This window comes from Coregonus lavaretus (assembly GCF_964263955.1).
Source record: "Coregonus lavaretus genome assembly, contig: HAP1_SCAFFOLD_672, whole genome shotgun sequence".
NCBI lineage: Eukaryota > Metazoa > Chordata > Actinopteri > Salmoniformes > Salmonidae > Coregonus > Coregonus lavaretus.
The window spans coordinates 230-72,318 of NW_028167097.1; the positions used below are offsets into that span (position 1 = coordinate 230).

The 72,089-nt window shown below is 41.7% G+C and overlaps 1 protein-coding gene and 1 pseudogene across 2 annotated transcripts; both read left to right on the forward strand.

Moving 5' to 3' along the window:
* Positions 1-6,771: 6,771 nt before the first annotated feature.
* LOC311113877 (uncharacterized protein) lies at positions 6,772-21,452 on the forward strand (the record flags this gene model as incomplete). The annotated part of the gene is made up of 4 exons (XM_084189162.1): positions 6,772-6,781; positions 9,120-9,237; positions 20,259-20,422; positions 20,732-21,452. 4 exons carry the CDS (start codon positions 6,772-6,774, stop codon positions 21,334-21,336), a joined length of 897 nt encoding a protein of 298 aa, XP_084045288.1. The 3' UTR covers positions 21,337-21,452.
* A 6,367-nt stretch (positions 21,453-27,819) lies between these two features.
* LOC311113878 lies at positions 27,820-35,113 on the forward strand (annotated as a pseudogene). Its single transcript has 4 exons — positions 27,820-28,059; positions 28,129-28,246; positions 34,129-34,262; positions 34,515-35,113. The product of its transcript is annotated as an uncharacterized misc_RNA (transcript).
* Positions 35,114-72,089: the final 36,976 nt, after the last annotated feature.

Below are 72,089 nucleotides of genomic sequence, written 5' to 3' on the forward strand. Positions count from 1 at the left end.
AAGAAGGATCATTTTGATCTGGATTAAATTTATAAAAAAATAATTACTACAGGTTATTTAAAATCCTTAAGAGTTTATTGACGCACCCGTGCGTCAATCTAAGTAACATAATGAAAAATAATCTCCATCAAAATCCGTCAGTTGAAGCTAGAGATATTGAGACGCAGCATGGGCTGAGTCTTAATCCACCACATCTGCCTATGTTGGAAGTAAGGGGTTAAATATGTCCAAAAATATTTCCTGAGTTTTCTTATATCTCCTAGATATGGGACAGACAGTGGATGAATCAAAATGACCCTCCATTGTTAAAACAGTGGATGAATCAAATGACCCTCCATCGTTAAGACAGTGGATGAATCAAATGACCCTCCATCGTTAAGACAGTGGATGAATCAAATGACCCTCCATCGTTAAGACAGTGGATGAATCAAATGACCCTCCATCGTTAAGACAGTGGATGAATCAAATGCGTTATTATCTTAAATATTGAACAAAATGTGGGCTACAGAGAGAAACAGAATAGTTCAATTTGAAGCCATATGGCATAAAATATTACAAGCACTGGAGATATTCAAAGGATGAGGAAGGAGAGAAAATCTGATTGTGAGACAAACAGGATGGGTGGATATGGTGGGAACATGTGGGTCTGAGCAGCTGGGATGTCAATGTTTGTAGTAAATGTTTAGTTGTCAAATGTCTTTGTCTAAGTATGTCATTGTAGTCAGAAAAATACAATATAATCTTTCAAAAACATACAGTTATCTATTTAAAAATAAATATCCCAAGTAGAGATATTTACGGGTCCAAAAGACAGTTCGAAATTAATTTAGCCAACGAAATAATTTCTACAAAATGAAACAAAACATACATAATGAACTGGTTTAGATTATTAAATAGACCTACAATAACAATAATAATAATAAAACTAATCATAAATACGAAAATAAATAAATACAAATTTGAGAAATTGCATCAAACCTGAATAGCGAGTTGAACAAAGTTCTCATCTTTTTCAGCTAAAACGTTTCTAAGAATTGAAAAATCTGTCGATGTGCCCTTGAGCAAGGCACTTAACCCTAATCAAATCATCAAATCAAATTTTATTGGCCACATGCGCCGAATACAACAGGTGCAGACATTACATTGAAATGCTTACTTACAGCCCTTAACCAACAGTGCATTTATTTTTAATAAAAAAGTAGAATAAAACAACAAAAAAGTGTTGATAGAAAAGAAGAGCAGAAGTAAAATAAAGTGACAGTAGGGAGGCTATATATACAGTAAAATAAAGTGACAGTAGGGAGGCTATATATACAGGGGGTACCGTTGCATAGTCAATGTGCGGGGGCACCGGCTAGTTGAGGTAGTTGAGGTAATATGTACATGTGGGCAGAGTTAAAGTGACTATGCATAAATAATTAACAGAGTAGCAGCAGCGTAAAAAGATGGGGTGGGGGGGCAGTGCAAATAGTCCGGGTAGCCATGATTAGCTGTTCAGGAGTCTTATGGCTTGGGGGTAGAAGCTGTTGAGAAGTCTTTTGGACCTAGACTTGGTACACTCCGGTACCGCTTGCCGTGCGGTAGCAGAGAGAACAGTCTATGACTAGGGTGGCTGGAGTCTTTGACAATTTCGAGGGCCTTCCTCTGTAAGTCACTCTGGATAAGAGCATCTGCTAAAATGACTAAAAAAATAATAATAACAAAAATAAACCATTCCCCTTGTCGGCTTCTTTTCACTATAATCTTTCTCCTCTACCTGTCGTTTTAGTATAAGGAAAAAGGCCTCCATCTTCGCAATGAACAGTAACCTAGGCCAAGGCTCCGTTCACTCGCTCCCTCTCTCTCCTCAGCAGCAGGCGCACGTGACGTGAGCAGCCGGAACCAGTTTCAGCTGGACATAAGCTGTACGTTTTATGGTGTTGCAATGGTCTGAAACAGATAACAAGCTCCACGCGGTCATCAGGAGGGGTCCAGTCGGTAAATACATTTTAATTGCACATACCCCAGACTCGTGGCAATTATATCAGATCCAAGACAAAAGTCTGAATTTGGGAACGGATCCCGGGTCGGATCTAGGAATTCCGGGTCTGTTAGACCCGTGCAGAACTCTAGCACCAACTCCTCTGTAAAGTACAAATGAACAATAAAAGGGGACATGAATAGCCATGCTAGCCCAATGACGACGTGTGCAGAGAAACGTACAGCCACTAGCTAGCATGTACAGCATTCACAAATCAACAGATACAAAGTTAATGACTAAAATCAATCAATCAATCAATCAATCAATCAATTTTATTTTATATAGCCCTTCTTACATCAGCTAATATCTCGAAGTGCTGTACAGAAACCCAGCCTAAAACCCCAAACAGCTAGTAATGCAGGTGTAGAAGCACGGTGGCTAGGAAAAACTCCCTAGAAAGGCAAAACCTAGGAAGAAACCTAGAGAGGAACCAGGCTATGAGGGGTGGCCAGTCCTCTTCTGGCTGTGCCGGGTGGAGATTATAACAGAACCATGCCAAGATGTTCAAAAATGTTCATAAGTGACAAGCATGGTCAAATAATAATCAGGAATAAATCTCAGTTGGCTTTTCATAGCCGATCATTAGAGTTTAAAACAGCAGGTCTGGGACAGGTAGGGGTTCCATAACCGCAGGCAGAACAGTTTAAACTGGAATAGCAGCAAGGCCAGGCGGACTGGGGATAGCAAGGAGTCACCACGGCCGGTAGTCCCGACGTATGGTCCTAGGGCTCAGGTCTCTCAGTTGGCTTTTCATAGCCGATCATTTAGAGTTGAAAACAGCAGGTCTGGGACAGGTAGGGGTTTCGTAGCCGCAGGCAGAACAGTTGAAACTGGAATAGCAGCAAGGCCAGGCGGACTGGGGGCAGCAGGGTGTCATCATGCCCGGTAGTCCTGACGTATGGTCCTAGGGCTCAGGTTCTCAGAGAGAAAGAGAGAACGAGAGAATTAGAGAGAGCATACTTAAATTCACACAGGACACTGGATAAGACAGGAGAAGTACTCCAGGTATAACCAACTAACCCCAGCCCCCCGACACATAAACTACTGCAGCATAAATACTGGAGGCTGAGACAGGAGCGGTCCGGAGACACTGTGGCCCCATCCGAAGAAACCCCCGGACAGGGCCAAACAGGAAGGATATAACCCCACCCACTCCGCCAAAGCACAGCCCCCGCACCACTAGAGGGATATCCCCAACCACCAACTTACAATCCTGAGACAAGGCCGAGTATAGCCCACAGAGGTCTCCACCACAGCACAAACCAAGGGGGGGGGGGCGCCAACCCAGACAGGAAGATCACGTCAGTAACTCAACCCACTCAAGTGACGCACCCCTCCCAGGGACGGCATGAAAGAGCACCAGCAGGCCAGTGACTCAGCCCCTGCAACAGGGTTAGAGGCAGAGAACCCCAGTGGAGAGGGGAACCGGCCTGGCAGAGACAGCAAGGGCTGTTCGTTGCTCCAGCCTTTCCGTTCACCTTCACACTCCTGGGCCAGACTACACTCAATCATATGACCTACTGAAGAGATAAGTCTTCAGTAAAGACTTAAAGGTTGAGACCGAGTCTGCGTCTCTCACATGGGTAGGCAGACTGTTCCATAAAAATGGAGATCTATAGGAGAAAGCCCTGCCTCCCGCTGTTTGCTTAGAAATTCTAGGGACAATTAGGAGGCCTGCGTCTTGTGACCGTAGCGTACGTATTGGTATGTACGGCAGGACCAACTCGGAAAGATAGGTAGGAGCAAGCCCATGTAACGCTTTATAGGTTAACAGTAAAACCTTGAAATCAGCCCTTGCCTTAACAGGAAGCCAGTGTAGGGAAGCTAGCACTGGAGTAATATGATCAAATTTCTTGGTTCTAGTCAGGATTCTAGCAGCCGTATTTAGCACTAACTGAAGTTTATTTAGTGCTTTATCCGGGTAGCCGGAAAATAGAGCATTGCAGTAGTCTAATCTAGAAGTAACAAATGCATGGATTAATTTTTCTGCAAAAATGAATGCATATTACAATATCATGGTGGGAAACCATTATAAAACACTGGTAGTAATATCAGGAATGGAACTATTCAGATTCTGGAACTATTCAGATTCTGGAACTATTTAGATTCTGGAACTATTCAGATTCTGGAACTATTCAGATTCTGGAACTATAGAGATTCTGGAACTATTCAGATTCTGGAACTATACAGATTCTGGAACTATTCAGATTCTGGAACTATACAGATTCTGGAACTATTTCGATTCTGGAACTATTCAGATTCTGGAACTATACAGATTCTGGAAATATTCAGATTCTGGAACTATTCAGATTCTGGTACTATTCAGATTCAGGAAATATTCAGATTCTGGTACTATTTAGATTGTGGAACTATTTAGATATGGAACTATTTAGATTCTGGAACTATTCAGATTCTGGAACTATTTAGATTCTGGAACTATTCCGATTCTGGAACTATTCAGATTCTGGAACTATTCAGATTCTGGAACTCTTCAGATTCTGGAACTCTTCAGATTCTGGAACTATTTAGATTCTGGAACTATTCAGATTCTGGAACTATTCAGATTCTGGAACTCTTCAGATTCTGGAACTATTTAGATTCTGGAACTCTTCAGATTCTGGAACTATTTAGATTCTGGAACTATTTAGATTCTAGAACTATTCAGATTCTAGAACTATTCAGATTCTGGAACTATACAGATTCTGGAACTATTTAGATTCTGGAACTATTTAGATTCTGGAACTATTCATATTCTGGAACTATACAGATTCTGGAACTATTCAGACTCTGGAATTATTTAGATTCTGGAACTATACAGATTCTGGAAATATTCAGATTCTGGAAATATTCAGATTCTGGAATTATACATAACTGAAACTATTTAGATTCTGGAACTATTTAGATTCTGGAACTATTTAGATTCTGGAACTATTCAGATTCTGGAACTATTTAGATTCTGGATCTATTCAGATTCTGGAACTGTTTAGATTCTGGAACTATTTAGATTCTGGAACTATTCAGATTCTGGAACTATTCAGATTCTGGAACTATTTAGATTCTGGAACTATTCAGATTCTGGAACTGTTTACATTCTGGAACTATTTAGATTCTGGATCTATTCAGATTCTGGAACTGTTTAGATTCTGGAACTATTCAGATTCTGGAACTATTTAGATTCTGGAACTATTCAGATTCTGGAACTATTTAGATTCTGGAACTATTCAGATTCTGGAACTGTTTACATTCTGGAACTATTTAGATTCTGAACTATTCAGATTCTGGAACTATTTAGATTCTGGAACTATTTAGATTCTGGAACTATTCAGATTCTGAAACTATTCAGATTCTGGAACTATTTAGATTCTGGAACTATTCAGATTCTTGAACTATTCACATTCTGGAACTATACAGATTCTGGAACTATTCAGATTCTGGAACTATTCAGATTCTGGAACTATTCAGATTCTGGAACTATACAGATTCTGGAACTGTTTAGATTCTGGAACTATACAGATTCTGGAACTGTTTAGATTCTGGAACTATTTAGATTCTGGAACTATTTAGATTCTGGATCTATACAGATTCTGGAACTATTCAGATTCTGGAACTATTTAGATTCTGGAACTATTCAGATTCTGGAACTATTTAGATTCTGGATCTATTCAGATTCTGGAACTGTTTAGATTCTGGAACTATTTAGATTCTGGAACTATTCAGATTCTGGAACTATTCAGATTCTGGAACTATTTAGATTCTGGAACTATTCAGATTCTGGAACTGTTTACATTCTGGAACTATTTAGATTCTGGATCTATTCAGATTCTGGAACTGTTTAGATTCTGGAACTATTCAGATTCTGGAACTATTTAGATTCTGGAACTATTCAGATTCTGGAACTATTTAGATTCTGGAACTATTCAGATTCTGGAACTGTTTACATTCTGGAACTATTTAGATTCTGAACTATTCAGATTCTGGAACTATTTAGATTCTGGAACTATTTAGATTCTGGAACTATTCAGATTCTGAAACTATTCAGATTCTGGAACTATTTAGATTCTAGAACTATTCAGATTCTTGAACTATTCACATTCTGGAACTATACAGATTCTGGAACTATTCAGATTCTGGAACTATTCAGATTCTGGAACTATTCAGATTCTGGAACTATACAGATTCTGGAACTGTTTAGATTCTGGAACTATACAGATTCTGGAACTGTTTAGATTCTGGAACTATTTAGATTCTGGAACTATTTAGATTCTGGAACTATACAGATTCTGGAACTATTCAGATTCTGGAACTATACAGATTCTGGAACTATTCAGATTCTGGAACTATTCAGATTCTGGAACTATTTAGATTCTGGAACTATTTAGATTCTGGAACTATACAGATTCTGGAACTATACAGATTCTGGAACTATACAGATTCTGGAACTATACAGATTCTGGAACTATTCAGATTCTGGAACTATTCAGATTCTGGAACTATTTAGATTCTGGAACTATTTAGATTCTGGAACTATACAGATTCTGGAACTATTCAGATTCTGGAACTATTCAGATTCTGGAACTATTCAGATTCTGGAACTATTTAGATTCTGGGGAATTATATCAAATGAAATTAAACATGTGGACTGTTTCATCGTATTTTTGAAGTATCCAAAAAAAAAAACATTTCAATGTATTATACTCAAAATGTCAAGGGTTTGTCACACAGTTCCTTGACTGTTTAATGGTAAAGCAAGCATGTATCCAGGTAAGCATTGACAGATTCCAATGGCAAACATAAAGATGGCAGATTTCAGATATGACGTCATTGTTTTTTTCCACTGAGTTTGTAAACTACAATTCAATGTGCCAATAAATCAGCACAATACATTTTTTTTACTTCTTTATTTTTGGGGCGTCTTGAAGCTAAAATAGTTAATGACGACACTAAAAAAGGAGTAACGTGGAGGAATGTACAATACGGCCAACTTAGCAAAAAAAGGAATTAGTGGTAAGTGCAGAGGGCTGCCATCTCTATGCGTCTCCGCCATTGATATTGATGGTATAAAGGTACAAATATTATGAAAATTATAAAAATTTTGAAATCAGTCATGACAAATAAAGGGACATTCCGTATACAAATAAACAGTTTCCGTCCAACGTTATACACAATAAGCATTTATATAAAATGTTTCTAGTAATCCTGTTTACGGACTGATGGCTGATTCTGATAAATGCAGAAAATTGCCTTTTCAAAATAAAACCTCTACCACAGCGAGCATGTTATTTTTGTGAAGCATATTTTATTCTGAGTTCAGACATAGCTCAGTTGGTAGAGCATGGCGTTTGCAACGCCAGGGATGTGGGTTCGATTCCCACGGGGGGCCAGTGACTACAATGTAAATAACGTTTTTATGTGAAATTGACTTCTAAGACAATTTACATTGTTGTTCCCAACTCACTTAATTCACGCTAAACAGGGAGGCTCGCTTGGCTGGTGCTGGATCACATGATCAAATACATCACTGGATCTATCACCTGTTCTAATCACTGTTCAACTGAAGACCCATCTTAAATTAACCCCTTATGTACCATTCTAGCCCCATCTTAACTTAACCCCTTATGTACCATTCTAGCCCCATCTTAACTTAACCCCTTATGTACCATTCTAGACCCATCTTAACTTAACCCCTTATGTACCATTCTAGACCCATCTTAACTTAACCCCTTATGTACCATTCTAGCCCCATCTTAACTTAACCCCTTATGTACCATTCTAGCCCCATCTTAACTTAACCCCTTATGTACCATTCTAGACCCATCTAAACTTAACCCCTTATGTACCATTCTAGACCCATCTTAACTTAACCCCTTATGTACCATTCTAGACCCATCTTAACTTAACCCCTTATGTACCATTCTAGCCCCATCTTAACTTAACCCCTTATGTACCATTCTAGACCCATCTTAACTTAACCCCTTATGTACCATTCTAGACCCATCCTAACTTAACCCCTTATGTACCATTCTAGACCCATCTTAACTTAACCCCTTATGTACCATTCTAGACCCATCTTAACTTAACCCATTATGTACCATTCTAGCCCCATCTTAACTTAACCCCTTATGTACCATTCTAGACCCATCTAAACTTAACCCCTTATGTACCATTCTAGACCCATCCTAACTTAACCCCTTATGTACCATTCTAGACCCATCCTAACTTAACCCCTTATGTACCATTCTAGACCCATCTTAACTTAACCCCTTATGTACCATTCTAGCCCCATCTTAACTTAACCCCTTATGTACCATTCTAGCCCCATCTTAACTTAACCCCTTATGTACCATTCTAGACCCATCTTAACTTAACCCCTTATGTACCATTCTATCCCCATCTTAAATTAACCCCTTATGTACCATTCTAGCCCCACCTTAACTTAACCCATTATGTACCATTCTAGCACCATCTTAACTTAACCCCTTATGTACCATTCTACACCCATCTTAACTTAACCCCTTATGTACCATTCTAGCACCATCTTAACTTAACCCCTTATGTACCATTCTAGCACCATCTTAACTTAACCCCTTATGTACCATTCTAGCCCCATCTTAAATTAACCCCTTATGTACCATTCTAGCCCCATCTTAAATTAACCCCTTATGTACCATTCTAGCCCCACCTTAACTTAACCCCTTATGTACCATTCTAGCACCATCTTAACTTAACCCCTTATGTACCATTCTAGACCCATCAAATTAACCCCCTTATGTACCATTCTAGACCCATCTTAAATTAACCCCCTTATGTACCATTCTAGACCCATCTTATACTAACCCCCTTATGTACCATTCTAGCCCCATCTTAACTTAACCCCTTATGTACCATTCTAGCTCCATCTTAACTTAACCCCTTATGTACCATTCTAGACCCATTTTACAGGGATTACCCATGAGTCATGACTATCAACAAATCAGCATCCAGGATCCACATTTACGGTTTTATAATGAGGGATCTAGTCTGGATTAAACTTCATAGGAAGAAGAGCAGGAGATTTCATTTAGATATCTCTCTGTTTAACTAAATACTCTGTCTTTGGCAGGAGAGAGACCAGACTCTCATTCTGACAGACGCAAGAAGAGTTCTTCGGGGGAACCAGACCCAGAGACTCCCAAACCAGTGAGACGCCACCACTGCTCCCAGTGTAATATGAGTTTTAAGTGGTCATGGAACCTAAAAGAGCATGAGAGGAAACACACAGGAGAAAAGCCTTTCCAATGCTCCCAGTGTGGAAAGACATTTTCGAGATCACAGAACCTAAAAATACATCAGAGGACACATACAGGGGAGAAACCTTTTCTCTGCTCCCAGTGTGGAAAGTGTTTTACCCAGTTATGGAGCCTGAACAAACATAATAGAATACACACAGGAGAAAAGCCTTACCACTGTTCCCACTGTGGAAAGAATTTTAGGTTGTTAGATAAGCTGAAGGAACACGAGAGGACACACACAGGGGAGAAACCTTATCATTGCTCCCTTTGTGGAAAGAGATTTACCCAGTTAGCTAACCTAAAAGAGCATGAAAAGAAACACACTGCAGAAAAGCTTTTCAAATGTTCCCAGTGTGGAAAGAGATTTTCACAATCACAGGAACTAAAATCACACGAGAGGACACACACAGGGGAGAAACTTCACCACTGCTCCCAGTGTGGAAAGAGTTTTACGCAGTTAGGGAGCCTGAACAAACATAAGAGAATACACTCTGGAGAAAAGCCTTACCCCTGTGCACATTGTGGAAAGAGATTTTCACGCTCACAGGACCTAAAATCACACGAGAGGACACACACAGGGGAGAAACCTTACCATTGCTCCCTGTGTGGAAAGGATTTTACCCATTTAGGGAGCCTGAACAAACATAAGAATAGAATACACTCTGGAGTGAAGCCTTACCCATGTTCCCATTGCCTAATGAATTTCAGGTTGTTAAATAACCTTAAGGAGCATGAGAGGACACACACATCTTACCACGGTCCCCGTGGAAACGAGTTGACCAATTTAGGGAACCTATAAGATCATGCGAGGACACACAGGGGCCAAATCATGCAATCGCTCCCAGTGTGGAAAGAGTTTAAACCCAGTTAGGAAACCTGAAAAGGCACGTGGACATACACACACACACACAGGGGAGGATAAAGCTCACAGTTTGGAAAGAGTTTTAGTCAGGGAACCTAATTGTGGAAAGACATTTTCCCGGACAGAGGACTTGAAATCACATGACATAATAGAGAGGCTGTGTTCTGGCTGATGTTTGACTGTTATTTTATGCCACATTAAATCATATTGTTTAGATGAAATCTTACTCAAGAATAGAATAGGCTATTTTAGTTACTTCCTCTGGAGACATAGTATGTCTAAAATCAGATTACAATTTTAAAATATGTATTTTGTTTTGATTCTACATTTTGATATATTGGATAAAAGTATGAACCTTTTTTAGATGTTTTATTATATGATTTGGTTATTTTAAAATGTAAATTGTTAATTGGATGAATATTGTGTGTATTTCTTGATTCTAACCTTGAAACCTCATGAAATGTAGTTTGTTTGGTTTCATTGAGTTAATTTGTGTACTAGTCTCCAAGCTAAAGGTGTAATGCACATGTGATAATGATCTGATAAGTTGTTAACATGAAAAACATTCACTACCTCATGAATGTTCCCATCAGTATTATTCCACCATGTCGGGAGACAACACCGGTGCTGATTTGTAAAACACATTTGATTTCATGCAACATTTTTATCTGAATAAAAATAAAATGAGTATATTTTAAACCGTGTTAAGCCACTAATGGACATTCATTATATACATCTATGGACTTACAGAAATGAGCTCTTCTGATTGGGTGAGTGGATGGCTGGAAGGTTGATAACACAACGTGTCAGTCAGAACATCAGGAGAGCTCTTCTGATTGGGTGAATGGATGGCTGGAAGGTAGATGACACAAAGTGTCAGTCAGAACACAAGGAGAGGGTTTTGAGAGCCTTTGACCTTTTATATTTAAATCAGTTTGCTTCTTTAGTCCATTTTCTAGTGCCTTCAGATGGTATTCATACCCCTTGACTTATTCCACAATTTGGTTGTTACAACCTGTATTCAAAATAAATTAAATTATTTGTACATGGTTTTTAGAAGTTTTGCTAATTTTTAATTTAAGGTGACAGTGACACCATTCCATACCGCCTTGCACACACTTGTCTATATCTAGCTGATCCAGGGTGTAATCATTAGTCCATCAGTTGCAGACGAGAATCTTTCAACAGACTCATCGGAATGAACACACCCCTGATCACCCGCACACACAGTTCACTTTCATAGCAGCCGCATACAAACAGCATGATCCCTTTCATAGCAGCCACATACAAACAGCATGATCCCTTTCATAGCAGCCACATACAAACAGCATGATCCCTTTCATAGCAGCCACATACAAACAGCATGATCCCTTTCATAGCAGCCACATACAAACAGCATGATCACCAGTTCCCTTTCATAGCAGCCGCATACAAACAGCATGATCACTTTGCTCATGGTATAGGTCCTTCTCACATCTACGTGTTCTCCTCCTCTCACCTCTTCCCTTACCTTGTGGACTTCAATGCACAACACATCAGCTGTATATGACCAGGCGGAAAAACCTTTCCAAGCCAAACCATATCATAACCGCTAACCGCTACACACAGCCTACATTGTTGTCACCATATTAGCTAAAGTAATGTTATAGTCAACATAGCTAATAGAACTACACTATTATCCCCCCAAAAATGACTGTAGGTTCTTGAACAGACTATGAGGTACGTTTTGGTTTGCTCCAGTTGGTGGGTGTGGCTAGAGGCTAAGGCATTCTGGGCCGTTTTTTCACTACCTTGACATTTTTGTCTTCTACAGCGGTCCTCCTTTATGGTTATGGGTTCAGCTGTATAGGATAATCCAGTGCTTTATGGTTATGGGTTCAGCTGTATAGGATAATCCAGTGCTTTATGGTTATTGGTTCAGCTGTATAGGATAATCCAGTGCTTTATGGTTATGGGTTCAGCTGTATAGGATAATCCAGTGCTTTATGGTTATGGGTTCAGCTGTATAGGATAATCCAGTGCTTTATGGTTATTGGTTCAGCTGTATAGGATAATCCAGTGCTTTATGGTTATGGGTTCAGCTGTATAGGATAATCCAGTGCTTTATGGTTATGGGTTCAGCTGTATAGGATAATCCAGTGCTTTATGGTTACGGTTCAGCTGTATAGGATAATCCAGTGCTTTATGGTTATGGGATCAGCTGTATAGGATAATCCAGTGCTTTATGGTTATGGGTTCAGCTGTATAGGATAATCCAGTGCTTTATGGTTATGGGTTCAGCTGTATAGGATAATCCAGTGCTTTATGGTTATGGGTTCAGCTGTATAGGATAATCCAGTGCGGGTTCAGCTGTATAGGATAATCCAGTGCTTTATGGTTATGGGTTCAGCTGTATAGGATAATCCAGTGCTTTATGGTTATGGGTTCAGCTGTATAGGATAATCCAGTGCTTTATGGTTATGGGTTCAGCTGTATAGGATAATCCAGTGCTTTATGGTTATGGGTTCAGCTGTATAGGATAATCCAGTGCTTTATGGTTATGGGTTCAGCTGTATAGGATAATCCAGTGCTTTATGGTTATGGGTTCAGCTCTATAGGATAATCCAGTGCTTTATGGTTATGGTTCAGCTGTATAGGATAATCCAGTGCTTTATGGTTATGGGTTCAGCTGTATAGGATAATCCAGTGCTTTATGGTTATGGTTCAGCTGTATAGGATAATCCAGTGCTTTATGGTTATGGGTTCAGCTGTATAGGATAATCCAGTGCTTTATGGTTATGGGTTCAGCTGTATAGGATAATCCAGGACTTTATGGTTATGGTTCAGCTGTATAGGATAATCCAGTGCTTTATGGTTATGGGTTCAGCTGTATAGGATAATCCAGTGCTTTATGGTTATGGGTTCAGCTGTATAGGATCATCCAGTGCTTTATGGTTATGGGTTCAGATGTATAGGATAATCCATTATGGTTATGGGTTCAGCTGTATAGGATAATCCAGTGCTTTATGGTTATGGGGTCAGCTGTATAGGATAATCCAGTGCTTTATGGTTATGGGTTCAGCTCTATAGGATAATCCAGTGCTTTATGGTTATGGGTTCAGCTGTATAGGATAATCCAGTGCTTTATGGTTATGGGTTCAGCTGTATAGGATAATCCAGTGCTTTATGGTTATGGGATCAGCTGTATAGGATAATCCAGTGCTTTATGGTTATGGGTTCAGCTGTATAGGATAAACCAGTGCTTTATGGTTATGGGTTCAGCTGTATAGGATAATCCAGTGCTTTATGGGTTCAGGACACTCAGCTAAAAGCAGTAGAATGTCACAACACACTTTGGAGACATTTACAGTATATATTGATTATGTGTCATAACCTACTAACCTTTCGGTTACTGGCACAACGCTCTTAACCACTAAGCTACCTGCCGCCCCAAAGTCTCGTCTAACGCTTGTTTCTTGGTGAACAATTTACTTTCCATATTTCTTCATGCACAATACAAACAAAAAAACATGATGGGTGATTGGGCGGGGGGTTCGCACATTGTAGTCGCTGGTTCTAATCCCCGAGCCGAGACGGTGAAAAATCTGCCGACGTGCCCTTGAGCAAGGCACTTAACCCTAATTGCTCCTGTAAGTCGCTATCGGTTTAGTTTCTAACCAAGCACACTGGTTGTTCATTCTGTTGGTTTAGTTTCTAACCAAACACACTGGTTGTTCATTCTATTGGTATAGTTTCTAGCCAAACACACTGGTTGATCAATTGATAATGATGGTAAAACTAACTCAAAAAGGGCACTAAAATGATCAGGGTGAAATAAACGGTAAATCCAAAGGTATAAATCATGAAGTGAAAAGGTATAAATCATTCTACACCCATCTTAACTTAACCCCTTATGTACCATTTATGTACCATTCTAGCCCCATCTTAAATTAACCCCTTATGTACCATTCTAGCCCCATCTTAACTTAACCCCTTATGTACCGTTCTAGCCCCATCTTAACTTAACCCCTTATGTACCATTCTAGCTGCATTTTGTACCATTCTAGCCCCATCTTAACTTAACCCCTTATGTACCTTTCTAGCCCCATCTTAACTTAACCCCTTATGTACCTTTCTAGCCCCATCTTAACTTAACCCATTATGTACCATTCTAGTAGCAAACCAAGAATTGGCCACTAGGTGTCATTATAGTAATTAAAGCGATTCCATATAAATAAACATGTTCCATATATTTATATTCAGTCGTAAATCACCAAAATAAATTCTATACATATTTTATTTTACATACAAACCAACTGCTAGCAGATTCTGGAACTATACAGATTCTGGAACTATACAGATTCTGGAACTATACAGATTCTGGAACTATTCAGATTCTGGAACTATACAGATTCTGGAACTATTTAGATTCTGGAAATCTACAGATTCTGGAACTATTCAGATTCTGGAACTATACAGATTCTGGAACTATACAGATTCTGGAACTATTCAGATTCTGGAACTATACAGATTCTGGAACTATACAGATTCTGGAACTATTCAGATTCTGGAACTATTCAGATTCTGGAACTATACAGATTCTGGAACTATACAGATTCTAGAACTATACAGATTCTGGAACTATTCAGATTCTGGAACTATACAGATTCTGGAACTATACAGATTCTGGAACTATTCAGATTCTGGAACTATACAGATTCTGGAACTATTCAGATTCTGGATCTATACAGATTCTGGAACTATACAGATTCTGGAACTATACAGATTCTGGAACTATACAGATTCTGGAACTATACAGATTCTGGAACTATACAGATTCTGGAACTATTCAGATTCTGGAACTATTCAGATTCTGGAACTATTTAGATTCTGGAACTATACAGATTCTGGAACTATTTAGATTCTGGAAATCTACAGATTCTGGAACTATTCAGATTCTGGAACTATACAGATTCTGGAACTATACAGATTCTGGAACTATTCAGATTCTGGAACTATTCAGATTCTGGAACTATACAGATTCTGGAACTATACAGATTCTGGAACTATACAGATTCTGGAACTATTCAGATTCTGGAACTATACAGATTCTGGAACTATTCAGATTCTGGAACTATACAAATTCTGGAACTATACAGATTCTGGAACTATACAGATTCTGGAACTATACAGATTCTGGAACTATTTAGATTCTGGAACTATTTAGATTCTGGAACTATACAGATTCTGGAACTATACAGATTCTGGAACTATTTAGATTCTGGAACTATTTAGATTCTGGAACTATTTAGATTCTGGAACTATACAGATTCTGGAACTATACAGATTCTGGAACTATTCAGATTCTGGATCTATTCAGATTCTGGAACTATTCAGATTCTGGAACTATTCAGATTCTGGAACTATTTAGATTCTGGAACTATACAGATTCTGGAACTATTCAGATTCTGGATCTATACAGATTCTGGAACTATACAGATTCTGGAACTATACAGATTCTGGATCTATACAGATTCTGGAACTATTCAGATTCTGGATCTATACAGATTCTGGAACTATACAGATTCTGGAACTATACAGATTCTGGATCTATACAGATTCTGGAACTATTCAGATTCTGGAACTATACAGATTCTGGACCTATACAGATTCTGGAACTATACAGATTCTGGAACTATACAGATTCTGGAACTATACAGATTCTGGAACTATTCAGATTCTGGAACTATTCAGATTCTGGAACTATTCAGATTCTGGAACTATTTAGATTCTGGAACTATACAGATTCTGGACCTATACAGATTCTGGAACTATACAGATTCTGGAACTATACAGATTCTGGAACTATACAGATTCTGGAACTATTCAGATTCTGGAACTATTCAGATTCTGGAACTATTCAGATTCTGGAACTATTTAGATTCTGGAACTATACAGATTCTGGAACTATTCAGATTCTGGATCTATACAGATTCTGGAACTATACAGATTCTGGACCTATACAGATTCTGGAACTATTCAGATTCTGGAACTATACAGATTCTGGAACTATACAGATTCTGGAACTATTTAGATTCTGGAACTATACAGATTCTGGAACTATTCAGATTCTGGAACTATTCAGATTCTGGAACTATTCAAATTCTTGAACTATACAGATTCTTGAACTATACAGATTCTTGAACTATACAGATTCTGGAACTATACAGATTCTGGAACTATTTAGATTCTGGAACTATACAGATTCTGGAACTATTCAGATTCTGGAACTATTTAGATTCTGGAACTATTTAGATTCTGGAACTATTTCGATTCTGGAACTATTCAGAGTCTGGAACTATTTAGAGTCTGGAACTATACAGATTCTGGAACTATACAGATTCTGGAACTATTCAGATTCTGGAACTATTCAAATTCTTGAACTATACAGATTCTTGAACTATACAGATTCTGGAACTATACAGATTCTGGAACTATTTAGATTCTGGAACTATACAGATTCTGGAACTATTCAGATTCTGGAACTATTTAGATTCTGGAACTATTTAGATTCTGGAACTATTTCGATTCTGGAACTATTTCGATTCTGGAACTATTCAGAGTCTGGAACTATTTAGAGTCTGGAACTATACAGATTCTGGAACTATTCAGATTCTGGAACTATTTAGATTCTGGGGAATTATATCAAATGAAATTCAACACGTGGACTGTTTCAACTTATTTCTGAAGTCTCCAAAAAAACAAACATTTCAATTTATTATACTAAAAATGTCAAGGGTTTGTCACACAGTTCCTTAACTGTTTAATGGTAAAGCAAGCATTTATCCAGGTAAGCATTGACAGATTCCAATGGCAAACATAAAGATGGCAGAATTCAGATATGACGTCATTGTTTTTTTCCACTGAGTTTGTAAACTACAATTCAATGTGCCAATAAATCAGCACAATAAACTTTTTTAACTTCTTTATTTTTGGGGCGTCTTGAAGCTAAAATAGTTAATGACGACACTAAAAAAGGAGTAACGTGGAGGAATGTACAATACGGCCAACTTAGCAAAAAAAGGAATTAGTGGTAAGTGCAGAGGGCTGCCATCTCTATGCGTCTCCGCCATTGATATTGATGGTATTAAGGTACAAATATTATGAAAATTATAAAAATCTTGAAATCAGTCATGAAAAATAAAGGGACATTCCGTATACAAATAAACAGTTTCCGTCCAACGTTATCCACAATAAGCATTTATATAAAATGTTTCTAGTAATCCTGTTTACGGACTGATGGCTGATTCTGATAAATGCAGAAAATTGCCTTTTCAAAATAAAACCTCTACCACAGCGAGCATGTTATTTTTGTGAAGCATATTTTATTCTGAGTTCAGACATAGCTCAGTTGGTAGAGCATGGCGTTTGCAACGCCAGGGTTGTGGGTTCGATTCCCACGGGGGGCCAGTGACTACAATGTAAATAACGTTTTTATGTGAAATTGACTTCTAAGACAATTTACATTGTTGTTCCCAACTCACTTCATTCACGCTAAACAGGGAGGCTCGCTTGGCTGGTGCTGGATCACATGATCAAATACATCACTGGATCTATCACCTGTTCTAATCACTGTTCAACTGAAGACCCATCTTAACTTAACCCCTTATGTACCATTCTAGCCCCATCTTAACTTAACCCCTTATGTACCATTCTAGACCCATCTTAACTTAACCCCTTATGTACCATTCTAGCCCCATCTTAACTTAACCCCTTATGTACCATTCTAGACCCATCTTAACTTAACCCCTTATGTACCATTCTAGACCCATCTTAACCCCTTATGTACCATTCTAGACCCATCTTAACTTAACCCCTTATGTACCATTCTAGACCCATCTTAACTTAACCCCTTATGTACCATTCTAGCCCCATCTTAACTTAACCCCTTATGTACCATTCTAGCCCCATCTTAACTTAACCCCTTATGTACCATTCTAGACCCATCTTAACTTAACCCCTTATGTACCATTCTAGACCCATCTTAACTTAACCCCTTATGTACCATTCTAGACCAATCTTAACCCCTTATGTACCATTCTAGCCCCATCTAAACCCCTTATGTACCATTCTAGCCCCATCTTAAATTAACCCCTTATGTACCATTCTAGCCCCATCTAAACCCCTTATGTACCATTCTAGCCCCATCTTAAATTAACCCCTTATGTACCATTCTAGCCCCATCTTAACTTAACCCCTTATGTACCATTCTAGCCCCATCTTAACTTAACCCCTTATGTACCATTCTAGACCAATCTTAACTTAACCCCTTATGTACCATTCTAGACCCATCTTAACTTAACCCCTTATGTACCATTCTAGACCCATCTTAACTTAACCCCTTATGTACCATTCTAGCCCCATCTTAACTTAACCCCTTATGTACCATTCTAGCCCCATCTTAACTTAACCCCTTATGTACTATTCTAGACCCATCTTAACTTAACCCCTTATGTACCATTCTAGCCCCACCTTAACTTAACCCCTTATGTACCATTCTAGACCCATCTTAACTTAACCCCTTATGTACTATTCTAGACCCATCTTAACTTAACCCCTTATGTACCATTCTAGCCCCATCTTAACTTAACCCCTTATGTACCATTCTAGCCCCATCTAAACCCCTTATGTACCATTCTAGCCCCATCTTAAATTAACCCCTTATGTACCATTCTAGACCCATCTTAACTTAACCCTGTATGTACCATTCTAGCCCCATCTTCACTTAACCCCTTATGTACCATTCTAGCCCCACCTTAACTTAACCCCTTATGTACCATTCTAGACCCATCTTAACTTAACCCCTTATGTACTATTCTAGACCCATCTTAACTTAACCCCTTATGTACCATTCTAGCCCCATCTTAACTTAACCCCTTATGTACCATTCTAGCCCCATCTAAACCCCTTATGTACCATTCTAGACCCATCTTCACTTAACCCCTTATGTACCATTCTAGCCCCACCTTAACTTAACCCTGTATGTACCATTCTAGCCCCACCTTAACTTAACCCCGTATGTACCATTCTAGCCCCATCTTAACTTAACCCCTTATGTACCATTCTAGACCCATCTTCACTTAACCCCTTATATACCATTCTAGCCCCATCTTAACTTAACCCCTTATGTACCATTCTAGCCCCATCTTAACTTAACCCCTTATGTACCATTCTAGCCCCACCTTAACTTAACCCCTTATGTACCATTCTAGCCCCATCTTAACTTAACCCCTTATATACCATTCTAGCCCCATCTTAACTTAACCCCTTATATACCATTCTAGCCCCATCTTAACTTAACCCCTTATGTACCATTCTAGCCCCATCTTAACTTAACCCCTTATGTACCATTCTAGCCCCATCTTAACTTAACCCCTTATGTACCATTCTAGCCCCATCTTAACTTAACCCCTTATGTACTATTCTAGCCCCACCTTAACTTAACCCCTTATGTACCATTCTAGCCCCATCTTAACTTAACCCCTTATGTACCATTCTAGCCCCATCTTAACTTAACCCCTTATGTACCATTCTAGCCCCATCTTAACTTAACCCCTTATGTACCATTCTAGACCCATCTTAACTTAACCCCTTATGTACCATTCTAGCCCCATCTTAACTTAACCCCTTATGTACCATTCTAGACCCATCTTAAATTAACCCCCTTATGTACCATTCTAGACCCATCTTATACTAACCCCCTTATGTACCATTCTAGCCCCATCTTAACTTAACCCCTTATCTACCATTCTAGACCCATCTTAACTTAACCCCTTATGTACCATTCTAGACCCATTTTACAGGGATTACCCATGAATCATGACTATCAACAAATCAGCATCCAGGATCCACATTTATGGTTTTATAATGAGGGATCTAGTCTGGATTAAACTTCATAGGAAGAAGAGCAGGAGATTTCATTTAGATATCTCTCTGTTTAACTAAATACTCTGTCTTTGGCAGGAGAGAGACCAGACTCTCATTCTGACAGACGCAAGAAGAGTTCTTCGGGGGAACCAGACCCAGAGACGGCCAAACCAGTGAGACGACACCACTGCTCCCAGTGTAGTTTGAGTTTTAAGTGGTTATGGAAGCTTATACAGCATGAGGGGACACACACAGGTGAGAAACCACACTACTGCTCCCAGTGTGGAAAGAGATTTACCCTGTTAGGGAACCTGAAAAAGCATAAAGGAATACACACAGGAGAAAAGCCTTTCCAATGTTCCCAGTGTGGAAAGAGATTTTCACGATCAGAGCACCTAAAATCACATGGTAGGACACACACTAGGGAGAAACCACACCACTGCTCCCAGTGTGGAAAGAGATTTGCCCAGTTAGGGAGCCTGAAAAAGCATAAAGGAATACACACAGGAGAAAAGCCTTTCCAATTTTCCCAGTGTGGAAAGAGATTTTCAGGTTTACAGCACCTAAAATCACATGAGAGGACGCACACAGGGGAGAAACCACACCATTGTGCCCTGTGTGGAAAGGATTTTACCCAGTTAGGGAACCTAAAAACGCATGAGATGAAACACACAGGCGAAAAGCCTTTCCAATGTTCCCAGTGTGGAAAAAGATTTTCACGATCACAGGAACTAAAATCACATGAGAGGACACACACGGGGGATAAACCACACCACTGCTCCCATTGTGGAAAGGGTTTTACCCATTTAGGGAACCTGAACAAACATAAGAGAATACACTCTGGAGAAAAGCCTTACCACTGCGCCCAGTGTGGAAAGCGTTTTACCCAGTTAGGGAACCTGAACAACCATAAAATAATACACACAGAAGAAAAGCCTTTCCAATGTTCCCAGTGTGGAAAGAGATTTACCCTGTTAGGGAACCTGAAAAAGCATAAAGGAATACACACAGGAGAAAAGCCTTTCCAATGTTCCCAGTGTGGTAAGAGATTTTCACGATCAGAGCACCTAAAATCACATGGTAGGACACACACTGGAGAGAAACCACACCACTGCTCCCAGTGTGGAAAAAGATGTTCAGGTTTACAGCACCTAAAATCACATGAGAGGACGCACACAGGGGAGAAACCGCACCACTGCTCCCATTGTGAAAAGAGTTTTACCCAGTTAGGAAGCCTGAACAAACATAAGAAGAGAATACACTCTGGAGAGAAATCTTAACATACTTTCCTGGACAGAGGACCTTAAATCACATGACAGAATAGAGAGGCTGTGTTCTGACTTATTTATTTATTTTTAAATGAAATCACATTGTTTATGATATTGTCCCCTGTAGCTCAGTTGGTAGAGCATGGCGCTTTCAACGCCAGGGTTGTGGGTTCTTTTCCCACGGGGGGGCCAGTATGAAAATGTATTGACTCACTAACTGTAAGGCTCTGGATAAGAGCATCTGCTAAAATGACTAAAATGTAAAAAATTTGAAATCTTACTCAGAAATAGGCTTACTTTTGTTTGAGTTTTTTCCTCTCGAGACATGATCACGTCTAAAATCAAATGACAATTTTAAAAAGTTTAATTTGGATTGATGGAATGCAAGTACTGTATGAACCGTCAGATGTTCATTATATGATTTGGATATTTAAAACATGTAAATGATTAAATTGATGAATCCAATGTGTATTTCTTGATTTTAACCTTGAAACCTCTTTCAGTTAGTTATTGTGTTTCGTTGACTTCATCTGTGTTCTAGTTTTCAAGCTAAAGATGGATGGAAACTACCTCATGAATGTTCATTATATACATCTACATGATGTATTGTTACACCATGTAGGAGCAGTATAGACCTAGTCTGTTCATTATATACATCTATATGATGTATTGTTACACCATGTAGGAGCAGTATAGACCTAGTCTGTTCATTATATACATCTATATGATGTATTGTTACACCATGTAGGAGCAGTATAGACCTAGTCTGTTCATTATATACATCTATATGATGTATTGTTACACCATGTAGGAGCAGTATAGATCTAGTCTGTTCATTATATACATCTACATGATGTATTGTTACACCCTGTAGGAGCAGTATAGATCTAGTCTGTTCATTATATACATCTATATGATGTATTGTTACACCATGTAGGAGCAGTATAGATCTAGTCTGTTCATTATATACATCTATATGATGTATTGTTACACCATGTAGGAGCAGTATAGACCTAGTCTGTTCATTATATACATCTATATGATGTATTGTTACACCATGTAGGAGCAGTATAGACCTAGTCTGTTCATTATATACATCTATGTGTTGTTACATGTAGGAGCAGTATAGACCTAGTCTGTTCATTATATACATCTATGTGTTGTTACATGTAGGAGCAGTATAGACCTAGTCTGTTCATTATATACATCTACATGATGTATTGTTACACCATGTAGGAGCAGTATAGACCTAGTCTGTTCATTATATACATCTACATGATGTATTGTTACACCATGTAGGAGCAGGATAGACCTAGTCTGTTCATTATATACATCTATATGATGTATTGTTACACCATGTAGGAGCAGTATAGACCTAGTCTGTTCATTATATACATCTATATGATGTATTGTTACACCATGTAGGAGCAGTATAGACCTAGTCTGTTCATTATATACATCTATATGATGTATTGTTACACCATGTAGGAGCAGTATAGACCTAGTCTGTTCATTATATACATCTACATGATGTATTGTTACACCATGTAGGAGCAGTATAGACCTAGTCTGTTCATTATATACATCTATATGATGTATTGTTACACCATGTAGGAGCAGTATAGACCTAGTCTGTTCATTATATACATCTATATGATGTATTGTTACACCATGTAGGAGCAGTATAGACCTAGTCTGTTCATTATATACATCTATATGATGTATTGTTACACCATGTAGGAGCAGTATAGACCTAGTCTGTTCATTATATACATCTATATGATGTATTGTTACACCATGTAGGAGCAGTATAGACCTAGTCTGTTCATTATATACATCTATATGATGTATTGTTACACCATGTAGGAGCAGTATAGACCTAGTCTGGTCATTATATACATCTATATGATGTATTGTTACACCATGTAGGAGCAGTATAGACCTAGTCTGTTCATTATATACATCTATATGATGTATTGTTACACCATGTAGGAGCAGTATAGACCTAGTCTGTTCATTATATACATCTATGTGTTGTTACATGTAGGAGCAGTATAGACCTAGTCTGTTCATTATATACATCTATGTGTTGTTACATGTAGGAGCATGTAACAACATGGTAGCTCAGCTGGTAGAGCACGGCGCTTGTAACGCCAAGGTAGTGGGTTCGATCCCCGGGACCACCCATACACAAAAATGTATGCACGCACGACTGTAAGTCGCTTTGGATAAAAGCGTCTGCTAAATGGCATATTATATATTATATTATATTATAAAAAGCTAGATGCTTATTTTGATACTGTCTGTCTGTTTGTTTGACTGACTGACTGAATAAGAAATTGCCTTAAATACAGATGTAAAACATTTATTCTCACTCATTAAAAATCTTCACTAATCAATCAACATTTAGTACGTCTCAGTATAATATTGTTGGCTATTTAGTTAAAAGAAAAACAGCTTTAGGTCCATCAATTTCTGGTTCAGTAGCTTCAGCCCAACATCACAAGTGCCTGAATTATTTATTTCCACCATTGCACTGTATACACAGAGAACCAGCATCATAGACACAAAAAACCCTGCATCATAGACACAGCAAACCAGCATCATAGACACAGCAAACCAGCATCATAGACACAGAAAACCAGCATCATAGACACAGAAAACCAGCATCATAGACACAGAAAACCAGCATCATAGACACAGAGAACCAGCATCATAGACACAGAGAACCAGCATCATAGACACAGAAAACCCTGCATCATAGACACATCATAGACACAGAAAACCAGCATCATAGACACAGAAAACCAGCATCATAGACACAGAAAACCAGCATCATAGACACAGAGAACCAGCATCATAGACACAAAAAACCCTGCATCATAGACACAGCAAACCAGCATCATAGACACAGCAAACCAGCATCATAGACACAGAAAACCAGCATCATAGACACAGAAAACCAGCATCATAGACACAGAGAACCAGCATCATAGACACAGAGAACCAGCATCATAGACACAGAAAACCCTGCATCATAGACACAGAAAACCAGCATCATAGACACAGAAAACCAGCATCATAGACACAGAAAACCAGCATCATAGACACAGAAAACCCTGCATCATAGACACAGAAAACCAGCATCATAGACACAGAAAACCAGCATCATAGAAACAGAAAACAAGCATCATAGACACAGAAAACCAGCATCATGGACACAGAGAACCAGCATCATAGACACATAGAACCTGCATCATACAGTGCATTCCAGGCTCTGTCGCAGCTGGCCGCGACCAGGAGACTCATGGGCGGGCGCACAATTGGCCCAGCGTCGTCCAGGGTAGGGGAGGGAATGGTCGGCAGGGATGTAGCTCAGTTGATAGAGCATGGCATTTGCAACGCCAGGGTTGTGGGTTCGTTTCCCACGGGGGGCCAGTATATAAAAAATATATATATATGTATTCACTAACTGTAAGTCGCTCTGGATAAGAGTGTCTGCTAAATGACTCAAATGTAAATGTAAATGAAAGGATTCAGTCCTCTACCCTTTTCCAACATGTTGTTACATTACAGCCTTATTCTAAAACGGGTTAAATTGGGGGTTTTCCTCATTAATCTACACATAATATCCCATAATGACAAAGCAAAACGTTTTTTTTTTCTTCAAATTTTTAAAAACAGAAATACCTTATTTACATAATAAGTATTCAGACCCTTTGCTATGAGACTCGAAATTGAACTCAGGTGCTTCCTGTTTCCATTGACCATCCTTGAAATTTTTCTACGACTTCATTAGAGTCCATCTGTGTTAAATTCAATTGATTGGACATGATTTGGAAAGGCACACACCTGTCTATGTAATGTTGCACAGTTGACAGTGCATGTCAGAGTAAAAACCAAGCCATGAGGTCGAAGGAAATGTCAAACTGAGCAATCGGGGGAGAAGGGCCTTGGTCAGGGAGGTGACCAAGAACCCGATGGTCACTCTGACAGAGTTCCTCTGTGGAGATGGGAGAACCTTCCAGAAGGACTCCCCAAATACAGGTAAGCTTGTAGCGTCATACCCAATAAAACTAGAGGCTGTAATCGCTGCCAAAGGTGCTTCAACAAAGTACTGAGTAAAGGGTCTGAATACTTACAGTACCAGTCAAAAGTTTGGACACACCTACTCATTCAAGAGTTTTTCTTTATTTGTTACTATTTTCTACATTGCAGAATAATAGTGAAGTCATCAAAACTATGAAATACAATTTGTTGTATATACCTTTTGATTATGGATCCCGCAATGCTGTTAGCCACAGTTGCTGTGACCGCTACTATCTGTCCCGGGATCCTGCCAAAACGTCTCAAGTTGTTTGCCGTAGCTAGCTACTAGCCTAGCTGGTAGCTATCAAGCTAGCAGGGTTTTTCCACGAACAGCTTGAACACAGCCCGCTGCGCGGTTAGCCCTTGGTGGCTGGGACCGCGGAGGTGTCCCACGCTAATTGTGGCTGTATTCCCTGCTACCTGACCTGGCTGAAACTGCGTTGTATAGCTACCAACATTAGCCGATGCTGCTACCAACAGCAGGACGTGCAAAGACGATGCTTTCGTTTTCACCGCTCTGAGAGGATTTAAAGGAGGACACATCTTTTTAGTTTTCGCCATTTTTGTGTGTTATTTTTTTTTTTAGAATTCCCTGTAAGGAGAGAGACGAGGAAGCCCAGAAATCCTAGCTGGCCGGCCGTCTCAAATGGAGGACGCTATTGGACGTTTTCAACGCTGCAGGAGCTGTGTTTGTTTTGCTTTATTCCGGGACAATGTGGACCGCCCGGACTTTCAATGTATTAACTGTTTGCTTGCAGAGAACTACAGGGGCGAAGTGGCTACTCTTAGCAAACAAGTGGCAAACTTACACATTTACATTTTAGTCATTTAGCAGACGCTCTTATCCAGAGCGACTTACAGTTAGTGCATACATTATTTATTTTTTCATACCCCCTGTGGGAATTGAACCCACAACCCTGGCGTTGCAAACGCCATGCTCTATCAACTGAGCTACATCCCTGCCGGCCATTCCTTCCCCTACCCTGGACGACGCTGGGCCAATTGTGCGCCGCCCCATGGGTCTCCCGGTCACGGTCGGCTACGACAGAGCCTGGATTCGAACCAGGATCTCTAGTGGCACAGCTACTGGGGAATCCTCCACAAGCTACTGGGGATAATAGCGGACAGTACTGCCACTCCTATTTGCCATCTCTTCAATCTAAGCTTACAAAAAAGTGTGTGCCCTCAGGCCTGGAGGGAAGCAAAAGTCATTCCGCTACCCAAGAATAGTAAAGCCCCATTTACTGGCTCAAATAGCCGACCAATCAGCCTGTTGCTAAACCTTAGTAAACTTTTGGAAAAAATGGTATTTTACAGTAAATAAATTAACAACAGACTTTCAGCTTATAGGGAAATTGATAATAGAAAGACGGTGGCTTGTTAGACCTGGAAATATCACATTTACATAAGTACTCAGATCCTTTACTCAGTACTTTGTTGAAGCACCTTTGGCAGCGATTACAGCCTTGAGTCTTCTTGGGTATGACCCTACAAGCTTGGAACACCTGTATTTGGGGAGTTTCTCCCATTCTTCTCTGCAGATCCTCTCAAGCTCTGTCAGGTTGGATGGGGAGAGTCGCTGCACAGCTGTTTTCAGGTCTCTCCAGAGATGTTAGTTCGTGTTCATTTCCGGGCTCTGGCTGGGCCATTCAAAGACATTCAGAGACTTGTCCAAAACAGTTTGGACCTACTCAGTACTGGTACACCATGTAGGAGCAGTTTGGACCTACTCAGTACCGGTACACCATGTAGGAGCAGTTTGGACCTACTCAGTACTGTTACACCATGTAGGAGCAGTTTGGACCTACTCAGTACTGGTACACCATGTAGGAGCAGTTTGGACCTACTCAGTACCGGTACACCATGTAGGAGCAGTTTGGACCTACTCAGTACTGGTACACCATGTAGGAGCAGTTTGGACCTAGCTGCCTTAGTATGGTAGGTTGTTTTAAATTCTCACTCATTAAAGATATTCATTAATCAACACATGCTTCTCTTTGTACGTCTCAATATAATATTATTTAATGAAATAAATGAAAAATCAACTTTTTGTCTCAAAATAAAATGAACATTTCCCTTGACTGTATTACCCTCCCCACCCAGCAGATGGCGATGTGCCTGTTTCAGGCGATGCTGCCAGTGTGACGTATAATCTAGTGGACGGGACGCTTCTTCAACAACAACAGCTAGTCAATCACCTCCGTAGCTTCATAGCCAAAAAAACATTGAAGCTCTTTAAACTCTTTCGGTGTATATTAGCCACTGTGTTTTAAACACACTTATCGTATCTACTTGCTAGTTACCCTATTTAATATTTACGTTGTTGTTAGTCAGCTAGCTGGCTGGGTAAATTAGCAGTAGCCTAGTCACTAATGCTAACTGGCTATCTAGCTAACATCCCCAACCATGAGGTCACTAAGCTACTCTCCTCCTACTAAAGAAGAGGAGGTCTGCTGGACGGAGAAAGAGGGTCTGTGGCTGAACGTTGTCGTGAAAGAGGAGAAGGAAGAGGAGGATGTCACAGTAAAAAAAGAAGTAGAGGTTGAGGCTGTTACCGTGAAAGAAGAAGTGAAAGACGTTAAATTGACCGAAAATGAAGAAGCTTTTAGATTGAAAGAGGAGGAGGATGTCACAGTGAAAGAAGAGGAAGACGCGTTCAGAGTGAAAGAGGAGGAGGATGTCACAGTGAAAGAAGAGGAAGACGCGTTCAGAGTGAAAGAGGAGGAGGAGATGACTGTCGCAGTGAAAGAAGAGGAAGACATTTTTGGAATAAAGGGGGAGATTACTGTCACATTGGAAGAAGAAGAAGAGACTGGAGATCTGATTAACAACAGTGAGTAATATATTAAAAACAGGAGCACAAACTCTGCAGTTGTTGAACCGATGTGTGGTTTTAAAGGGCCATTCTAATGAAGGTCTACACTTTAATATGTTGTTCTGTAGGAATTGTTAAATCTACAAAGAGTGGGGGCGGCCAACAAAACGTTAATGGATCAAATGCTTCACATTATATATTTCACTACCTTTGTAAACATCTGAATATCTCTTTCTGTAGTGCTTTACTCAGTGTCTGTGCTTGACATCACATAAAAGCATAAAACAACTCGTGTGTGACTCGTGTCAAGACAAAGAAGGATCATTTTGATCTGGATTAAATTTATTTAAAAAATAATTACTACAGGTTATTTAAAATCCTTAAGAGTTTATTGACCCACCCGTGCGTCAATCTAAGTAACATAATGAAAAATAAACTCCATCAAAATCCGTCAGTTGAAGCTAGAGATATTGAGACGTAGCATGGGCTGAGTCTTAATCCACCACATCTGCCTATGTTGGAAGTAAGGGGTTAAATATGTCCAAAAATATTTCCTGAGTTTTCTTATATCTCCATCGTTAAGACAGTGGATGAATCAAATGACCCTCCATCGTTAAGACAGTGGATGAATCAAAATGACCCTCCATCGTTAAGACAGTGGATGAATCAAATGACCCTCCATCGTTAAGACAGTGGATGAATCAAATGACCCTCCATCGTTAAGACAGTAGATGAATCAAATGACCCTCCATCGTTAAGACAGTGGATGAATCAAATGACCCTCCATCGTTAAGACAGTGGATGAATCAAATGAGCCTCCATCGTTAAGACAGTGGATGAATCAAATGACCCTCCATCGTTAAGACAGTGGATGAATCAAATGACCCTCCATCGTTAAGATAGTGGATGAATCAAATGACCCTCCATCGTTAAGACAGTGGATGAATCAAATGACCCTCCATCGTTAAGACAGTGGATGAATCAAATGCATTATTATCTAAATATTGAACAAAATGTGGGCTACAGAGAGAAAAAGAATTGTTCAATTTGAAGCCATATGGCATAAAATATTACAAGCACTGGAGATATTCAAAGGATGAGGAAGGAGAGAAAATCAGATTGTGAGACAAACAGGATGGGTGGATATGGTGGGAACATGTGGGTCTGAGCAGGTGGGATGTCAATGTTTGTAGTAAATGTTTAGTTGTCAATTGTCTTTGTCTAAGTATGTCGTTGTAGTAAGAAAAAGACAATCTTTCAAAAACAAACAGTATATATTTTTAAAAAATAGAGAGATATTCACGGGTCCAAAAGACAGTTCGAAATTAATTTAGCCAACGAAAGAATTTCTACAAAATGAAACAAAACATACATAAAGAACTGGTTTAGATTCTTAAATAGACCTACAATAACAATAATAATAATAAAACGAATCATAAATACGAAAATAAATCATACGAATTTGAGAAATTGCATCAAATCTGAATAGCGAGTTGAACAAAGTTTTCTCATCTATAATCAGCTAAAACGTTTTCTAAGAATTGAAAAATCTGTCGATGTGCCCTTGAGCAAGGCACTTAACCCTAATTGCTCCTGTAAGTCGCTCTGGATAAGAGCGTCTGCTAAATGACTAAAAAAATAATAATACAAAAAATAAAACATTCCCCTTGTAGACTTCTTTTCACTCCTCCTCTAACTGTCGTTTAGTTAAATGAAAAAGGCCTCCATCTTCGCAATGAACAGTAACCTAGGCCAAGGCTCCGTTCACTCGCTCCCACTCTCTCCTCAGGAGCAGGCGCACGTGACGTGAGCAGCCGGAACCAGTTTCAGCTGGACATAAGCTGTACGTTTTATTGTGTTGCAATGGTCTGACACAGATAACAAGCTCCACGCGGTCATCAGGAGGGGTCCAGTCGGTAAATACATTTTAATTGCACATACCCCAGACTCGTGGCAATTATATCAGATCCAAGACAAAAGTCAGAATTTAGGACCCGGATCCCGGGTCGGATCTAGGAATTCCGGGTCTGTTAGACCTATGCAGACCTCTAGCACCAACTCCTCTGTAAAGTACAAATGAACAATAAAAGGGGACATGAATAGCCATGCTAGCCCAATGACGACGTGTGCAGAGAAAAGTACAGCCACTAGCTAGCATGTACAGCATTCACAAATCAACAGATACAAAGTTAATGACTGACAGGAATACATATCACAATATCATGGTGGGAAACCATTATAAAACACTGGCAGTAATATCAGGAATGGAACTATTCAGATTCTGGAACTATTTAGATTCTGGAACTATTTAGATTCTGGAACTATACAGATTCTGGAACTATACAGATTCTGGAACTATACAGATTCTGGAACTATTTAGATTCTGGAACTATTTAGATTCTGGAACTATTTAGATTCTGGAACTATACAGATTCTGGAACTATACAGATTCTGGAACTATTCAGATTCTGGAACTATTCAGATTCTGGAACTATTCAGATTCTGGATCTATTTAGATTCTGGAACTATACAGATTCTGGAACTATTCAGATTCTGGATCTATACAGATTCTGGAACTATACAGATTCTGGACCTATACAGATTCTGGAACTATTCAGATTCTGGAACTATTTAGATTCTGGAACTATACAGATTCTGGAACTATTCAGATTCTGGATCTATACAGATTCTGGAACTATACAGATTCTGGACCTATACAGATTCTGGAACTATTCAGATTCTGGAACTATACAGATTCTGGAACTATTCAGATTCTGGATCTATACAGATTCTGGAACTATACAGATTCTGGACCTATACAGATTCTGGAACTATTCAGATTCTGGAACTATTCAGATTCTGGAACTATTCAGATTCTGGATCTATACAGATTCTGGAACTATACAGATTCTGGACCTATACAGATTCTGGAACTATTCAGATTCTGGAACTATACAGATTCTGGAACTATTCAGATTCTGGATCTATACAGATTCTGGAACTATACAGATTCTGGACCTATACAGATTCTGGATCTATACAGATTCTGGAACTATACAGATTCTGGACCTATACAGATTCTGGAACTATTCAGATTCTGGAACTATTCAGATTCTGGAACTATTCAGATTCTGGATCTATACAGATTCTGGAACTATACAGATTCTGGAACTATTTCGATTCTGGAACTATTTCGATTCTGGAACTATTCAGATTCTGGATCTATACAGATTCTGGACCTATACAGATTCTGGAACTATTCAGATTCTGGAACTATACAGATTCTGGAACTATACAGATTCTGGACCTATACAGATTCTGGAACTATACAGATTCTGGACCTATACAGATTCTGGAACTATTCAGATTCTGGAACTATACAGATTCTGGAACTATACAGATTCTGGAACTATACAGATTCTGGAACTATTTAGATTCTGGAACTATACAGATTCTGGAACTATTTAGATTCTGGAACTATTTAGATTCTGGAACTATTTCGATTCTGGAACTATTTCGATTCTGGAACTATTCAGATTCTGGAACTATTTAGAGTCTGGAACTATACAGATTCTGGAACTATACAGATTCTGGAACTATTTAGATTCTGGAACTATTTAGATTCTGGAACTATTTAGATTCTGGAACTATTTAGATTCTGGAACTATACAGATTCTGGAACTATTCAGATTCTGGAACTATTTAGATTCTGGGGAATTATATCAAATGAAATTCAACACGTGGACTGTTTCAACTTATTTCTGAAGTCTCCAAAAAAACAAACATTTCAATTTATTATACTAAAAATGTCAAGGGTTTGTCACACAGTTCCTTAACTGTTTAATGGTAAAGCAAGCATTTATCCAGGTAAGCATTGACAGATTCCAATGGCAAACATAAAGATGGCAGAATTCAGATATGACGTCATTGTTTTTTTCCACTGAGTTTGTAAACTACAATTCAATGTGCCAATAAATCAGCACAATAAACTTTTTTAACTTCTTTATTTTTGGGGCGTCTTGAAGCTAAAATAGTTAATGACGACACTAAAAAATGAGTAACGTGGAGGAATGTACAATACGGCCAACTTAGCAAAAAAAGGAATTAGTGGTAAGTGCAGAGGGCTGCCATCTCTATGCGTCTCCGCCATTGATATTGATGGTATAAAGGTACAAATATTATGAAAATTATAAAAATCTTGAAATCAGTCATGACAAATAAAGGGACATTCCGTATACAAATAAACAGTTTCCGTCCAACGTTATACACAATAAGCATTTATATAAAATGTTTCTAGTAATCCTGTTTACGGACTGATGGCTGATTCTGATAAATGCAGAAAATTGCCTTTTCAAAATAAAACCTCTACCACAGCGAGCATGTTATTTTTGTGAAGCATATTTTATTCTGAGTTCAGACAGCTCAGTTGGTAGAGCATGGCGTTTGCAACGCCAGGGTTGTGGGTTCGATTCCCACGGGGGGCCAGTGACTACAATGTAAATAACGTTTTTATGTGAAATTGACTTCTAAGACAATTTACATTGTTGTTCCCAACTCACTTCATTCACGCTAAACAGGGAGGCTCGCTTGGCTGGTGCTGGATCACATGATCAAATACATCACTGGATCTATCACCTGTTCTAATCACTGTTCAACTGAAGACCCATCTTAACTTAACCCCTTATGTACCATTCTAGCCCCATCTTAACTTAACCCCTTATGTACCATTCTAGCCCCATCTTAACTTAACCCCTTATGTACCATTCTAGCCCCATCTTAACTTAACCCCTTATGTACCATTCTAGACCAATCTTAACTTAACCCCTTATGTACCATTCTAGACCCATCTTAACTTAACCCCTTATGTACCATTCTAGCCCCATCTTATCTTAACCCCTTATGTACCATTCTAGCCCCATCTTAACTTAACCCCTTATGTACCATTCTAGCCCCATCTTATCTTAACCCCTTATGTACAATTCTAGCCCCATCTAAACTTAACCCCTTATGTACCATTCTAGACCCATCTTAACTTAACCCCTTATGTACCATTCTAGACCCATCTTAACCCCGTATGTACCATTCTAGACCCATCTTAACTTAACCCCTTATGTACCATTCTAGACCCATCTTAACTTAAACCCTTATGTAACATTCTAGACCCGTCTTAACCTCTTATGTACCATTCTAGACCCATCTTAACCCCTTATGTACCATTCTAGACCCATCTTAACCCCTTATGTACCATTCTAGCCCCATCTTATCTTAACCCCTTATGTACCATTCTAGCCCCATCTTATCTTAACCCCTTATGTACCATTCTAGCCCCATCTTAACTTAACCCCTTATGTACCATTATATCTAGCCCCATCTTAACTTAACCCCTTATGTACCAATCTAGCCCCATCTTAACTTAAGCCCTTATGTACCATTCTAGCCCCATCTTAACTTAACCCCTTATGTACCATTCTAGCCCCATCTTAACTTAACCCCTTATGTACCATTCTAGATCAATCTTAACTTAACCCCTTATGTACCATTCTAGACCAATCTTAACTTAACCCCTTATGTACCATTCTAGCCCCATCTTAACTTAACCCCTTATGTACCATTCTAGACCCATCTTAAATTAACCCCCTTATGTACCATTCTAGACCCATCTTATACTAACCCCCTTATGTACCATTCTAGCCCCATCTTAACTTAACCCCTTATGTACCATTCTAGACCCATTTTACAGGGATTACCCATGAATCATGACTATCAACCAATCAGCATCCAGGATCCACATTTACGGTTTTATAATGAGGGATCTAGTCTGGATTAAACTTCATAGGAAGAAGAGCAGGAGATTTCATTTAGATATCTCTCTGTTTAACTAAATACTCTGTCTTTGGCAGGAGAGCGACCAGACTCTCATTCTGACAGACGCAAGAAGAGTTCTTCGGGGGAACCAGACCCAGAGACGGCCAAACCAGTGAGACGACACCACTGCTCCCAGTGTAGTTTGAGTTTTAAGTGGTTATGGAAGCTTATACTGCATGAGGGGACACACACATGGGAGAAACCACACCCCTGCTCCCAGTGTGGAAAGAGATTTTCAGGTTTACAGCACCTAAAATCACATGAGAGGACGCACACAGGGGAGAAACCACACCATTGTGCCCTGTGTGGAAAGGATTTTACCCAGTTAGGGAACCTAAAAAAGCATGAGATGAAACACACAGGCGAAAAGCCTTTCCAATGTTCCCAGTGTGGAAAGAGATTTTCAGGTTTACAGCACCTAAAATCACATGAGAGTACGCACACAGGGGAGAAACCACACCATTGTGCCCTGTGTGGAAAGGATTTTACCCAGTTAGGGAACCTAAAAAAGCATGAGATGAAACACACAGGCGAAAAGCCTTTCCAATGTTCCCAGTGTGGAAAAAGATTTTCACGATCACAGGAACTAAAATCACATGAGAGGACACACACGGGGGATAAACCACACCACTGCTCCCATTGTGGAAAGGGTTTTACCCAATTAGGGAACCTGAACAAACATAAGAGAATACACTCTGGAGAAAAGCCTTACCACTGCGCCCAGTGTGGAAAGCGTTTTACCCAGTTAGGGAACCTGAACAACCATAAAATAATACACACAGAAGAAAAGCCTTTCCAATGTTCCCAGTGTGGAAAGAGATTTACCCTGTTAGGGAACCTGAAAAAGCATAAAGGAATACACACAGGAGAAAAGCCTTTCCAATGTTCCCAGTGTGGTAAGAGATTTTCACGATCAGAGCACCTAAAATCACATGGTAGGACACACACGGGGGATAAACCACACCACTGCTCCCAGTGTGGAAAGAGATTTACCCAGTTAGGGAGCCTGAAAAAGCATAAAGGAATACACACAGGAGAAAAGCCTTTCCAATGTTCCCAGTGTGGAAATAGATTTTCAGGTTTACAGCACCTAAAATCACATGAGAGGACACACACGGGGGATAAACCACACCATTGCTCCCATTGTGGAAAGGGTTTTACCCAGTTAGGAAGCCTGAACAAACATAAGAAGAGAATACACTCTGGAGAGAAATCTTAACATACTTTCCTGGACAGAGGACCTTAAATCACATGACAGAATAGAGAGGCTGTGTTCTGACTTATTTATTTTTAAATGAAATCACATTGTTTATGATATTGTCCCCTGTAGCTCAGTTGGTAGATTATGGCGCTTGCAACGCCAGGGTTGTGGGTTCCTTTCCCACGGGGGGCAAGTATGAAAATGTATTGACTCACTAACTGTAAGGCTCTGGATAAGAGCATCTGCTAAAATGACTAAAATGTAAAAAATATGAAATCTTACTCAGAAATAGGCTTACTTTTGTTTGGATTTTTTCCTCTCGAGACATGATCACGTCTAAAATCAAATGACAATTTTAAAAAGTTTAATTTGGATTGATGGAATGCAAGTACTGTATGAACCCTCAGATGTTCATTATATGATTTGGATATTTAAAACATGTAAATGATTAAATTGATGAATCCAATGTGTATTTCTTGATTTTAACCTTGAAACCTCTTTAAGTTAGTTGTTGTGTTTCGTTGACTTCATCTGTGTTCTAGTTTTCAAGCTAAAGATGGATGGAAACTACTGTGTTCTGACTTATGTTTTTTATGTTTATTTTTAGTAATGAAATCATGTTTATATGAAAAATAGGCTTTTACTTTTGTTTCAGTTTCCTCTCAAGAATGTCTAAAATCAATTTACTATTTTTATTAATAATTTGGATTGATAGAATACAAGTACTGTATGAACCGTCAGATGGTCATTATATGATTTTGATATTTAAAAATTTAAATAATAAAATAGATTAGTGGAATGTGTATTTCTTGATTTTAACCTTGAAATCTCATGAATGTAGTTGTTGCGTTTCATTGAGTTAATTTGTGTAGTTCTTCTCTTCAAGCTAAAGGTGTATGAAAATTTGATTACGTTGTTCTGATAACGTTGACAATTTTTTGACATGAAGAACACTCACTACCTCATGAATGTTCCCAAAAGTATTATTCCAACATGTAAGAGGTGCTGATTGTATAAAGCATTTTATTAATGCAACTTATTTTTTAATATAAATCTGAAAATAAATAGCATGTGGAACGCCATTAGTGAATGTTCATTATTTATATATATATATATATATATATATACACATCTATGTATTGTTACAGTGGCTAGCGAAAGTATTGGCATTTTTCCCATTTTTTTTGCCTTACAACCTGGAATACAAATAGATTTTTTGGGGGGTTGTATAATTTGACTTACACAACATGCCTACCACTTTGAAGATGCAAAATAAGTTTTGGGGTGAAACAAACAAGAAATAAGACAAAAGATTCTCGATTGGATTGAGGTCTGGGCTTTGACCTGGCCATTCCAAGACATTTAAATGTTTCCCCTTAAACCACTCGAGTGTTGCTTTAGCAGTATGCTTAGGGTCATTGTCCTGCTGGAAGTTGAACCTCCGTCCCAGTCTCAAATCTCTAGAAGACTGAAACAGGTTTCCCTCAAGAATGTCCCTGTATTTAGCGCCATTCATCATTCCTTCAATTCTGACCAGTTTCCCAGTCCCTGCCAATGAAAAACATGAATGGATGGTGTTCTCGGGGTGATGAGAGGTGTTGGGTTTGCGCCAGACATAGCGTTTTCCTTGATGGACAAAAACCTCAATTTTAGTCTCATCTGACCAGAGTACCTTCTTCCATATGTTTGGGGAGTCTCCCACATGTCTTTTGGCGAATACCAAACGTGTTTGCTAGATTTTTTCTTTAAGCAATGGCTTTTTTCTGGCCACTCTTCCGTAAAGCCCAGCTCTTGGAGTGTATGGCTTAAAGTGGTCCTATGGACAAATACTACAATCTCCGCTGTGGAGCTTTGCAGCTCCTTCAGGGTTATCTCTGGTCTCTTTGTTGCCTCTCTGATTAATGACCTCCTTGCCTGGTCCGTGAGTTTTGGTGGGCGGCCCTCTCTTGGCAGGTTTGTTGTGGTGCCATATTCTTTCAATTTTTTAATAACGGATTTAATGGTGCTCCGTGGGATGTTCAAAGTTTCAGATTTTTTTTATAACCCAATCCTGATCTGTACTTCTCCACAACTTTGTCCCTGACCTGTTTGGAGAGCTCCTTGGTCTTCATGGTGCCGCTTGCTAGGTGGTGCCCCTTGCTTAGTGGTGTTGCAAACTCTGGGACCTTTCAGAACAGGTGTATATATACATTTACATTTACATTTTAGTCATTTAGCAGACGCTCTTATCCAGAGCGACTTACAGGAGCAATTAGGGTTAAGTGCCTTGCTCAAGGGCACATTTACGTCATTTAGCAGACGCTCTTATCCAGAGCGACTCACAAATTGGTGCATTCACCCTATAGCCAGTGGGATAACCCCTTTTTTTTCGGGGGGGGGGGTAGAAGGATTACTTTATCCTATCCCAGGTATTCCTTAAAGAGGTGGGGTTTCAAATGTCTCCGGAAGGTGGTGAGTGACTCCGCTGTCCTGGCGTCGTGAGGGAGCTTGTTCCACCATTGGGGTGCCAGAGCAGCGAACAGTTTTGACTGGGCTGAGCGGGAACTATGCTTCCACAGAGGAAGGGGAGCCAGCAGGCCAGAGGTGGATGAACGCAATGCCCTCGTTTGGGTGTAGGGACTGATCAGAGCCTGAAGGTACGGAGGTGCCGTTCCCCTCACTGCTCCATAGGCAAGCACCATGGTCTTGTAACGGATGCGAGCTTCAACTGGAAGCCAGTGGAGTGTGCGGAGGAGGGGGGTGACGTGAGAGAACTTGGGAAGGTTGAACACCAGAAGGGCTGCGGCATTCTGGATGAGTTGTAGGGGTTTAATGGCACAGGCAGGGAGGCCAGCCAACAGCGAGTTGCAGTAATCCAGACGGGAGATGACAAGTGCCTGGATTAGGACCTGTGCCGCTTCCTGTGTAAGGCAGGGTCGTACTCTCCGAATGTTGTAGAGCATGAACCTGCAGGATCGGGTCACCGCCTTGATGTTAGCGGAGAACGACAGGGTGTTGTCCAGGGTCACGCCAAGGCTCTTCGCACTCTGGGAGGAGGACACAACTGAGATCATGTGACAGATCATGTGACACTTAGATTGCACACAGGTGGACTTTATTTAACTAATTATGTGACTTATGAAGGTAATTGGTTGCACCAGATCTTATTTAGGGGCTTCATAGCAAAGGGGGTGAATACATATGCACACACCACTTTTCCGTTATTTATTTGTTAGAATTATTTGAAACAAGTTATATTTTTCATTCCACTTTACCAATTTGGACTATTTTGTGTATGTCCATTACATAAATCCATTTAAATTACAGGTTGTAATTCAACAAAATAGGAAAAACGCCAACGGGGGTGAATAATTTTGCAAGGCACTGTACGTGTTAGACCTAAATGGTTATTATCTGTCTGTTTGACTGAATGAATCCGAAATGGCCTAAATACAGATGTGTAGTAGATGTTAAGTTTGTTTTAAATTCTCACTCATTAAAAATTTTCACTAATCAACACATGCTTCTCTTTATACATCTCAATATAATATTGTTGTTGCTACTTAGTTAAATGGAGAAAAAAACGAAACAGTATTGTCCCATCGCTGCAACTCCCATACGGACTCGGGAGAGGCGAAGGTCGAGAGCCATGCGTCCTCCGAAACACGACCCCCCCGCCAAGCCGCACTGCTTCTTGACACACTGCTCGCTTAACCCGGAAGCCAGCCGCACCAATGTTTCAGAGGAAACGCCATACAACTGGCGACCATGTCAGCATGCATGCGCCCGGCCCGCCACAGGAGTCGCTAGAGCGCGATGGGACAAGGACATCCCGGCCGGCCTAATCCGGACGACGCTGGCCAATTGTGCGCCGCGTCATGGGTCTCCCGGTCTCGGCCGGCTGCGACACAGCCCGGGATCGAACCCGGGTCTGTAGTGACCCCTCAAGCACTGCGATGCAGTGCCTTACAACGCTGCACCGGAAATTAATAACTTTTCCATCAACTTCCGGGTCAGTAGCTTCAGCCCAACATCACTCACACACACACACACACACACCAACTGGCACTCACAAGTGCCTCATGAGCTTAGTCCAACTGTCGTACCACGTCAGCACCCACAATATAAGCTTGTTTTATACCAATGTTTGTAAACAAAGTAAATGTAAACAAACACTGAGAGCTCTGATCATCCTATAAACATGACATTATCTATTATTATAGAGCTCTGCTCAGCCTATAAACATGACATTATCTATTATTATAGAGCTCTGCTCAGCCTATAAACATGACATTATCTATTATTATAGAGCTCTGCTCAGCCTATAAACATGACATTATCTATTATTATAGAGCTCTGATCAGCCTATAAACATGACATTATCTATTATTATAGAGCTCTGCTCAGCCTATAAACATGACATGATCTATTATTATAGAGCTCTGATCAGCCTATAAACATGACATTCCATGAGAGCAAGATTAGATTTGAAGCTCTACATCTCAAGTTTATTTTGTATTATGTTGTGAAATTAAACCTCATAGGAAGACGGTTTTAGCATGTGGAGGTTTCATTCAGGTCGCTGTTTAGCTAAATGATATGTCTGTCTTTGGCAGGAGAGAGACCAGACTCTCACTCTGACAGCGGGAAGAGTCCTTCAGGGGAACCAGACCCAGAGACGGCCAAACCAGAGAGACGACATCAGTGCTCCCACTGTGAAAAGAGTTTTACTCATTTATGGAGTCTGAAAATGCACGAGAGAATACATACAGGAGAAAAGCCTTACCACTGCTCCCACTGTGGAAAGAGTTTTACTCAGTTAGGGACCCTGGTTGGGCATGAGAGAACACACACAGGAGAGAAGCCTTATCACTGTTCCCACTGTGGAAAGAGTTTTATGTGGTATGGGAGCCTGAATGAGCATGAGAGGACACACACAGGAGAAAAGCCCTACCAATGTTCCCAGTGTGAAAAGAGTTTTACCCATCGAGGAAGCCTGAAAATGCATGAAAGAATACACACAGGAGAAAAGCCCTACCAATGTTCCCAGTGTGAAAAGAGTTTTACCCGATCATGGGGCCTGAAAAAGCATGAGAGAACACACACAGGAGAAAAGCCCTACCAACGTACTAAAACACAGGAGGAGAAGACATACCACTGCTCTCATTGTGGAAAGACATTTTCCCAGTCAGAGGACCTGAAATCCCATGAGAGAATAGAGAGGCTATGTTCTGACTTGTGTTTTTGATAAAAAATGCTAGCTAGTTTCGTCAACAACAACAACAGCTAGTCAGCCACTTTGGTAGCTTGCTAGACAACATAGCCGAAACATTATAGCTCTTGAGATTATTTCGGTGTATATTACTCACTGTGTTTAAGAAAATATATGTTGTATAGATAGTTCCCCCATTTATTTCATATGTAAGTTACTAATCAGCTGGCTGAATAGCTAGAATAGCCTACCACTAGGCTAGTAGCTCATCTTAACTAGCTAACATCCTCCTATCTGGCTAAGGAACACTAGGCTAATGCTAACTAGCTAGCTAACATCCTCCTATCTGGCTAAGGAACACTAGGCTAATGCTAACAAGCTAGCTAACATCCTCCTATCTGGCTAAGGAACACTAGGCTAATGCTAACTAGCTAGCTAACATCCTCCTATCTGGCTAAGTAACACTAGGCTAATGCTAACAAGCTAGCTAACATCCTCCTATCTGGCTAAGTAACACTAGGCTAATGCTAACAAGCTAGCTAACATCCTCCTATCTGGCTAAGTAACACTAGGCTAATGCTAACAAGCTAGCTAACATCCTCCTATCTGGCTAAGTAACACTAGGCTAATGCTAACAAGCTAGCTAACATCCTCCTATCTGGCTAAGTAACACTAGGCTAATGCTAACAAGCTAGCTAACATCCTCCTATCTGGCTAAGTAACACTAGGCTAATGCTAACAAGCTAGCTAACATCCTCCTATCTGGCTAAGTAACACTAGGCTAATGCTAACAAGCTAGCTAACATCCTCCTATCTGGCTAAGTAACACTAGGCTAATGCTAACAAGCTAGCTAACATCCTCCTATCTGGCTAAGTAACACTAGGCTAATGCTAACAAGCTAGCTAACATCCTCCTATCTGGCTAAGTAACACTAGGCTAATGCTAACTAGCTAGCTAACATCCTCCTATCTGGCTAAGTAACACTAGGCTAATGCTAACTAGCTAGCTAACATCCCCGACCATGAGCTCACTAAGCTACTCCCCTCCTGCTAAAGAAGAGGAGGTCTGCTGGATGGAGAAAGAGGGTCTGTGGCTGAACATTGTTGTGAAAGAGGAGAAGGAAGAGGAGGATGTCACAGTGAAAGAAGAAGAAGAAGAGAGAGAGGAGGATGCCGTTCTTGGAGTGAAGGAGGAGGGAGAGATAACTGTCATGCTGGAAGAGGAGAAGGAAACAGTACTTACTTGAGGGAGTGTGCAATTGGCATGCTGACTGCAGGAATGTCCACCAGAGCTGTTGCCAGAGAATTTAATGTCAATTTCTCTACCATAAGCCGATCCCACAGACCACGTGTAACCACACCAGCCCAGGACATCCACATCCGGCTTGTTCACTTAAGGGATCGTCTGAGATCAGCCGCCCGAACAGCTGATGAAACTGAGGAGTATTTCTGTCTGTAATAAAGTCCTTTTGTGTGGAAAAAACTAATTCTGATTGGCTGGACCTGGCTCCCCAGTGGGTGGACCTATGACCTCCCAGGCCCACCCATAGCTGCACCCCTCCCCAGTCATGTGAAATCCATAGATTAGGGCCTTATCCATTTATTTCAATTGACTGATTTCCTTATATATATATTAACTATAACTCAGTAAAATCTTTGAAATTGTTGCATGTTGCATTTATATTTTTGTTCAGTATACTTTTTATGATAAAATGTGCAAGAATTGAAGGTGCCAACAAATGTTATAGTCATCATAAGAGTATTTTGCTGTCATAATACAAACAAATCTGCTCCTCCTCGATTAACTTCACTCTTTTCAGCTTCTGCCCACCATTTAATAACACAACCACACCACAGATAGAACAATGAGCCAGATATTTCACCTGATGTATAAATGTTAAGCATCCGGTTGACGTTTCCACTCACTACCAAATATGGTGATGAGAGGAAGCCCAGTGGCGGGAGAAGATGGAGATCGAGTGAGACATTCTGCACATTTTCTCCTCGATTAAACATTTAATCTCGATACAGTTTTATGTTTCCAAAACTTGAATCTATAATAAACACAGTGGTCTAGGTTTTGTAGACTTTACCCTTTGCCACTGTAAAAAATAAAAAATAAAAATAAAGGGCGAATTGCCTGCCGTTCTGTACTTTTTGGACTCTGATCTGGATTATTGACCTCTGCCTGCCCTAACACTGCCTGCCGTTCTGTACTTTTTGGACTCTGATCTGGATTACTGATCTCTGCCTGCCCTGAGACAGCCTGCCGTTCTGTACTTTTTGGACTCTGATCTGGATTACTGATCTCTGCCTGCCCTTGACCAAAAAAGTGTTAAACGAAGTCGGGGGAGAAGGGCCTTGGTCAGGGAGGTGACCAAGAAAACAATGGTCACTCTGACAGAGCTCCAGAGTTCCTCTGTGGAGATGGGAGAACCTTCCAGAAGGACAACCATCTCTGCAGTACTCCACCAATCAGGCCTTTATGGTAGAGTGGCCAGACGGAAGCCAATCCTCAGTAAAATGCACATGACAGCCCACTTGGAGTTTGCCAAATGGCACCTAAAGGACTCTCAGACCATGAGAAACAAGATTATCTGGTCTGATGAAACCAAGATTGAACTCTTCGGCCTGAATGCGAAATGTCACGTCTGGGGGAAACCAGGCACCATCCCTACAGTGAAGCATGGTGGTGGCAGCATCATGCTGTGGGAATGTTTTTCAGCGACAGGGAACGGGAGACTAGTCAGGATCGAAGGAAAGATGAACGGAGCAAAGTACAGAGAGATCCTTGATGAAAACCTGCTCCAGAGCACTCAGGACCTCAGACTGGGGGGCGAAGGTTCACCTTCCAACCGGACAACGACCCTAAGCACACAGCCAAGACAACGCAGGAGCGGCTTCGGGACAAGTCTCTAAATGTCCTTGAGTAGCCCAGCCAGAGTCCGGACTTGAATCCGATCAAACATCGCTTGAGAGACCTGAAAATAGCTGTGCAGTGACGCTCCCCATCCAACCTGACAGAGCTTGAGAGGATCTGCAGAGAAGAATGGGAGAAACTCCCCAAATACGGTGTGACAAGCACGACTCCTGAGTGGCGCAGTGGTCTAAGGCACTGCATCGCAGTGCTAACTGTGCCACTAGAGATCCTGGTTCGATTCCAGGCTCTGTCGCAGCCGGCCGCGACCGGGAGACTCATGGGCGGCGCACAATTGGCCCAGCGTCGTCCAGGGTAGGGGAGGGAATGGCCGGCAGGGATGTAGCTCAGTTGATAGAGCATGGCGTTTGCAACGCCAGGGTTGTGGGTTCGATTCCCACGGGGGGCCAGTATAAAAAAATATCTATTCACTAACTGTAAGTCGCTCTGGATAAGAGCGTCTGCTAAATGACTAAAATGTAAATGTAAAAAATGTAGCGTCATACCCAAGAAGACTTGAGGCTGTAATCGCTGCCAAAGGTGCTTCAACAAAGTACTGAGTAAAGGGTCTGAATGCTTATGTACATTTCATATTTCAGTTTGTATTTGTTATACATTTGCCAAAAATTCTAAAAACCAGTTTTTGCTTTGTCGTTATGGGGTATTGTGTGTGTGTGTGTGTGTGTGTGTATATTGATGAGGGATAAAAAACAATGTAATCCATTTTAGAACAAGGCTGTAACGTAACAATGTGGAAAAGTGAAGGGGTCTGAATACTTTCCGACTGCACTGTATATGAAGTGCCATGGAGGGCACAATATTACAATGTTGCAGTCCAGAAAAGAGAGCTTTACCATCTCTGCCAAAAGCCTGGGCCTCTGGTGGAGGCTGTAGAACTGTCATCAACATGCTTCAGTATTCTCCCTTCTCTCTAGGAGCATTTGGGTGCCAAGAACCCCATAGGCTCCGCTGGACCATACCTCTCCCAGAACCCATAGGCTCCTCTGGACCGTACCTCTCCCAGAACCCCATAGGCTCCTCTGGACCGTACCTCTCCCAGAACCCATAGGCTCCTCTGGACCGTACCTCTCCCAGAACCCATAGGCTCCTCTGGACCGTACCTCTCCCAGAACCCATAGGCTCCTCTGGACCGTACCTCTCCCAGAACCCATAGGCTCCTCTGGAACGTACCTCTCCCAGAACCCATAGGCTCCTCTGGAACGTACCTCTCCCAGAACCCATAGGCTCCTCTGGACCGTACCTCTCCCAGAACCCATAGGCTCCTCTGGACCGTACCTCTCCCAGAACCCATAGGCTCCTCTGGACCATACCCCTCCCAGAACCCATAGGCTCCTCTGGACCGTACCGCTCTCAGAACCCATAGGCTCCTCTGGACCGTACCTCTCCCAGAACCCATAGGCTCCTCTGGACCGTACCTCTCCCAGAACCCATAGGCTCCTCTGGACCATACCCCTCCCAGAACCCCATAGGCTCCTCTGGACCATACCTCTCCCAGAACCCATAGGCTCCTCTGGACCATACCTCTCCCAGAACCCATAGGCTCCTCTGGACCATACCTCTCCCAGAACCCATAGGCTCCTCTGGACCGTACCTCTCCCAGAACCCATAGGCTCCTCTGGACCGTACCTCTCCCAGAACCCATAGGCTCCTCTGGACCGTACCTCTCCCAGAACCCATAGGCTCCTCTGGACCATACCCCTCCCAGAACCCATAGGCTCCTCTGGACCGTACCCCTCCCAGAACCCATAGGCTCCTCTGGACCGTAAACCCTCCCAGTCCACCAGGTACTGGAGCCGACTCCCACGAATCGAAAAGATCCCACCCTATTCACCAATGTAGCTGACCAATGTAGAGAGAGAGACAGGTGCCTTAGCAGAATGCAATCTAAAATGTGTGTGTGGTCCAGAGATGAGAACTTTTCCAATCTATGGCAACAGCCTGGGCTCCTGACAGGGACAATAGACATGTTCCCCACTGGATGTTACAACAGCAAAATAATCTGTTACTTGTTCAACTGATTCTACATTGAATTTAGTCTTTGAGATGCTCAGACAAGCACGTGTATCTGTAGTGGGTGTTTCTTCAACTCTAAAATGCACTACACGGTGTAAAGACAAAACCCACAACGAAAAGACAACAGGTGAATGCATACAGTGCATTCACAATGTATTCAGACCCCTTGACTTTTTCCCACATTTTGTTACGTTACAGCCTTATTCTAAAGTGGATTACATGTATGTTTTTCCTCATCAATCTACACACAATTACCCATAATGCCAAAAGCGAAAACAGGTTTTTAGAAATGTTTGCAAATGTATAAAAAAAAAAAAAAAACGAAATACAGTACCAGTCAAAAGTTTGGACACAACTACTCATTCAAGTGTTTTTCTTTATTTTTATTACGTTGTAGAATAATAGTGAAGACATCAAAACTATGAAATAAGCACAAAAAGTCAAGGGGTCTGAATACTTTCCTAAATGCACTGTATGTGGTCCCAATGTCTAAATAGTGACAGCAGGGCTAGTTTCAAACTGCAGTAGGATGGTTCTCCTCACAGTGAGTGAATCAGACCATGCTTGGTGAATCTCTGGGAGCAGGACACAGAAGAGCTGAATAGATCATGTGAGCGAGAAGAATTCATAAAATAAATCATCACAGCAAAGGATTGTAATTTGTGAGCTAGAAAATGTACGTCCTGCCAGTCTGAGGCAGGTTCTGCAATCATCTTACTTCTACTATTGACAGGGATAATGTGGCATTTTGTTATTTGTCAGTATAAATGAAATTAGTGGTTCCTGCCTTGATGCCTGTATTAGCTTCAGATTACTTGTCCTATAGATGTTTGTAGTCTTAAATTATTACTTGGAATAAACTGATAGCTTGTCCTGTAATGACATGCGACTGTAGCTAGTGATACATATATCTGCTTCTGCTAGCTAGCAACAGATCTACTTGTTGTAACTAGCTAGGTAATATCGCTTACCCAGAAGTAGAATTCTCGCAAAAGTTGTCACTTCCCGTTTTTTTTTTTTTACTTCTGGGGGCAACAATTGTGATTTCCGTTGTGTGAAGGAAGCGAAGTCTTCCCCCCTCGCAAAAAGGAAACTCTCGGCCGAATCCCTCCCTTCCACTAATTTCACCTGTTTATGATCTGTGTGGACAGACGCACACCGCAGCTATTTCAAATCTTAGCAGTCCATTCCATCCTGTTGTTTAAGCCCACTGCAACAGTTGTGCTTAAAATGTTGACTGGCAATGGGGAGGTTTTAGCATGCTTAGCAACTGGCTATGGCAAAAGGTTTTAATATATATGAAGCGATGTATGTAGAAAAGTTATTCAAGCAACCTTTTTCAGCGAGCGGTTGATTGGACTGGCAGTGGACGAAGTGCACACTGTTGTTCACCGGTTAGTCTATATTTCAGTCTACATGTTCAGATGAACTCCTGGCTAGCTATTGCAACTAGCTAGCTGTATCATTCATCCTACTTTACTATCAACTGGCCAGCTGCATCATTCATCCTACTTTACTATCAACTGGCTAGCTGCATCATTAATCCTACTTTACTATCAACTGGCTAGCTGTATCTATCATTCATCCTACTTTACTATCAACTGGCCAGCTGTATCATTCATCCTACATTACTATCAACTGGCTAGCTGTATCATTCATCCTACTTTACTATCAACTGGCCAGCTGTATCATTCATCCTACTTTACTATCAACTGGCTAGCTGTATCATTCATCCTACGTTACTATCAACTGGCTAGCTGTATCTATCATTCATCCTACTTTACTATCAACTGGCCAGCTGTATCATTCATCCTACTTTAAAATCAACTGGCTAGCTGTATCTATCATTCATCCTACTTTACTATCAACTGGCCAGCTGTATCATTCATCCTACATTACTATCAACTGGCTAGCTGTATCATTCATCCTACTTTACTATCAACTGGCCAGCTGTATCATTCATCCTACTTTACTATCAACTGGCTAGCTGTATCATTCATCCTACTTTACTATCAACTGGCTAGCTGTATCTATCATTCATCCTACTTTACTATCAACTGGCCAGCTGTATCATTCATCCTACATTACTATCAACTGGCTAGCTGTATCTATCATTCATCCTACTTTACTATCAACTGGCCAGCTGTATCATTCATCCTACATTACTATCAACTGGCTAGCTGTATCATTCATCCTACTTTACTATCAACTGGCCAGCTGTATCATTCATCCTACTTTACTATCAACTGGCCAGCTGCATCATTCATCCTACTTTACTATCAACTGGCCAGCTGCATTTCATCATACTTTACTATCAACTGGCTAGCTGCATCATTCATCCTACTTTACTATCAACTGGCCAGCTGTATCTATCATTCATCCTACTTTACTATCAACTGGCCAGCTGCATCATTCATCCTACTTTACTATCAACTGGCTAGCTGCATCTATCATTCATCCTACTTCGCTATCAACTGGCCAGCTGCATCATTCATCCTACTTTACTATCAACTGGCCAGCATGTATATATCATTCATCCTACTTTACTATCAACTGGCCAGCTGCATCATTCATCCTACTTCGCTATCAACTGGCCAGCTGTATCATTCATCCTACTTTACTATCAACTGGCTAGCTGTATCATTCATCCTACTTTACTATCAACTGGCCAGCTGCATCATTCATCCTACTTTACTATCAACTGGCTAGCTGCATCATTCATCCTACTTTACTATCAACTGGCTAGCTGTATCTATCATTCATCCTACTTTACTATCAACTGGCTAGCTGCATCATTCATCCTACTTTACTATCAACTGGCTAGCTGTATCTATCGTTCATCCTACTTTACTATCAACTGGCTAGCTGCATCATTCATCCTACTTTACTATCAACTGGCCAGCTGTATCATTCATCCTACTTTACTATCAACTGGTCAGCTGCATCATTGATCCTACTTTACTATCAACTGGCCAGCTGTATCATTCATCCTACTTTACTATCAACTGGTCAGCTGCATCATTCATCCTACTTTACTATCAACTGGCCAGCATGTATATATCATTAATCCTACTTTACTATCAACTGGCCAGCTGCATCATTCATTCTACTTTACTATCAACTGGCTAGCTGCATCATTCATCCTACTTTACTATCAACTGGCCAGCATGTATATATCATTCATCCTACTTTACTATCAACTGGCCAGCTGTATCATTCATCCTACTTTACTATCAACTGGCTAGCTGTATCATTTATCCTACTTTACTATCAACTGGCTAGCTGTATCTATCATTCATCCTACTTTACTATCAACTGGCCAGCTGTATCATTCATCCTACATTACTATCAACTGGCTAGCTGTATCATTCATCCTACTTTACTATCAACTGGCCAGCTGTATCATTCATCCTACTTTACTATCAACTGGCCAGCTGCATCATTCATCCTACTTTACTATCAACTGGCCAGCTGCATTTCATCATACTTTACTATCAACTGGCTAGCTGCATCATTCATCCTACTTTACTATCAACTGGCCAGCTGTATCTATCATTCATCCTACTTCGCTATCAACTGGCCAGCTGCATCATTCATCCTACTTTACTATCAACTGGCCAGCATGTATATATCATTCATTCTACTTTACTATCAACTGGCCAGCTGCATCATTCATCCTACTTTACTATCAACTGGCCAGCTGTATCTATCATTCATCCTACTTCGCTATCAACTGGCCAGCTGCATCATTCATCCTACTTTACTATCAACTGGCCAGCATGTATATATCATTCATCCTACTTTACTATCAACTGGCCAGCTGCATCATTCATCCTACTTCGCTATCAACTGGCCAGCTGTATCATTCATCCTACTTTACTATCAACTGGCTAGCTGTATCATTCATCCTACTTTACTATCAACTGGCCAGCTGCATCATTCATCCTACTTTACTATCAACTGGCTAGCTGCATCATTCATCCTACTTTACTATCAACTGGCTAGCTGTATCTATCATTCATCCTACTTTACTATCAACTGGCTAGCTGCATCATTCATCCTACTTTACTATCAACTGGCTAGCTGTATCTATCATTCATCCTACTTTACTATCAACTGGCTAGCTGCATCATTCATCCTACTTTACTATCAACTGGCCAGCTGTATCATTCATCCTACTTTACTATCAACTGGTCAGCTGCATCATTGATCCTACTTTACTATCAACTGGCCAGCTGTATCATTCATCCTACTTTACTATCAACTGGTCAGCTGCATCATTGATCCTACTTTACTATCAACTGGCCAGCTGCATCATTCATCCTACTTTACTATCAACTGGCCAGCATGTATATATCATTAATCCTACTTTACTATCAACTGGCCAGCTGCATCATTCATTCTACTTTACTATCAACTGGCTAGCTGCATCATTCATCCTACTTTACTATCAACTGGCCAGCATGTATATATCATTCATCCTACTTTACTATCAACTGGCCAGCTGCATCATTCATCCTACTTTACTATCAACTGGCTAGCTGCATCATTCATCCTACTTTACTATCAACTGGCCAGCATGTATATATCATTCATTCTACTTTACTATCAACTGGCCAGCTGCATCATTCATCCTACTTTACTATGAACTGGCTAGCTGCATCATTCATCCTACTTTACTATCAACTGGCCAGCTGCATCATTCATCCTACTTTACTATCAACTGGCTAGCTGCATCATTCATCCTACTTTACTATCAACTGGCTAGCTGTATCTATCATTCATCCTACTTTACTATCAACTGGCTAGCTGCATCATTCATCCTACTTTACTATCAACTGGCTAGCTGCATCATTCATCCTACTTTACTATCAACTGGCTAGCTGTATCTATCATTCATCCTACTTTATTATCAACTGGCTAGCTGTATCTATCATTCATTCTACTTTACTATCAACTGGCTAGCTGTATCTATCATTCATCCTACTTTACTATCAACTGGCTAGCTGCATCTATCATTCATCCTACTTCGCTATCAACTGGCCAGCTGCATCATTCATCCTACTTTACTATCAACTGTCCAGCTGTATCATTCATTCTACTTTACTATCAACTGGCCAGCTGCATCATTGATCCTACTTTACTATCAACTGGCTAGCTGCATCATTCATCCTACTTTACTATCAACCGGCCAACATGTATATATCATTCATCCTACTTTACTATCAACTGGCCAGCTGCATCATTCATCCTACTTTACTATCAACTGGCTAGTTGCATCATTCATCCTACTTTACTATCAACTGGCAAGCTGTATCTATATTTCATTCTACTTTACTATCAACTGGCCAGCTGCATCATTCATTCTACTTTACTATCAACTGGCTAGCTGCATCTATCATTCATGCTACTTTACTATCAACTGGCCAGCTGCATCATTCATTCTACTTTACTATCAACTGGCTAGCTGCATCATTCATCCTACTTTACTATCAACTGGCCAGCATGTATATATCATTCATCCTACTTTATTATCAACTGGCTAGCTGTATCTATCATTCATTCTACTTTACTATCAACTGGCTAACTGTATCTATCATTCATCCTACTTTACTATCAACTGGCTAGCTGCATTTATCATTCATCCTACTTCGCTATCAACTGGCTAGCTGCATCATTCATCCTACTTTACTATCAACTGGCCAGCATGTATATATCATTCATCCTACTTTATTATCAACTGGCTAGCTGTATCTATCATTCATTCTACTTTACTATCAACTGGCTAACCGTATCTATCATTCATCCTACTTTACTATCAACTGGCTAGCTGCATTTATCATTCATCCTACTTCGCTATCAACTGGCCAGCTGCATCATTCATCCTACTTTACTATCAACTGTCCAGCTGTATCATTCATTCTACTTTACTATCAACTGGCCAGCTGCATCATTCATCCTACTTTACTATCAACTGGCTAGCTGCATCATTCATCCTACTTTACTATCAACTTGCCAGCATGTATATATCATTCATTCTACTTTACTATCAACTGGCCAGCTGCATCATTCATCCTACTTTACTATCAACTGGCTAGCTACATCATTCATCCTACTTTACTATCAACTGGCCAGCTGTATCTATCTTTCATCCTACTTTACTATCAACTGGCCAGCTGCATCATTCATCCTACTTTACTATCAACTGGCTAGCTGCATCATTCATCCTACTTTACTATCAACTGGCTAGCTGTATCTATCATTCATCCTACTTTATTATCAACTGGCTAGCTGTATCTATCATTCATTCTACTTTACTATCAACTGGCTAGCTGTATCTATCATTCATCCTACTTTACTATGAACTGGCTAGCTGTATCTATCATTCATCCTACTTTACTATCAACTGGCCAGCTGTATCTATTATTCATCCTACTTTACTATCAACTGGCCAGCTGCATCATTCATTCTACTTTACTATCAACTGGCCAGCTGTATCTATCATTTATCCTACTTTACTATCAACTGGCCAGCTGTATCATTCATTCTACTTTACTATCAACTAGCCAGCTGCATCATTCATTCTACTTTACTATCAACTGGCCAGCTGCATCATTCATCCTACTTTACTATCAACAAGGTACAGTACAGAAGCTTACACAAGGATATGGATGCATCTCAATAGTCTGAACCCAAGGTTATGGGTGCATCTCAATAGTCTGAACCCAAGGTTATGGGTGCATCTCAATAGTCTGAACCCAAGGTTATGGATGCATCTCAATAGTCTGAACCCAAGGTTATGGGTGCATCTCAATAGTCTGAACCCAAGGTTATGGGTGCATGTCAATAGTCTGAACCCAAGGTTATGGGTGCATCTCAATAGTCTGAACCCAAGGTTATGGGTGCATGTCAATAGTCTGAACCCAAGGTTATGGGTGCATCTCAATAGTCTGAACCCAAGGTTATGGGTGCATCTCAATAGTCTGAACCCAAGGTTATGGGTGCATCTCAATAGTCTGAACCCAAGGTTATGGATGCATCTCAATAGTCTGAACCCAAGGTTATGGATGCATCTCAATAGTCTGAACCCAAGGTTATGTAAATCACTAATATTGATTAGGGGGGGAGATCAGGTTGTAACACATGAAAACGGGAGATATCTTTTACCTCACTGGTTAGAGGACAACCTGCAGAAGACAGTCAGCTACATTTTGGAGTGATGCATTTAAATTTAGCGGTCCCCAAAACGAAGAGAAACGCAAAACGTATTTGTCATCACTCATATCGATACCACGTTGAAATCAATTGCAGGAGAGGGGGGAGATGAGGTTGCACATCCTGTTAAAACTAACAGCTCAAAAACCACACGGAATCTGGGAATAATGTGTACATCACTGGTCAGAGGACAATTTGTAGAAAACAGCTAGCTACATTTAGAAGTGTTGCATTTTGATTCAAGTGGGTCGCCAACGTGGTAAGTGTAACACAACTCATTTCAGAGCCTGGATTTTCCCCCTGATGAGGCTAATATCCATATCACGCTGAAATCAATAGAACAGGGGGAAAACGGTTGGGGCGGCGCACAATTGGCCCAGCGTCGTCCAGGGTAGGGGAGGGAATGGCCAGCAGGGATGTAGCTCAGTTGGTAGAGCATGGCGTTTGCAACGCCAGGGTTGTTGGTTCGATTCCCACGGGGGGCCAGTATGAAAAATACAAAAATAATGTATGCACTTGTAAGTTGCTCTGGATAAGAGCGTCTGCTAAATGACAAAAAATGTAAAATGTAAATGGTTCTACATTGTAAAATTCATTAAAATACTCATACAACAATGTTAAAACATTGTGACATTATTTAATTGATATCATGAAACAACTCCTTCATGTATGTACTTTCTGATGTTTAATCAGAGATCTTTTAGCAGCGTATCTCTTGCAACATTGACCACAGCTATAAGGTTTCTCTCTAGTGTGTGTTCTCAAATGTGCCATCAGGTTGCTTGATCGACTAAAACTCTTCCCACATTGATCACAGCTATAAGGTTTCTCTCTAGTGTGTGTTCTCAAATGTACCTTCAGGTTGCTTGAATCACTAAAACTCTTCCCACATTGATCACAGCTATAAGGTTTCTCTCTAGTGTGTGTTCTCAAATGTACCATCAGGTTGCTTGATCGACTAAAACTCTTCCCACATTGATCACAGCTATAAGGTTTCTCTCCTGTGTGTGTTCTCTGATGTACTATCAGGCAGCTTGATTGAGTAAAACTCTTCCCGCATTGATCACAGCTATAAGGTTTCTCTCCTGTGTGTGTTCTCTGGTGACTAGTCAGATGGCTAGATGTAGTAAAACTCTTCTCGCATTGATCACAGCTATAAGGTTTCTCTCCTGTGTGCATTCTCAAATGTACCATCAGCTTGCTTGATCGACTAAAACTCTTCCCACATTGATCACAGCTATAAGGTTTCTCTTCTGTGTGTGTTCTCTGGTGACTAGTCAGATGGCTAGATGTAGTAAAACTCTTCCCGCATTGATTACAGCTATAACGTTTCTCTCCTGTGTGTGTTCTCATATGTCTTTTAAGGTCTGTTGAAGAGTTGAATATCTTCCCACAGTCAGAGCAGCAGTGAGATTTCTTCCCTGTGGGTTTCCGCTGGTGTTTCTTGAGGTGTTCTGATCTGGAGGGACTCTTCTCTGCCCCCTCAGCTTCATGATGTTGTTGAGGCTCCCCAGAGGATCCACGATAGTCACGTCTCTCTTCTATGTGAACGACAAAGTCAGACAGATGGTTAAAGGCCCACAACAGCAGAAATACTGTTTATTTGAGGTAAAAGGTGATGCCCAGAGCGTACCCATGAAGCTGTACAACAATTGACATCTGTTAAATTATTTGACAATTGTCTTAAGACAGTCAAGTAAGCAATAATAGTAATATCTTGTCTTGTTTTCACATTAGTAGTAACATCGATGATTGTAGGCCAGAAATATGAATACACACAAAACATATGAACAAAATCATCCACTGTGAAAGTTGATACTTGCAGGCCCTTCATATGTAGGCTATGAGCAGCACTTCGTTAAATTGATCAAATCAGTTATTGTTTTCTTGATCAAACCGTGAGCAACACCTGTCAAACTCATTTCTCTCAAAACACAGGTATGTCGATTCCCACGGGACTAGTATTACCAGAGGACCTTGGAGTTCGCCAAAAAACAGTAGGTTATTCTGGCTTGAATTGTTCCTCTCCTGCCATGTAAAAATGACTGACATGGCAGATTCAGACGGGACTAAAATTACAGATGTGGTGTTTTGTGCTTGTGCATATAATTACATTCAGAACCGCAGACAGCGACAGTATCCAAAGCGGGAGAAAGTACATTTGTTATAAAATAATATTAGATTTATTAGTGTTGCATCATTTTTTTGTACATAATATAACCATATACAATTTATGTATCACATGTCTTAGAGCGATGGACTGTGCCATCTCCGTGGCCTCCACAAAGTCTTGTGCACCAGCTGTTCCGGGACGACTGTATGATCACTCTCTCCTTAGCCGATGTGAGTAAGACCTTTAACCCCTGTAAATCTAAGCCGTTGGGGGAGGGGGTCTAAACTGACATATGGAATTGTTTTAAGATGGTCGTACTATGGATTACTTAAATTACTTAGATTGAAGCAAATTTGCGTCAATTGACTCCAAGGGGTTAAACAGGTTAATCTTCACAGACAGATTACCAGGACGCGTACTCAGAGCATGCACTGACCAGCTGGCAAGAGTCTTCACTGACATTTTAAAACGTCTCCCTGACCGCGTCTGTAATACCTACATGTTTCAAGCAGAGGCATTAATATGGAGTTGGTCCCCCCTTTGCTGCTATAACAGCCTCCATTCTTCTGGGAAGGCTTTCCATTAGATGTTGGAACATTGCTGCGAGGGACTTGCTTCCATTCAGCCACAAGAGCTTTAGTGAGGTCGGGCACTGACGTTGGGCGATTAGGCCTGGCTCGCAGTCGGCCTTCCAATTCATCCCAAAGGTGTTCGATGGGGTTGAGGTCAGGGCTCTGTGTGGATGGCCAGTCCTTGTATTCATAGTGTAGTGAATTCCAGGGGTAGCCCTGAGCTGGACTCAAACCTGGGTCCAGAGACTGTCAAGCCAACACCTTATAACTGTTATACCAAGATGTCTGAACTTCTTGATGAGGTCGCTAGGTTTTGGGTTAAGGTTGCTACAATAGCTTTCTCTATGAATTTGAGAGTGGTTACATTTCTCCAGCCCCCATCCCTCAGCTGTTTACCAAACCAAGTCTAAGGGCAGCCATTTTGTTGCTGTTTAAATCCTAGGTTGTCCTTTAAAAAAAGCCACATCAATCAATCAACCAATATGCAGTTCAAACAATAACAAAGCTGTCATTCTGCCACTGTTTTGGTAATAAGATGATAGGGCTGGAGAAATGTAACTACTCTCACATTCATAGACAGACCTATGGATCCAAGGACTGACCATCCATGGTATCAACATTATAGTTTTAACCATGTTGAGGCTATACAGTGTTGGTTTACATTTACATTGTTTCTAAACATTGGAGTAAAAACGGCTTATTTTAGGTTCTGATGGGGTACGACAGTTGAACTAAGCTCATGAGGCATGTGTTATATTCTTCAAGAATCAATGGCTATATATAAATAATTTAAAAGTCCAAATATGGATGTAGCAACTGCAGATTCCCCCTTTAACACCACACATCAGTTCAACAACTGCAGAGTTTGTGCCTCTGTTTTTAAGACAGTACTTACTAGTGTTAATCAGGGCCCGGTTTCTCAAAACCATCTTACTGCTAAGTTCATCATTAGAACCATTGGATGCCTTAAGATGCCTTGGGGAAACCGGAACCAGATATCCAGTTTCCTCCTCTTCTTCCTCCTCCTTTTTCGATGTGACAGTCATCTCCTCCTCCTCCTCTTTCACTCCAAAAACGGGAGCCTCCTCTTCTTTCACTCTGAACGCGTCTTCCTCTTCTTTCACTGTAACATCCTCTTCCTCTTTCACTCTAAACGCGTCTTCCTCTTCTTTCACTGTAACGTCTTCCTCTTCTTTAACGGTAACAGCTTCACCCTCTACTTGTTTTTGTATTGTAACATCCTCCTCTTCCTCCTCCTCTTTCACTAGAGCTTCTTTCTCCGTCCAGCAGACCTCCTCTTCTTTAGCAGGAGGAGAGTAGCTTAGTGAGCTCATGGTCGGGGATGTTAGCTAGCTAGGCTAGTGCTAACTTAACCAGCCAGCTAGCTGACCAATAACAACAACACCGTAAATATGAAATTAAATGGGATAACTAACTAGACGACAGAAGTGGGTTTAAAACACAGTATCTAATATACACGAAAGCGTCTAAAGAGCTTTATTGGTTGGGCTATTTTGTCTAGCAAGCTACCGAGGTGTCTGACTAACTGTTGCTGCTGTTGAAAGAAGCGTCCCGTCCACTAGATTATACGTCACACTAGCAGCATAGCCTTAAAGTCCCACATCGCCATCTGCTGACTGGAGTGGGTAACGAAGTTGTGTAAAATGTAGATTTTATTTTCAGACAAAAAGTTAAAGGGTAGGAAGCATGTGTTTTCACTCACCAATGTAACAACACAGTGTGGTTAAAGACTTAGGAACTTATTGCGTTATCAGGTAGCTTAGTGGTTAAGAGCATTGTGCCAGTAACCGAAAGGTCGCTGGTTCTAATCCCCGAGCCGACTAGGTGAAAAATCTGTCGATGTGCCCTTGAGCAAGGCACTTAACCCTATTTGCTCTGGATAAGAGCGTCTGCTAAATGACCAATTATTATTATTTAATTAACTTAATTTCTCAACGTCATATGGAGGATCTACTCTTTGCTACCGAGTTTGTATGCTAGCTCGGTAGCTAGCTCAAGCTTGCAAACGTTAGCCACACCTCATGTTTTTCATATACTGTGTGGTTGTGTTATCTAGTGTGAACCTGTTACCACAATAGGCTCTGGTGCCTTCTTGCCGTGGGCTCAAAACCAAAGAGAAAATCAGACCTGGCAGTGACATTTTAGACCCTGGCAGTAAATCTAATACTCAGGTGCTTTAAGTCATGCATGAAAGGTCTGGGGTGGTTCCGTGGTTATAAATTACTGACCTAAAACTCACTAGCTTCTAGAACTCTGGTCTTCCTAAAACTCACTAGCTTCTAGAACTCTGGTCGTCCTAAAACTCACTAGCTTCTAGAACTCTGGTCGTCCTAAAACTCAATAGCTTCTAGAACTCAATAGCTTCTAGAACTCAATAGCTTCTAGAACTCTCGTCCCCTTGGAACGAGCCCAAACAAAACTCATCTCCAATACAGAAAAACGTGCAGTCAAAATAAATTGTGATCCATGACAACGCACTGGCTAACTGCAAAACACAAATCCTTTTGACTGCCCACCCTTGAGACAATCAGCAACCAAGTTGTCCTTACCACGGACATGTCTGATTTCAAGAGGAAACTCCTGCAATATCCGTAGTAACTTTCCACCTCACTGCGGAGCTTCTCTCTCTTTTCAGGGTTCACTCGATAGGCATGTTGTTGGATCGGGGCCGAGTCCCCAATGTCATACTCTAGTACATTTGGGTTGGCACATCTGAGAATGAACTCAGGTATTCTACAAGCAGGGCAACAATGTCAATATAATTGTACCCCAAAATGGTCAGTTCATTGCATAAATTATGATTACTAAATGTTGCATGAATTGTAAATATGAAATATCAAAACAGAATGATCACCCCTTTGTTAATATGTATTGGCAATAATTCACTTAATGGTGAGGCATTGAATAATAAAACATATATATTTTGTCAGGCTGGATGTTTGAAATATGAGATGGTGATTTGAGTCATGCTTCTTCAGTAGTGGAATAAAGACAAGTAGCACTTGAATGTTGTAAAGAAATACTGGAGTGATGTAAGATTGTTAATAAAACTGATTATAGACCAATTTATTATACTGCGTCCATGTTTATAGGCTGCAAGTACCTTGAAATTAAGTTGTTGTCAAGTCGTTGAAAAAACGACCTGAAAATACATACAACAAAAAAAAGTCCTCTCACTGTCAACTGCGTTTATTTTCAAAAAACTTAACATGTGTAAATATTTGTATGAACACAACAAGATTCAACAACTGAGACATAAACTGAACAAGTTCCACACACAAATAATGTGTCCCTGGGGGGGGGGTCAAAATCAAAAGTAACAGTCAGTATCTGGTGTGGCCACCAGCTGCATTAAGTACTGCAGTGCATCTCCTCCTCATGGACTGCACCAGATTTGCCAGTTCTTGCTGTGAGATGTTACCCCACTCTTCCACCAAGGCACATACAAGTTCCCGGACATTTCTGGGGGGAATTGCCCTAGCCCTCACCCTCCGATCCAACAGGTCCCAGACGTGCTCAATGGGATTGAGATCCGGGTTCTTCACTGGCCATGACAGAACACTGACATTCCTGTCTTGCAGGAAATCACGCACAGAATGAGCAGTATGGCTGGTGGCATTGTCATGTCAGGATGAGCCTGCAGGAAGGGTACCACATGAGGGAGGATGCCTCCTTGCAGCATGCATAAGGCACGTTCACGCAGGTGAGCAGGGATCCTGGGCATATTTCTTTTGGTGTTTTCCAGAGTCAATAGAAAGGCCTCTTTTGTGTCCTAAGTTTTCATAACTGTGACCTTAATTGCCTACCATCTGTAAGTCTTAACGACCGTTCCACAGGTGCATGTTCATTAATTATTTATGGCTCATTGAACAAGCATGGGAAACAGTGTTTAAACCCTTTACAATGAAGATCTGTGAAGTTATTTTGGATTTTTACAAATTATCTTTGAAAGACAGGGTCCTGAAAAGGGGACGTTTCTTTTTTTGCTGAGTTTATATTGGACATCAGGCATAGTCTTCTTTTCAATGACATTTTGCTACGTGGGAAACCTCAATGTCAAAACATAGTTTTAACATGTCCAAATCAATAACCAATATGCAAAAACAGTTTGTGATATATTGAAAACCGAAACCTAAACTGTCCTATCTACACAAATGTGCCACAATAATCATATTAAAACAAGCACCTTATAAACTGCACAAGCACCAACAATAAGTCACTGATATCGATTATGGGGGAGATCAGGTTGTACCTGCTGTTGAAACTAACACAACTAAAAAAACACATGGAAATGGGAGATAACTTTTACCTCACTGGTTAGAGGACAACCTGCAGAAGACAGTCAGCTACATTTTGGAGTGATGCATTTACATTTATGGGTCGCTAAACAAAGAAACGCAACACTTATTTCATCGATATCATGTTGAAATCAATTGCGCAAGAGGGGGGAGATGAGGTTGCACATCCTGTTAAAATGAATAGCTCAAACACCACGTGGAATCTGGGAATAATGTGTACATCTCTGGTCAGAGGACAATTTGTAGAAAACAGCTAGCTACGTTTTGATTAACGTGTAACACAACTTTTTTTATTTTTTATTTTACTTTTTGTTAAATCACATACAGTGGGGAAAAAAAGTATTTAGTCAGCCACCAATTGTGCAAGTTCTCCCACTTAAAAAGATGAGAGAGGCCTGTAATTTTCATCATAGGTACACGTCAACTATGACAGACAAATTAAGAAAAAAAAATCCAGAAAATCACACTGTAGGATTTTTAATTAATTTATTTGCAAATTATGGTGGAAAATAAGTATTTGGTCACCTACAAACAAGCAAGATTTCTGGCTCTCACAGACCTGTAACTTCTTCTTTAAGAGGCTCCTCTGTCCTCCACTCGTTACCTGTATTAATAGCACCTGTTTGAACTTGTTATCAGTATAAAAGACACCTGTCCACAACCTCAAACAGTCACACTCCAAACTCCACTATGGCCAAGACCAAAGAGCTGTCAAAGGACACCAGAAACAAAATTGTAGACCTGCACCAGGCTGGGAAGACTGAATCTGCAATAGGTGAGCAGCTTGGTTTGAAGAAATCAACTGTGGGAGCAATTATTAGGAAATGGTAGACATACAAGTCCACTGATAATCTCCCTCGATCTGGGGCTCCACGCAAGATCTCACCCTGTGGGGTCAAAATTATCACAAGAACGGTGAGCAAAAATCCCAGAACCACACAGGGGGACCTAGTGAATGACCTGCAGAGAGCTGGGACCAAAGTAACAAAGCCTACCATCAGTAACACACTACGCCGCCAGGGACTCAAATCCTGCAGTTCCAGACGTGTCCCCCTGCTTAAGCCAGTACATGTCCAGGCCCGTCTGAAGTTTGCTAGAGTGCATTTGGATGATCCAGAAGAGGATTGGGAGAATGTCATATGGTCAGATGAAACCAAAATAGAACTTTTTGGTAAAAACTCAACTCGTCGTGTTTGGAGGACAAAGAATGCTGAGTTGCATCCAAAGAACACCATACCTACTGTGAAGCATGGGGGTGTAAACATCATGCTTTGGGGCTGTTTTTCTGCAAAGGGACCAGGACGACTGATCCATGTAAAGGAAAGAATGAATGGGGCCATGTATCGTGAGATTTTGAGTGAAAACCTCCTTCCATCAGCAAGGGCATTGAAAATGAAACGTGGCTGGGTCTTTCAGCATGACAATGATCCCAAACACACTGCCCGGGCAACGAAGGAGTGGCTTCGTAAGAAGCATTTCAAGGTCCTGGAGTGGCCTAGCCAGTCTCCAGATCTCAACCCCATAGAAAATCTTTGAGGGAGTTGAAAGTCTGTGTTGCCCAGCGACAGCCCCAAAACATCACTGCTCTAGAGGAGATCTGCATGAAGGAATGGGCCAAAATAGTGTGTGAAAACCTTGTGAAGACTTACAGAAAACGTCTGACCTGTGTCATTGCCAACAAAGGGTATATAACAAAGTATTGAGAAACTTTTGTTATTGACCAAATACTTATTTTCCACCATAATTTGCAAATAAATTCATAAAAAATCCTACAATGTGATTTTCTGGATTTTTTTCTTCTTATTTTGTCTGTCATAGTTGACGTGTACCTATGATGAAAATTAAAGGCCTCTCTCATCTTTTTAAGTGGGAGGACTTGCACAATTGGTGGCTGACTAAATACTTTTTTTCCCCACTGTAAATACTCTTTCAATTCATAGCCTGGGTTTTTCCCAGAGGCTAATATCCATATCACGCTGAAATAAATTGAACAGGGGGAAATGTTTAGGGTTCTACATTGGGACATTATTAATTAAAGTACTCCTTCTACAAAGTACTCCTTCTACACCCCAATGGTGGAACAAGCTCCCTCACGACGCCAGGACAGCGGAGTCACTCACCACCTTCCAGAGACATTTGAAACCCCACCTCTTTAAGGAATACCTGGGATAGGATAAAGTAATCCTTCTACCCCCCCCCCCCCCCCCCCCCCCCCACACAAAAAAAAAATGTAAAGTGGTTATCCCACTGGCTATAGGGTGAACGCACCAATTTGTGAGTCGCTAAATGACGTAAATGTGCCCTTGAGCAAGGCACTTAACCCTAATTGCTCCTGTAAGTCGCTCTGGATAAGAGCGTCTGCTAAATGACTAAAATGTAAATGTAAATGTACAATGTTGAAACATTCTACATTGTGACATTATTTCATTGATATCATGAAACAACTCATGTATGTATTTTCTGATGTTTGATCAGATATCTTTTATCAAAGTATCTCTTGTCACATGATCACAGCTATATCATTTATCTCCAGCTATATCATTTATCTCCTGCTAAATTATTTCTCTCCTGTGTGTGTTCTCTGGTGTGATTTTAAATCTCTTAACATAACAAAATTCTTTCTGCAGTCAGAGCAGTGATAAGGTTTCTCTCCTGTGTGTGTTCTCTGGTGTACTACCAGGCTGATTGACTGAGTAAAACTCTTCCCACATTGAGTACAGCTATATGGTTTCTCTCCTGTGTGTGTTCTCTGGTGTACTACCAGGCCGCTTGACTGAGTAAAACTCTTCCCACATTGATCACAGCTATAAGGTTTCTCTCCTGTGTGTGTTCTCTGGTGCACTATCAGGGAGCTTGAATGATTAAAACTCTTCCCACATTGAGTACAGCTATATGGTGATTTCTCTCCTGTGTGTGTTCTCTGGTGTGATTTTAAATGTTTTAAAATAACAAAAGTCTTTCCGCAGTCAGAGCAGTTGTAAGGTTTCTCTCCTGTGTGTGTTCTCTGGTGCATTATCAGGGAGCTTGACCGAGTAAAACTCCTCCCACATTGATCACAGCTATAAGGTTTCTCTCCTGTGTGTATTCTCAGATGTACTATCAGGTAGCTTGACCGAGTAAAACTCCTCCCACATTGATCACAGCTATAAGGTTTCTCTCCTGTGTGTATTCTCAGATGTTCTATCAGGGAGCTTGACCGAGTAAAACTCTTCCCACATTGAGTACAGCTATAAGGTTTCTCGCCTGTGTGTGTTCTCTGGTGTATCTTCAGATCGCAAGATGCAACAAAACTCTTCCCACATTGAGTACAGCTATAAGGTTTCTCTCCTGTGTGTGTTCTCTGGTGCACTATCAGGGAGCTTGAATGAGTAAAACTCTTCCCACATTGAGAACACCTATATGGTGATTTCTCTCCTGTGTGTGTTCTCTGGTGTGATTTTAAATCTCTTAAACTAACAAAAGTCTTTCCGCATTCAGAGCAGTCGTAAGGTTTCTCTCCTGTGTGTGTTCTCTGGTGCATTATCAGGGAGCTTGACCGAGTAAAACTCCTCCCACATTGATCACAGCTATAAGGTTTCTCTCCTGTGTGTATTCTCAGATGTACTATCAGGGAGCTTGACCGAATAAAACTCCTCCCACATTGATCACAGCTATAAGGTTTCTCTCCTGTGTGTACTCGCTGGTGTATTTTAAGTTCTGATGAAGACTTGCAACGTTTCCCACAGTCAGAGCAGCAGTGAGATTTCTTCCCAGTGGGTCTCAGATGGTTTTTCTTAAGGTGTTCTGATCTGGAGAGAGACCTTTCTGCCTCGTCAGCATCATGTTGTTGAGGCTCCCCAGAGGATCCACGATAGCCACGTCTGTCTCCTGTGTGAACGACAAAGTCAGACAGATGGTTAAAGAACCACAACAGCAGAAATACACTGTTTATTTGAGATAAAAGGTGATACCCAGAGCATACCCATGAAATTGTACAACAACTGACATCTTTAATTATTTGACAATTGTCTTAAGACAGTCAAGTGAGCAACAATAGTCATCTTTTGTCTTGTTTTCAGATTAGTAGTAACATCGATGATTCTAGGCTCGAAATAAGTTATTAAAGTTGGTAAAATCCTAAGCAGAGTGCCAGAAGACTTTTACTCTCCAATATAGGACCCTTTCTGTGTTTGCCGTTTGTTGCTATGCAACACAATTCGGCTGCAGAAACTCCTCCATGCTAATGCAGAAATCGCTAGTTATGGATGTAGTACATCTGCATGGAGCAAAAATGGTGAGCAAAGATTTTAGTTTTTCACAATGTATTCTGAATATTACCACACATTATCAGAGCAAGATCGGGAGTGCTACTCAAGGAAACTCACATTAAGCTCTGTGTCGTAAAATGCTCTTTGGCTACCTTTGCACACTAAGTGTATGCCAAATTGGCCCATAACTTCATCTAACAATAACATACAGTACCAGTCAAAAGTTTGGACACAACTACTCATTCAAGGGTTGTTCTTTATTTTTACTATTTTCTACATTGTAGGACAATAGTGAAGACATCAAAACTATGAAATAACACACATGGAATCATGTAGTGACCAAAATAATAATATTAATAATAATAATAATAAAATAGTGTTAAACTAATCAAAATATATTTTATATTTGATATTCTTCAAATAGCCACCCTTTGCCTTGATGACAGCTTTGCACACTCTTGGCATTCTCTCAAGCAGCTTCATCTGGAATGCTTTTCCAACAGTCTTGAAGGAGTTCCCACATATGCTGAGCACTTGTTGGCTGCTTTTCCTTCACTCTGCGGTTCAACTCATCCCAAACCATCTCAATTGGGTTGAGGTCGGGGGATTGTGGAGGCCAGGTTATCTGATGCAGCACTCCATCACTTTCCTTGGTAAAATAGCCCTTACACAGCCTGGAGGTGTGTTGGGTCATTGTCCTGTTGAAAAACAAATGATAGTCCCACTAAGCCCAAACCAGATGGGATGGCGTATCACTGCAGAATGCTGTGGTAGCCATGCTGGTTAAGTGTGCCTTGAATTCTAAATAAATCACAGACAGTGTCACCATCACAGCACCCCCACATCACCACACCTCCTCCTCCATGCTTCACGGTGGGAACTACACACGCGGAGATCATCCGTTCACCCACATCGCGTCGCACAAAGACACGGCGGTTGGAACCAAAAATCTCAATTTCCACCGGTCTAATGTCCATTGCTCGTGTTTCTTGGCCCAAGCAGATCTCTTCTTCTTATTGGTGTCCTTTAGTAGTTGTTTTTTTGCAGCAATTCAACCATGAAGGCCTGATTTACCCAGTCCCCTCTGAACAGTTTATGTTGAGATACGTCTGTGACTTGAAATCTGTGAAGTCTTTATTTGGGCTGCAATTTCTGAGGCTGGTAACTCTAAATGAACTTATCCTCTGCAGAAGAGGTAACTCTGGGTCTTCCATTCCTGTGGCGGTCCTCATGAGAGCCAGTTTCATCATAGCGCTTGATGGTTTTTGTGACTGCACTTAAAGAAACTTTCAAAGTTCTTGAAATTTTCCGGATTGACTGACCTTCATGTCTTAAAGTTATGATGGACTGTCGTTTCTCTTTGCTTATTTGAGCTGTTCTTGCCATAACATGGACTTGGTCTTTTACAAAATAGGGCTATCTTCTGTATACCAACCCTACCATGTCACAACACAACTGATTGGCTCAAACGCATTAAGAAGGAAAAAAATGCCACATATTAACTTAAGAAGGCACACCTGTTAATTGAAAATGCATTCCAGGTGACTACCTCATGAAGCTGGTTGAGAGAATGCCAAGAGTGTGCAAAGCTGTCATCAAGGCAAAGGGTGGCTACTTTGAAGAATCTCAAATATAAAATACAGTGGTGTGAAAAAAGTGTTTGCCCTCTTCCTGATTTCTTATTTGTTTGCATGTTTGTCACACTTAAATGTTTAAGATCAAACAAATTTAAATATTAGTCAAAGATAACACAAGTAAAACACAAAATGCAGTTTTGAAATGAAGGTTGTTATTATTAAGGGAAAACTAAATCCAATTCAGCCACATTGGAGGGTTTTCGAGCATGAACTGCCTTCTTAAAGGTCATGCCACAGCATCTCAATAGGATTCAGGTCAGGACATTGACTAGGCCACTCCAAAGTCTTCATTTTGTTTTTCTTCAGCCATTCAGAGGTGGACTTGCTGGTGTGTTTTGGATCATTGTCCTGCTGCAGAACCCAAGTTCGCTTCAGCTTGAGGTCACGAACACATGGACGGACAGGATTTTTTGGTAGACAGCAGAATTCACGGTTCCATTTATCACAGCAAGTCTTCCAGGTCCTGAAGCAGAAAAACAGGCCCGGACCATCACACTACCACCACCATATTTTATTGTTGGTATGATGTTATTTTTCTGAAATGCAGAGGGTTTTTTTTTTTTTGTGGGGGGGGGAATCAGCTTAATATTGCAGATAGATTGTATCTTCTATCAATGTAATTGTCTGCATCACTTCCAATCCCCCATGTTTATTTTTTATTTTTATATATATACTCCCCTTTATTACTTTTCAACCCCACCATCATTTCCCTACTTGGGGTAAATTAGTGAACAACAATGCCCAGGCCTCTACTTCCAGCCTATACTTACGATCTACCCCTTATGGACACAGTCAATTTTACAATAATTCTATTATATATATTATAATTTTTTTTTGTTTTTGCTCCTGAACTTCTTCTACTCTCAACCTCTCCGATCATTTTCATGATGTCCATCCGGTTTGCTTCTTTATTTGTCACGGTTTACTAAGCCAGAACCCAGAAGCAGACCAGGACAAGGTAAGTGGAAACAAAGGTGAGTGTTTATTTAATAGATCCACGAGTGAGGCTGAATAATCCAGGGAACAGAGCGGGTGGCGTGGATGGGTTGTTGAGGGTGCAGTGGTAGGTCCAGTAATGGCTCGGCAGCCGCCGACCATCAGGCAGAGGTTGGGTGAAGGTTCCGGGTGAGTGACTGCAGATAGAACAAAACGGAGGTAAGTATACAGCAAGTCAAAAAGGTGCAAAACAACAAAACTAACGCTAGAAGTTCCAAGGCTGATACACGGACAAACATACTGTTCATGGCTAACGATCCGGCAGGGAATGGACGTTAGGACAGAGCCTAAGAAGGGTGATGATCAGGACCAGGTGTGCAGATTGCTGATGGGATGCAGGTGCGGAAATCAAGAGAGCTCCCGCCTAGCAACGTTGCCCGGCAACCAGGCAGGGAGCGTTCCAGAACCCTCGGGAAACTGGAGATCCCGAGCAGAAAAACTAGTACACAGACAGGAACCGACTCAGACTGCAGGGATCGTTACAGTACCCCCCCTCCGACGAACGCCACCGGGCGGACTCCCCGGAGCGCCAGGATGGAGGCGGTAGAAGTCACGAATGAGGTCAGCATCTAGGATCTGTCGCCGCGGAATCCAACTCCTCTCTTCAGGACCATACCCCTCCCAGTCCACGAGATACTGGAAACCCCGGCCCCGCCGTCTGGAATCCATGATGCGTCGCACCGTGTAGGCAGGACCACCTCCGATCATCCGAGGAGGAGGAGGAGGAGGCGGAGGAGGCAACAGAGGACTGAGGAGAACAGGCTTGAGGCAGGAGACATGAAAGGTGGGATGGACTCTGAGTGTTCTCGGTAGTTTGAGTCGAACTGCAACCGGATTGATCACCTTCTCCACCACAAACGGACCAATGAACTTCGGTGACAACTTCCTAGACTCAGTCCGTAAAGGAAGATCCCGTGTGGCCAACCAGACCCTATCTCCGATGGTATAGGTGGGAGCGGGAATCCGGCGACGATTCGCCTGGAGCTGATACCGGTCCGAAACTCTAAGGAGTGCCTTTCTGGCCCGATGCCAGGTCCGGTGGCAACGACGAATATGGGCCTGAACAGAGGGCACTGAGAGCTCCTTCTCCTGAGAAGGGAATAAGGGAGGTTGGTAGCCATACAGGCACTGGAAGGGAGACATCCCAGTGGCAGATGTAGGGAGAGTATTGTGGGCATACTCAACCCAAGGCAACTGAGAGACCCAGGAGGTGGGGTTGGAGGAGACAAGGCAGCGTAGCGTGGATTCCATCTTCTGGTTGGCTCTCTCCGCCTGACCATTAGATTGGGGGTGAAAACCAGATGTGAGACTGACTGTAGCTCCAATGGCCAAACAGAAGGACTTCCAGACAGCAGAGGTAAACTGAGGGCCACGGTCGGAAACGATATCACTGGGCAAACCGTGGACCCTGAAAACCTCCCTAACCAGGATCTCGGACGTCTCCGAGGCAGAGGGAAGCTTGGCAATTGGCACAAAGTGGGCGAACTTGCTGAATCTGTCCACGATAGTCAGAACGACCGTGTTCCCCTCAGAAGAGGGCAACCCAGTGACAAAGTCCAGGGCCAGATGCGACCATGGTCGCCGGGGAATAGGAAGGGGGTGAAGTAGTCCAGAGCTGGGCGGATTGGTACTCTTATTCTGCGCACACACTGGACAGGCAGCAACAAAACCCCGAGTATCCTCGGCCATGGCAGGCCACCAAAAACGTCTGCGAAGAAACGCCATCGTCCGAGCCACGCCAGGGTGACAAGCCATCTTGCTGGCGTGGGACCATTTGAGGACAGCAGGACGAACCGACTCAGGCACAAACAACCGACCGGGTGGACCGTTACCGGGACCGGGCTGCGTCCAAAGGGCCGCCATCACCTCCTCCTCAATCTTCCACATAACTGCTCCCACGACGCAGTTCCGGGGGAGAATCGTCTCGGACTTGGACCCACTCTCTTCCGTCTTGGAGAACATCCGGGACAAGGCGTCCGCCTTGCCGTTCTTAGATCCAGGTCGGAACGTCAGGGAAAAATTGAATCGTCCGAAAAACAACGCCCACCTGGCCTGACGGGAGTTGAGACGTCTAGCCGATTGCACGTAAGCAAGATTCTTGTGGTCAGTCCAGACAATAAACGGTTGCTCCGCCCCCTCCAACCAGTGGCGCCACTCCTCCAAGGCAAGTTTCACCGCGAGAAGCTCCCGGTTACCCACATCGTAGTTCCTCTCCGCAGGCGAAAGGCGACGAGAGTAGTAGGCGCAGGGATGGAGTTTACTGTCCGTGGAGCATCGCTGCGACAGGATGGCGCCAACTCCCACATCAGACGCGTCCACTTCAACGACGAACTGACGGGCCGTGTCCGGTTGAGAGAGAATCGGTGCGTTGGTGAATCGCCTCTTCAAATCCAGAAACGCTCGATCCGCCTCCGGATTCCACTTGAAGGTCCTGATACTGGAAGTCAAGGCAGTTAACGGAGCGGCCACACGGCTGTAATCCCGGATGAATCTGCGGTAGAAATTCGCAAACCCCAAAAATCTCTGGAGCTGCAATCTCGTACCGGGCTGGGCCCATTCCAGAACCGCTCTAACCTTCTCCTGGTCCATCCTAATCTCTCCCCTGGAGATGATGTACCCGAGGAAGGATGTCGTGTGGGCGTGAAACTCGCACTTCTCGGCCTTCACGAACAGGCGATTCTCCAACAATCGCTGCAGAACCTGCCGGACATGCTGGACGTGGTCGGAAGGTTCCTTCGAGAAGATCAGAATGTCATCCAGGTAAACAAACACAAAGAGACCGATCATATCTCTCAGGACGTCGTTCACCATACTCTGGAATACCGCTGGAGCATTGGTCAGTCCAAACGGCATCACCTGATACTCGAAGTGACCCATCGGTGTATTGAAACCCGTCAACCACTCGTCCCCCTCTCTGATCCGGACCATGTGATACGCATTGCGTAGGTCTAGCTTGGTGAACACCGTAGCACCCTGTAAGGAGTCGAAGGCAGAGCTCATCAAGGGCAGGGGATACTTGTTCTTGACCGTGATGTCATTCAACCCCCGATAATCAATACACGGTCGAAGAGAGCCATCCTTCTTACCCACAAAGAAGAATCCTGCCCCCAGGGGTGATGACGAGGGACGAACGAGACCAGCAGCTAGGGACTCCTTGATGTAGGTCTCCAAAGCCTCACGTTCAGGTCGGGAGATACTGTATAACCTTCCCTTGGGGTAGACGGCTCCAGGGAACAGGTTGATGGCACAATCATATGGTCGGTGGGGAGGGAGTGACAGAGCCTTCTGCTTACTGAACACTTCCCCCAAATCGTGATATGTCTCGGGAACCAGGGACAAATCTGGGGGTTTAGCCTCAATCACCTGACTGGGAACCGAATGGGGACAGGCAGTCTTGAGACAGTTAGCATGACAATCAAGGCTCCAACTCGTTACCTTGCCCGTCACCCAATCGAACGTGGGATTGTGTTCCTTCAGCCAGGGGTATCCAAGGACCAGAGGAACATGGGAAGACGGCAGAATGAAGAATGAAATCATCTCCGAATGATTCCCCGACAACAGCATCTTAACCGGTTCAGTCCTCATCGTGATACGTGCCAGACTACTGCCGTTCAGAGTGGTCGCTTCAATGGCTTCCGGCAATTGCTCCTTGGAAAGCCCCAGCTGTTCCACCAACTCGGCATCAAGAAAGCTTCCATCGGCACCTGAATCGATAAAAGCGTTAATCGCTAAGCTCTGATTCCTGTTCATAAGGGTAGCCGGGAAACGGGGTCTGACAGAGGTATTGAGAGGTCGAAACTGGCTCGCTAAAAGTCCTCCCAACTTTAGCGAGCCGCGCAGTTTGACGACCGCCGGGAACAGGTGGCGAGGTAATGTCCCGAACCACCACAGTAGAGGCAACAGTTAGTCCTACGTCTGAGTTGGCGTTCCTCCTTGGTTAACCCGTGCCGCCCTACTTGCATGGGTTCAGAATCGGGAGACAGGACCTCTCCACTAATCCTGTGTGGTGGACGATGATCGACGTATTCTGGTCCAATCCCCGACCCGACTGGAACCTGAGAAGCTGATCGGTTGGACGGAAACCATTGCTTCTCCCTCCTTCGCTCTCGGACTCGATTATCCACCCGAATAGACAAGGCTAACAAGCTGTCCAGGTCACTAGGCTCCGGATAGGAGATCAACTCATCCTTGAGCTGCTCCGACAGACCCTGGTAAAAGGCCGCTTGCAGAGACTCCTCATTCCACCCACTCTCCACAGCCAACGTCTTGAACTCGATCACGAAGTCGGCCACGCTGCGAGTTCCTTGGCGAAGCGAAAACAGGCGCCTAGCTGCGTCCCTCCCTCGGACGGAATGGTCGAAGAGCTTCCTCATCTCGGCCGTGAACCCCTGGTATGAAGCCATGCAGGGGTCCTGTCGTTCCCAAACGGCTGAAGCCCACTCCAGCGCTCGACCACGCAGCAACTCAATCACAAAGGCTATCCTAGCCTTGTCTGTGGCATAGGAGTAGGGCTGTAGATCGAACACTAACCCACACTGCATAAGGAAAGAACGGCATCTTCCCAGCTCCCCCTCATATTTATCCGGCGTCGGAACCTTGGGCTCACGGAAGGACACAGCTCCAGAAGCGGCAGGCGAGATGGGTGAAACCGGTAGTGGATCCTCCACCGGAAACTTGCGCTGGTTCTGGACCTCCGTCAGACCGGTAGAAAGGTTCCGAACTGCCAACGCGATCTCCTGTAGCTCCGTGCTATGATGGCCCAACGTCTTCTCCTGATGGGTAATGGCATGGCGAACAGAGTCCAGGTCCGCTGGGTTCATTACTGGCCGGATCGTTCTGTCACGGTTTACTAAGCCAGAACCCAGAAGCAGACCAGGACAAGGTAAGTGGAAACAAAGGTGAGTGTTTATTTAATAGATACACGAGTGAGGCTGAATAATCCAGGGAACAGAGCGGGTGGCGTGGATGGGTTGTTGAGGGTGCAGTGGTAGGTCCAGTAATGGCTCGGCAGCCGCCGACCATCAGGCAGAGGTTGGGTGAAGGTTCCGGGTGAGTGACTGCAGATAGAACAAAACGGAGGTAAGTATACAGCAAGTCAAAAAGGTGCAAAACAACAAAACTAACGCTAGAAGTTCCAAGGCTGATACACGGACAAACATACTGTTCATGGCTAACGATCCGGCAGGGAATGGACGTTAGGACAGAGCCTAAGAAGGGTGATGATCAGGACCAGGTGTGCAGATTGCTGATGGGATGCAGGTGCGGAAATCAAGAGAGCTCCCGCCTAGCAACGTTGCCCGGCAACCAGGCAGGGAGCGTTCCAGAACCCTCGGGAAACTGGAGATCCCGAGCAGAAAAACTAGTACACAGACAGGAACCGACTCAGACTGCAGGGATCGTTACAATATTGCCATATCTGAAATGCAGTGTTACTTTTACGCCAGATGTAATAGGACACACACCTTCCAAAAAGTTCAACTTTTGTCTCGTCAGTCCACAGAGTATTTTCCCAAAGGTCTTGGGGGATCATCAAGATGTTTTCTGGCAAAAATGA